This window comes from Beta vulgaris, chromosome 4, assembly GCF_026745355.1.
Source record: "Beta vulgaris subsp. vulgaris cultivar EL10 chromosome 4, EL10.2, whole genome shotgun sequence".
NCBI lineage: Eukaryota > Viridiplantae > Streptophyta > Magnoliopsida > Caryophyllales > Amaranthaceae > Beta > Beta vulgaris.
Window position 1 is genome coordinate 56,366,017 of NC_079205.1, and position 70,535 is coordinate 56,436,551.

Here is a 70,535-nt window from a genome sequence, read left to right on the forward strand (position 1 = left end):
CGTTGTTCAAGCCTGCAATCGAGTTAGCGATCGAGCTACCACAATCCTTGAGCGAGTTAAGCTCTCGAGTCCATAGTTGGGGTTGTTTAGACAATTGAGTAATACTGTTTGATGCGGTTTGTACCGAGGATATGGTGGCCATAATGGCGAGGCGAGTGGACTTTTTAGGGTCACTATTAATGCGGTCAGCGTCCGGGAGGAGGGTTTGGAGGCATAGGGTTGAGTACGCGGCGTCGTCGCAGGTGGCGATGAGGTAAGATGTGGCTGGGGAGTAGCTTCCTAAGGTGGTACAAGCGGTTGAGAGGAAGAGAAGGGATGCTAATAGAAAGTGTAGGAATTTAGGAGCCATATTGTTTTTTCTTGTGGTGTTTGTTGATCTCTCTATATTTTTTTTATGTGAATCAAAGGTCGGTTGTATGAACTAATATATATATAGAGTTTGATGGGTGGCTAAAGAATTGGAAACCGTAAAGGATTATGATTTAAATCCGATTAGAACTTGGAAGAAACATAGATAAGTAGTGTCAAATTAGTAACTATAATATATTAAGATTTCTATTTACTCCAACTAAAGCATTTGAAGGCTAACACTACTCCAACTATAATTTGGTTGTTAAATCCGAATTTGATTCATACTGATCCAATCACGTAGTTGCCTAACCGATATCAAATGTTTTTCATCACCAATCGTTTTCATACTATACTGAATTTCCTCATATAACTTTCAAAGAATGGCAATGATACCTCTACTAATATATTGAAAACGTGGTTAAGAAAGTCTATGTGTTATGTGGCACTTTCCTCTGGAACTCTAATGTAAGTGCTCTACTTCCATGTCATTCCTCGATTACAAAATTAAAATTGTGTAGTTACAAGCTATTACAAGGTATCAAACGAACATATGACTTTTGAGATGAAAAGTGAGAGATTAACCACCAAACTATTGTAATATCATTGTTTAGTATTTAAAAAAAATTAAAATTTAATAAGGTTTTATAATTATATTCCATTGAGAGACTTGCAAATAGTTAAATCTCTAATACTTTCATGCATGTAGGAATGGCAACGGGTTCAAGACCCTATCCAGACCCGTTCAAACCCTATCCTAAAATTAGGATATGGGTCTTAATTTTTTGGACCCCATGGGTAAGGGTAGGGTATGGGTCCTGGTACTATCGGGTAAGGGTCCTCTTTTCAAATACTCAGACCCTGTTCAGACCCTACCCATGAATCCACACCAATTAAAATATATATTTTTTTATTTTTTACAAAATTAAAATTAATAAATATATAAACATATCCTTCCAGTAAAACTATAACTCTCCCTCACTTAGGAACCCTAGCCGCAAATCACAATCACGTCTCATCTTTCACTTTACTCTCAGTCTCTCACTATCACAGTGTCACTCTCTCGCTCTACTCTCACTCTCTTTTTCACTACTCTCAGTCTCTCACTATCACAATATCACTCTCTTATTTTCATTTTGATGTATGAGACTTTTGGGATGAGCAAAAACTATGTATTGTTATGGAATGTAAATATGTGTGATATTATGTTAGCTAATCGCAAAATTAATATAATTGTGCTTAACGCCTTTATATACACGTGAACATGTAAGCGGATTTTTTTTGTATTGGACTCATTTTAGACGCTAGACCCTACCCATACCCTATCAAACCCTACGGTTACCCTATGGGTACAAGTAGGGTATGAGTCTATATCCAAAAATTAGGATATGTGTACGGATCTAGCCTTACCCTACCCAGACCCTACCAATTGCCATCTCTAATGGTAATAACAAAAAACAATTATAACATATATCTTACCACAATTCCTTGTATAAAGTTAAGTTATTGCTTTCCTTCCAGGACTTTTAAGCTACCGCAATATTTATCACATCATGACGTCAATATTTTTTCCCTAGATAAAATTTTGAAAAATGGCAACCCGAAATATCATCGAGAACACTTACTAGTTACTCCCTACGTCCTCTATTAGTTTACCCCTATTCCTTTTAAGGGTGTCCCTTATTAGTTTACCCCTTTTTTTTTTTGCTATTTTTGGAATGGGACCACAAATTTTCATCACACATATATTCAACTTTAAGTATAAATAATCTTTTCTCTCTCTTTGTATGCCCCACAATACTATTCCTCTTAAATACAACCTCACTTTACTACTACAACCCTAAAAAATACCTAAAATACCCTTAACCTTAAAACCCATTTCTCTCTCTAACTGCTCCTCTCTCCATCCCCCTCTCTCCTTCTTCTTCTTGTCCTCTTGAATCTGTTTCTGATAAAACATTGTAATCACCAAGTTGTACCAATTCTCCATCATATGGGGCGATTTCCCCATTTCTCTCTAACTACTCTCTCCTCATCTTCCTCTTCGTCCTCTTCAGATGTTGAACAAATTGGGGCTGATTCAAGAATAATTTGTATCCAATTCTCCATCTTTTGGGGCGATTTGCATGAGTGATTGTGTTATTGGCTTCGTGCAATGCGAATTGGGTCTTGATTTTTAACCAAATTTCACGACTTTGGCGCAAATCGGTTTCGTGCAAGGTGCACGAAACAGATTCCATTGTTTCGTGCAGATTGCACGAAACAGAATCATCTGTTTCGTGTAGTCTGCACGAAACGGAATCATCTGTTTCATGTAGTCTGCACGAAACAGAATCATCTGTTTCGTGTAGTCTACACGAAACAGACTAATCATGCATTACGAATTTGCGGAAAAAATTCACAACTTCAATCGTAATTGCGAAAAAAAAGTTCAAGACTTCAATCATAATTACGAAATTTTTTTACAACTTACATCAAATTGAAACTCAATTGGGTCAAAATTATGGTCCATTGAATATGAAATTAAAATTTGTAGAGATCTTCAATGAAGTTTTTAATATCTAATAGTTAGAGAGGAGGAGAGAATATTTTTAGAGAGAGAAAGGGTTTTTAGAAAGAATATGATAATAAGGGTTTTTTGGGGTTTTTTTAAGGCTGCATTAGTAAAGTTTTTAATATCTAATATCTCCAATTCTCATGCAACAAAAAAATTCCAATTTATAAAAATAATATTAACAATACGACAGTAAAAATTAGTTTCAATCGATAGGAATAAGTTTTGAGTAGGGATGGGCATGGGTCCAGGACCCTACCCGGACCCTGTTGGACCCAACCCTAATTTAAGGGTCTGGGTCCAACTTTTTCAGACCCTAAGGATCCGGGTCCGGGTCTGGGTCCAAGTGAATTTTTAAGGGTCCAGGTCCGGGTCTTAAAATTTTGGACCCAGACCCTACCCAGACCCAACCCTTAGACCCTATATTTAATTAATATATACATTTTAACTTTAAAAAAAACAAATTGATTTTCTAAATGACTAAAACATAAACTAAAACACCCATTCTGAACTCTTATATAAGTTTTGTTTGTTTCTTTTTTTTCAGTTTGTATGTCTGTGTTTGTTTCGTTTTTTTTTTCATTTTATATGTTTGGAATTGTGTTTGTTTCGTTTTTTTTTCAGTTTATAAGTTTGTGTTTGTTTCGATTTTTTCAATTTATATGTTTGTTTTTGTTTCATACGAATTCTTGTGTTTGATTCATGCGATTTTTTGTGTTTGTTTCATGCGAATTTCAGATGATTATTGATATTAATAATGCTAAAAATTTGGCAAAATAAATAATTTAAGCCTAGACCCTCTAGAACCCTGAGGGTCTGGGTCAGGGTCCAATTTTTCAGACCCTTAGGGTCCGGGTCTGCAAAAAAAATTAGGGTCTGGGTCTAGTGTCTAGCCGGACCCGACTCAGACCCGACCCTTGCCCATCCCTAGTTTTGAGTAGTAATAATATATCAGTTCAAACTTTAACCGGCAAAATTGATTTCAGTTTAATAAATATTAGATGAAGTGAAGATGGCCTAATAATAACTTAGCAAATGAAAGGAAATTAAGACAATGAAACTGTAGGTTGTAACCTTGGCATGGATTATATACTTCCTCTGTTTCACAATATTTGCAACACTTGTACTTTGCACGCATGTCAATGCAAAATTTTGAGGACATATATCTCTAATTTTGTGTTTGTAAAAATTATAAAAAGTACATATTAAAAAAATACATATTAAGACAAATCTAACAAGATTCCACATGACTATATATTTTTATTCACGTATAAATCACAAATGATGGTGAAAGTGAAATTTGTGAATAGTGTAAAAAGTAAAAGTGTTGCATATAATATGAAACAGAGGAAGTATCTAGAATCAACGATCATTTCAACTTAACAATCGTTATAATTGGAAGTAGTACTTTAACATGATGCTAATTGATTTTTTTTTTTTGTCCTACTACGAAGAGTTTCTCACCGTATTTGACGAGTGGACTAATCTCCTGCGAGAGTTTGTATGGGTACCTCAAAGGGCCGCATCGCTCCCAACTGAGATTTTTTTTCATATCCAACGCTCAAACTCAAGACCTTGGAGCGAGAGACTATTAACCACTCACGCCAACCTCAATTGATTGATGCTAATTTACTATGAATGGTAGAATTAGTAAGATATGCCAATAATTGATGGTTGATACAACAGATTTTGCTTGTATAGATGTATGGGGTACATATACAATTAGAAGTTGATGGTGAGATATAAAATTAAATGTGATAAATATCCTTTTCAAGTGTCGTCTATGTGAAGTTATTAAGAGTACGTACTTTATTGCAACTTGCATACATGTTTATGAAAAGAATTGAAACATATCACTTTTGCCTTCCCCCAATAAGTTGAGGCTAGTAAATGGAAGGGTTAGCACCCATATGGCTGTATTTAGCTTAAACTCTTAGATTAATAATAGGGGTATGTGATTGATGCTTTTCCTCGTCTACAAGTTGTTGGAACAAGATTATTTAAAGCCCATCAATTTGGTGATATTTCTGAGCCAGATCAGTGAGAGATCACGAGATTTGTACCTCATTTTAACTAGGATTCAACTACTATTACATATGAATCACTATGAATGTATGTTAAGATGATGACATCTAACAACTTACAAATCCTTCTTAGTTGACATTACCAACAATCCTCTTTTTTCTTTCACTTTTTGTAATTTGACTTTGTGATCAAAGTTAGAAACTTTTGTTATGTACTTCCTCATTTCCTTTTAATTTTTTCCTACTTTTTTTCTCTCCAAAAAAATCCTAAATAGAAATGAAGGGAGTATAATTTTGTGGGCTTCGTTGCAATCCATATTTTCTAAATATTTACTCTATAATGCGTTGGAGATCCTAAAATGTTAAGTTTCACAATCAAAATAAACGAGGAAGTAATAAATTTGTTAAGCACCAATCGGCTATATAAGTTCGTATTCTAGTTAACTAGAATTTTCTTAAAACAACCTTGTTCATTTATAAAACTCTCCCCCCCCCCTTCCTAAAAAATACTTCGTTTAATGGTTATTGATTAAAAAAATCAAACTCACTCTTAATTATACATTTGCTTCACATAAACTTACATATTTATCAAATTATATAGTTTAATTTATTCATTGGGAGTTTTAAGTTAGCGGTATCATTAGGGGGTAAACGATGGAAATAAATGTTAGGTTTATTACAAAATATAGAAAAGGGGATATTACTAGGGATCTGACAAACTAAAATGAAAAAAATGGCAGTCTAAGATATATGAAAATTGAACATGTTTCAAAATTCAACAACAATAACCACAACACAATAGTGTAAATTACTCCTATGATCTTAATTTTCATTTGAACAAACACAAGGCTACTATAATACCATAACACATGCACATACACAACTACACAAGATTAGAAGTTACAATATACTTCCTCAGTTTTTTAATAAGTATACAAAGAGAAAGTGGAAGAATACCAAGCAGTATAGAGAGAGAAAGTTGGGATCACTTATTTAACTAGTTAAATTTGAGTTATAACTGATCAAATCAGCCCGGCTCGATTGTAGGTTGGGTTTGGGCTGAAAATTTTGGTCCACGGTTAGGCCCGACCCGATTTTTTTGCTTTGGAACGGGCTTTGGGGGTAAGCCAATAATGAATTTGTAGTCTAATTTAATTTGGACCATCCCGATTTGGCTCGAAATAAAGTGCTTCGAATATAAAATTTTGGCCCGATCCGACCAACGAGCAATTTTTTAAGGCATGGACCGACCCGAACTCGACTCAGCATATGATCACCTCTAATTTGAGTATTTGATAAAGTAAGTAGGTGAAACAATTAAATGATGGCAGATATGTAAATAAATGAGAAGTATTTTTTACTACTTTGAGCTATGCGTCACTTACTGTGACATTTTTCTAAAAGGAAAACGTGACACTTATTAAAAAACTGAGGAAGTATAATGTAGCACCCCAATAATTCTCTCTATCTTAGAAACACTTTTTCGATAAATAAAAGAGACTTAGCAAGGCGTTATCGCCACGTGTAAAAACGTTTTGGCTTACTCAGATTTTAACAGCCAAAAATAATAAAACATTTCAAACAAAATAAATAAAATCAACTTAAAGTACTTACATTTTGGAACCAACATGGCCCACCAGACCAAACTAAGTCAACTTAGATAAAGTCAACAACTAAGTCAAATCACAAATAACTACAAACAACTCTAGAGCTTAAGACAAATTCTAAGATGATATTTATGAACCTTAAAATAATCCAACCAACAATATGAAAATAGCTACGCTCACACTCCCATGCATCTGAACTCCCACCTGAAAAAGAGTTATGACTTACTAATACAAGTGACTGCTCGCCAAACAATACGTAGTAAAGATGGGTCGTCATAGGATCAGTAAGACATAAGCCAAGATCAAACATACAAAATACAAAATCAATATAGTTGGGTATATAAAATCTTAGAATAAATGAACAAACAACCTAACATGATTCCATAGAAATTAACTACAATAAAATCTCATGCTCTACAGGCAAAACATATGATACTAGAATAAACATGACTCAACAAATAACTTAATTCATTAATTAGCTTGAGTAAGCAACAAATGAGTTATCCAAACCAAAACCAACCTTTTACAAGAACACGAGGTAATAATAGGTGTGATTCTATGCCCCCAAAATCAATTGATATTGATCAAATTATATAAAAGAGAGAGACGGTGACCAATTGACATCGATCAAACATATGCCCCCAAGTCCTAGTGTTTACTCCAAATGTGCACCAATTCGTTGTTTATATTGCTCATTCTCTTTCACTTTAAGTGATTACTAATTGATTAAAATTAGCCACAAAATAAAACCAACTCACAACAAACAAAACCAAATATAACCAATAATCAAAGAATATTTTTATCTTTGATTAATACACGTGATCATAGAAAAACCAATTTCATAATCATTAACCCTTTAAACCAAGTTGCTAAATAAAATCTATTAATATTATAATCTATACTTCATATATTATAATATTAATCTACTCATGATAATATTTTAACAATAATTAAACAATAACAATAATTAAAGCAATAACATTAAGAAAAATTTATATGATGAAAATCGAAAAGCAAAAAGGAAAGGAAAAAGAAAACGAAGAGGAGGAAGGAAGAAGAAGATCACCGAAATGAAAGGAGGGAAAAACCGACGCCGGTGGTGGCGCAGTGGCGAGCAAGGAGGAGGACGGAGAGGAGAAGGAGGAAGCTAGCGAGAGAGAAAAAAGAAGGAAGTTGGCGAGAGGGAAAAGGAGAGGAGAGAGGGCCGAAAAGAGAGAAAGGAGGAAGGAAGATTAGGGTTTTTAAAACTTGTTTAATGAACCCCTAATTCTCTATATATAGTTTTTGGAAGTTCTTTTTTTTTTAGGAAATCCTAACTCCTTTTTTAAAGCATTTAAACACTCCCTTTTAAATAATCAAACAATCTTTGACTTCATAAAATGAAAAGGTATTAACTTAACGCGTTCGACCTTAAAAAACTAATAATAATTAAATTTCTTCTTGAAAGAAATATAAATATAATCATTTATACATTCTAAACTCTAAGATATATATTTATAAAATTCATAAAAATACGGTGGGTTACGTGTAATGTATAATTCTTACAAAGATGCTCAGAAATATAAGCATTGCAAAAAAAAAATTATATCTTTATTCAGGAAATATATTCATCTTAATAGGCACATCTCATAAGATGGGAGGAAAAAAGGAGATCATAGCACGCAATTATAACTGTTCATATAAAAGAACTCGGAGGGAAAAGATGGGAAAAGGTGGGAAAAGGAATTAGAGATATTAGGTTCGAGGGAGAAGAGGAGGGGATCAAAATGATTTCGTTTCTATTTCAATCATTCAAACTTCAGAAGATTTTGAAGGAAATGACAACCTTTCTTTCTATAAGAGCACTCCCAATGGTGATGGGTTTGATCACCAAAATTTCCTACTTACTCATGTTTTGATCATTTCATGATCAAATGTATCACCTCCACCCCACTCATGAACAAAAAACCCATCAAACTTCACTTTATCTCTCCTACTTTTCACTACTCCACCTCAACTTTCTCTCTCCTATTTCTCTTTCCTACTTCAATAAATAATACTACCTCTGTTTTTATTTAGTTGCAACGTTTTGACTTTCACGCTTGCCAATGTACAATTTCAAATCATTTTATCTCTAATTGTATGTAAGTAAAAATTATAAAAATTTGATATTATGAAAGCTCACATCGAAACGAATCAAACAAGACCCCACATGACTATATTTTGTTTAACATATAAATCAATAAATGTGGTCAAATAAGAGAACATGAATAGTGCAATTTGTCAAACGTTGCAACTAAAAAAGAACGGAGGTAGTATAATTTACATACTTCCTCCGTTTTTTTTAGATGTTACACTTTCCTAAAATTGCATGGTTTTAAATAAATGTTACACTTTTTTTTATTTCCTAAATTGAAAAGTTTTATGCTGTAAAATTACTCACTTACCCTTACTTATAAGGGTTAATCAAAATTAAACTAACTTAATTTAACCTTATTATATACTAATTTAAATTAATTAACCTCCTCCCTTCTCTTCCACCACCCCTCCCCCACCACCTCAGCTGCCCCATCCCTTCCCCCACCTTGCAGCCTCCTTACCCATCACCACATAAGCCCAGCGAACCCCCACCACCACCCCACCACCATCCAAAATTGCCACCCAGCCACCCAGCTACCCGAAAATCCCACCCAGCCACCCAAAACCCCACCCACCGACCCGAAAACCCGACTCCCACCCACGAAAACCTTCCCCACCACCCCCACCCACCGAAAATCATGCAATTTTCTTCGCGCAAAACCACATATCCTCCATTTTCGGCGGTAGAGGTGAGGTTTTCGAGGCTATGGTGGAATTTTGCGGCGGTAGAAGTGGGGTTTTGCAAGGCTGGGCTGAGTTTTCGGCGCATGTTTAGGGTTTTCGGGTGGGTGGGTGGGGATTTCGGCTGTGGGGTGGGGTTTTCGGGTGGGTGGGTAGGGATTTCGGCGGGCTGGGTGGGGTTTTCGGGTGGGTGGGTGGGGATTTCGACGGGTGGGGTGGGAATTTCGACGGCTGGGGGAGGGATTTCGGTGGCTGGGTGAGGATTTCGGCGGGTGGGGTGGGGTTTTCGGTGGCTGGGTGGGATTTTCGGGTGGGTGGGTGGTTTTGGGTGGCTGGGTGGGTGGTTCGAATTTCGGGTGGGTGGTGGGGTGGTGGTGGCAGTTCTATGGGCTGCTGGGGTCCTCTTTTCTCTCTCCTCCCTTTCCTTTAACCCCATATTAATCCTCTCTTAATCCCTTCTTCAATTTTTGCCTAGGGAACCACATTTTTCAAAAGTGTAACATCTAAAAAAAAACGGAGGAAGTATTAAAAATAAAAATGAATCATCTTATGATTACTTAAAATTATAATGATTAATTACCAAAATTAATTATCATTATTGGGTTATTAGTAAAATAAAAATTTATTAGAAAATATGATTTTTTTTTTCCTTTTTTAGGTGAGAAGGAGAAGGTAAAAAATTATAGAGAAAAATGATGTATAAATATTTTTAGAGAGAGAAAGGTGAGGAGGAGAAGTGTTTTTTTTTGTTCTGAAATATATCAATATGGGTATCATTTTATAGAGGGGAAAAAAATATGAATTTTGGTATTTTTTTTTTTTGGAAATACGAATTTTCTGGGAAATTCCGTGGAAATTTCCACGAAATTTCCCAAAAAGAACACAGCAGCAGCCACGTGGCAGCTTGCCACTGGCTGGCTGTGTGTGACTAGGCTGATTTTGTCTTCCATTCACACGGTTCATTTGCTGATGGATTTGTTCACATGGTGATGGATGACAAAACATGTCATTTGGTGATAGGTTTTCTATCACCAATGGGATGCATGTTTTTTTTGTTCAACCCAAATTTTCTGATTTTGGTGATGAGTTATGTCACCATTGGGAGTGCTCTAATGCTAACAAAATGTTATATCAGTCTGCTACTTAAATAAGAAATAACTACTACAATATGACTTACAAATCATTTTATCCCCATCATCAAATGACTTTTCTAATTACATCATGTCAGATCCGATAGATACACGTATGTGTAAGAAGTCCAACCATTACATAACCTAAAAGAAAACTATTACAAATATTCAATCAAATGTATCATCCATAAGTTTTCATTTATTTATTGAGGGTGGTTGCAAGATCATGGCATAGCTTAGGTCTAATGTCAATTCATATCACCTTTTCCTATTACATATTACACACTAAAACAACTACATTACTCACTAATTTTTAAACCAAACATCTTCCCATAACTTAAGCCCTCAAAACAAAAACAAAAACAAAAACAAAAACAAAAACAGTACATTATTAGCTGATTAGCTCATCTCATGTCCAACAAGAAGACACATATACCCACAATTACAAAAATAAAACCACCCAAACAAACAATATAATCCAAGAATCTCTCAAACTATTCCAAACTTCAATACTCAATTACTGTCACTCTTCACTCTTCACTACACCAGCACCAGCTTCTCTCTCTCTCTCCTCTTTTCCTTTCCAGCTCACAACCCTAAATCAACAAAAATTATTTTCTTTCTTCTCAAATTTGCTCTGCAATTTCTGTGATCGATCCAAAAAACTGTGTTTTTTTTCATGGATTCCTCAACTTCTCATCGGAATCCTCGTCGCCGGGAACCTCAAACTCGCCGGAAAACCGCCATTAAAGCTTCTTCATCTTCTTCTTCATGGTGTTGCTCTTTTAAAAGCCCTCCTAAATCACCTGAAACTCTTTCTCTCTCCTCCTCAAAAGCCCATCACAAAATAGTGGGACCCGCCTCAGAAACCTTGTCAAAGTCCCTAAATTCGTTCCCTAACTCTCCTCAGAGCTCCAAATCTGGGTTAAGTTTAGTGGGTCGAATCGACCGTCGTAGGATTCTCTCTCCTGGGCGAGTTTCACCCATTGATTCTGACATGATCCCGCCTAAAATTAGCAATGTGGGTCAGGAGCAGGAACTGAGTCGTGAACTGGGTTCAACTCGGAAGGTTGAGTTAGAGGAAGAAACAGAAAATGGGGGTGAAAATGATGATGAAGATGTGGTTAGTGAGGAGGGTTTGGTTGAATTTGATGTGAGGTTGAGTTTGAAGGGTAAATATGGTGGTGGGTGTTTGGTTTTGGAGCTGAATTCCAAGATTTTGGGGGAAAATAGTTTGGTTTTTGATGGGTTGATTAAGGATTCTAAGAAGAGTGGTGGGTTTTGTAGGATTGAGGTTCCTGAGGTTGAAAATTTGGGTGTTTTCAGGGAGACTATTGAGCTTATGTTTGAAGAGGATGTTACCAAGAAGCTTATCAAGATTGGAGCTTTTCGCGCTATCGATGTTCTTGAGGTACATTTTTATGTTTTGATCTCTTGAAGCTCTTTGGATATGGTTTAATGCTATGTTTTTTTAGTGTTGTTGTTACTTTGTTATGCTTTGGAGATTAATTAGTGATGGAAGGCATTGCAAATTAGGAACTCATAGTTATTATTTTTTAGCTGTGTTCCTCATTATGTTGTGTATGTACTTTGTACCTAGTTTCTATTTTGATTTTTGTCTTATCATGTTGAAGTAGGTGAAGATAAGATAAGATTAGGGTGGTTTTGACATGTGAGACGTTGTCTAGAGGATGCACCAGTTAGGGTAGTGGAAGGTTGGGATGTAGGAGATTATAGAAGAAGTCATTGGGGGAGGCTGAAGATGACTTGGATGGAGAGTGCTGGGAATGATATGAAGAAGTTAGGTTTGTAGGAGCATGTAGCACTTGATAGAAGAGAATGGAAGCAAAGCAACCATGTAACTTGTTTATAGGAGCATGTAGCACATGATAGAAGAGAATGGAGGCAAAGGAACCATGTAACTACCAATAGAGATATATCTCGATTCATGCAACCAACCCTATTTTAATGGGATTATGGCTCTGACATTGTTGTTGTTGATGTAATGTTGAAGAAGGTAAGGGATTAAATGTGTTTTGTGTTGATCATTTCGTGTGTGTATCCAACACTTAACTGCTGCAAAGCAGACACTGTGATATATATTAAGCGGTATACACTGTTTTACTTTATCATGCTAACTATAATTGCTGTAAATCTTCAATACTAGGATGTAGGCTAGTTAATAACAATGATATTCAAAGCTCTCATTTCCAGTTGTAGAAGGTTGGTTTGTACCACAAGTGTGGGGAAGTGTAGCTTTGAGATGGGAGCAAGTAAGGCATGAGTTATACTTTGGAAGTAAATGCCATTGAAGTTATTGGACATGGTGAAAATAAAGGTCGCATCAATTGAGTTTAGAGGGGGATTGGTTCATCGAATTTGTGTGGCATTGTAATAGGTGGCTTGTATACGTCCTCTGTTTTTCTTAATGCACCATTTGCTTTTTGGCAGTTTTCATTAACCAACTTTGTTAAGCTATTTCACATTGTTTTGTAAGAAAAAACATAGGCAAGTGAGGTCTTGTTATATTCGTCTCAATGCGAGGATTCCAAATAAATTTTTTTAATAATTTTTACTTGTATGCAATTAGAGATATTAACTTTCAAAAAACCGTCTCGACAAACATGAAAAAGCAAACGGTGCAATTAAAAAAGAGGAAGTATAAGACTGGAGCATCAATGTGTCTGGAGCATCAAGCTTACATTATATTAGCTACAGTTTGTGGAATACTGGATTGGAAACTGGGGTTCTGCGGCGGAGAAAGTAGTGGAGTCCATGCTCGTAAAAGTTTGTGAAGGCTTGGTTTCTTATAGTTCATCCAATCTCTCTATGTCCTGCTACTGCTTGCATCTTTGTGTAAGCATAACTACCACTCTTTTTCTGATGGTCCTTCAGAGCTCGATAAACATGGAAGGTTTGTATTCCTTAGTCGAGGAATGCCATAAACCCCTGTGATGTTTTTTGAGGATGTCTTGATGCGGCTCTTTTTATAAATCATCTTCTCTCCAAAGCTACATTTCTTTGGCTATTCTTTTAGATGACAATTCCTATTATCCTAGCATAATTCTTAGGTAACTTTTAGCATTAAGGCAAAACTATTTATATGCATAATCTATTCCATGATTACATATCTATGTAGGTATTTCTTTACATGTGGGAAGACAGCAGATTCTTTTTTTGTGGCCTTTATAGTCGGACAATATCAAGATGTAGTGTTTGTGTCTGTGGCATTTCTAGGGGTTATGCACCTCAAATGATGTGTGTAATTGTTGCCATGCACATATTCTTCAGCTGAATCCTGATTAGGTTTAGAATATTGGTCAGAAAAGGGAATTGTTGCATAGGTGTCATCAGATTGAGAGAGTATGGTAATGTAGTTTCTCTTGAGAAACATGCCAAATATTATTCTGCCTTTGTGACTTACTGTGTACTCCCTCTGTATTTTCTTTGTCTTTCCTACTTTTATTGTGTGCGTTTGCCAATACACTTCTTTGCTCTAAAATATCTTTCACTATATATATTAGTAAAAATTGTAACGATTGAATATTAATAAAGTACTCATTGAGAAGAATCAAACAAGACGCCGTAGGACTATATGTTTTCCTTATATATTGTGAAGAATTTAGAAGATTCTCTGTAATTGTGAATAGTGTTAAGATTTCAAGTGAGAAAGATAAAAAGATACAGAGGGAGTACCTGCGTTTTTTATAAATGAAGAAAGCTATTAACAAAGGTTATGTCTGAGTTGAAGGTACTACTAAGAAAGTGCGGAATGAATCTTTTTGTTATTGTCTTCTGTTTACAATGCTTACAGCCTTATACTAAATCTCCGAAAAAAACCTGACAACATACATTATGCTTATTTCCTGTAGGTTTCTGCAAGCATCAAGTTCAACAGAGGTGTTGTCTCCTGCTTAAAGTATCTCGAGGCTGTTCCTTGGACCGAAGAAGAGGAGGAAAAGCTAAGGAGACTCTTCACAAGGTTCAACTTTGATGATGCCACTAATAATGAGATATTCTCTAGGCTCAACCTCAATGATTCTAATTCCCCTCAGCAAAATTTGGCACGCCAGATTGTTTGTTCCATCACCACATGTAGCAACACCAAAGCAAGAAATGAGCTCAAATCCATGGTTAAGGGTCTGTTATCCAAAAGCTCAGTCTATGAGAAAGACCATCTTGACATTACCAAAGATGATCTTTACTCCATCTGTCAGTGCTGTCTATCTTGCTTGGTTACCCTGTTCCAGGAGGCCACTGACACCACCACCCCTCTTGAGCAAGGTAGTAGCAAAAAGAACGAAGGAAAACCCTTGATTGAATCTATCTCATGGCAGGTTGAAAACATCAATTGGTTGCTAGAAATCTTACTTGATCGTCAGATGGCAGAAGATTTCGTTGATTTATGGGCGAATCAGAAGGATTTGCTTGAGATGCACCAAAAAGCATCTCCGATGTTGAGATATGAACTAAGCCGTGTCTCAGCAGTTCTATTTGTCGCGATGGGTACAAGGAAACTGCAATGCGGGGCTGAGTTGAGATATGGGCTTCTCCACTCGTGGTTTAGTCCCATGCTTCTAGACTTTGGCTGGTTGCAGAGGTGTAGAAAGGGATTGAGTGTGAGGGAATTGGAAGAAGCTATGGGTCAAGCCCTCCTTACACTTCCTTTGAAGCACCAATATGCATTGTTCATGGAATGGTTTAGATGTTTCTCTAAGCATGGAACTGAATGCCCTAATCTAAGCAAAGCTTTCCAGATTTGGTGGCGTAGATCCTTCTTGAAAGGCTCAGAAAGTCATGCAATTGAATCGAGATAGCTGGATTTTTTTGTAAGTTTTTCTTCTTTTTTTGGCGACCTGTGTAATGTTGCAATGTTGTAGGTTTGGGTTTGTAGCTCAACATTGTATGTGTGTAGAAAGTGTGAAGCTTTAGAGCAAGGCATTTATTATTGACCCTTGTTCTCATCAGGAGTTGATTGTTTTCTCTGTGAAAGGAAGAAATTGATTCTGGTAATGAACATTTTAACTGAAACGAATAGAGCTTGTAACAGCTTTGAGTGCACTCAGAACATTCAGCTAGGAAATTTTTTGCAAAACATCTAGCAATCTCAGGTCACCCAAAACCAATATAACAGGATGATGAATTTGTGTAGATTCAACATGCTGAAAAAGAATAAATACAACACTTTTACTTTGACATTTATAAAGTTTCAACATGATATATAAATATATCATTAATTAATGATGATAAATATGTTTCAATGTGTATTCAAGATATAACTATTTATCATTTTATCTTATTAATAGTCAAAGTTATGCATTGAAAAGCAATAAAGACAAAGCATTGCATTTTTTTTCAAAAAAAAGTTAGGAGTATAGTAGTGCACAAGACGGATTGTTTAGACAAGGAAAACCTCTTCAAACGAAAGACAAATGTTTCAGTATCTTTACTAGGTTGCAATTTGATCAACTATACAAGAAGGGAACGAAGATAATTTATATGAGAAATAAATTTGTAAAAAAAAAAAAAAATAGGACTCCAGCACAACAATAGCTACAATAACAATTTATACTTATTTTTACTCCATCATATGACTAAAACAATGTTGGTGTTGAAAGTAGATTTTATGTTCATGTCATGTAAATTTTGAGTTTCTCTTATTAACTTTGTGTCTGTATAAGTTCGATTTGATTGTGATGTGTAAAAGGTTACCAGTGTCAAATTCCCTTGACATTTTATATTACAGTTGGTTTTGTAAGAGACCATCTAATTTTAACTTAAAATTAGGCACTGTCCAATCTCAATATTAAGAGGAGAATATGGCATCTTTTTTTTAATATAGTGACTAATTTAATCTATTTATGTACCAAGTTAATCTATTTCGTGACCAGTTTAATCTATATAATAATGACATTCTTTAATCCATTTAGTGACTAGTTTAATCCATTTAGTGATAAATTTAATCTGCTCTATAAAACTATCGAGTTAAATTTTGGAATTATTTGTTGTAGTTCGATAATCAAGAAAAAAACAAGAAGATAAGGGATAACTAGGATAGTGTTGTGTTAGACTGAAATGAAATGAGCTTGTTAGAAAAACTTAATCTTAAGTTCGTCTAATTTTATATTAAAATTAGACTACCTGTTCAAATTATGTTTGTTTATATTAAAGTAAATGGAAACGGTCAATCCAGCGACATATGCAACAAACAATTGAAAAGCGGAAACACTTCAAGCATCCAAATGATCAATTGTATTGATCAAGAGCAAATGCAACTACTTCATTCAATATCACAAAATTCACAACCTTTCAATTCCATCTTCTCAGAGAAGGGATGCCATGTTTTTGTTAAGATACAATGAGATAACAAGTTACCTAGTCACACATTCTACACAAAAAGAAAAAAAGAGGCCTGATAACGGAGGCAATAAACCACTAAAAGCTCAATTGTAGCTGTAGAAGCGGATTATAGAAAAGAAATTATACACATGAAATCACTCGAGAAAATGGCCAACTTGCTTACATAAAGGACGCAAAATTTTACAATTGAAATCATATGAAGCTTAAGATGGAATACAGACAGCAAGTGCCACTCTGGTGAGCAAGTTCCAGCAAAGCCACTTAACCTCTTCAAATTGTATTCCGAAATGTACAACTTAGAAGCTGGTGTCTGAGGAGAGAGAAATCAATGGAAAAACTCGATAAGACCATTTGGCCATCCAGAGAATCAGTATTTACAGTGTCACGACTCTGACTCATCTGAGCTGAAGAGGAAAGCGTAACCAGCCAAGCAAAGCTTTCATAAGATATGAAGCGAGGAAAAAAAGGACAAACACAACACAATCACCTTCAACCGAATGTCCAGCCTGGTAGTCTCCACTTTCACCGGCGATTTCATGCCCGATAAGTTTACAAATACTCACATCCAGATAAAAAACTGGGCAGCAGATCAAACTGCAAATTTACCATTGATCCTTTCCCATCCTCCAAACAGCATTTAATAGCACAATGGCCAGTAATACTGTTTCCTTGACTACTACGCACAGGTCCACTTCAATCAAAGTGCTTTCATTGAGAGCCATTTCTGTAGGAATCAACCACCTTGAATGGCCATGTCCAGACAACATGTGTCATCACAATATCCCATTTAAAACTCTCTGATAATAATCATATTGTCTTGTACGCCATGCGTCTAAGCTGCTGCTTATCAGGGATAGCACTAAGGAGACGCATTGCTGCCATACACCAATACATAAATTATTAATGAAGATATTAACATGTGAAACATGCAGCGCAAAAAAAAAAGAGAGAACCATCAAACCTCTTCGGTAAGACTCAAATGGAAACGTTTTCGCAGATTTTGTATTGTTCGTTGGCCACCTTTAAAGCATGGGAATTCAGATTCCTGAAAGAAACAAATAGTGCAAGTACCCATGAGCTGTCATCAGAAATACTACCAAGTGTTTCCATCAAGATATCAATCAGGGTTTTCAAATAAAACTCTAATAATTATCTGATCAAAGTCCTTGGTGTAAAAAAGTTACAAAAGCAAAAAAGGAACAATCATGGCAATAATCAATTAATAAATAAACATAGGAAGAAAACATAAATGATCATGTAATGATAAGTGAGTACTATCTTCAGAATGCCTAAATATTGAAAACCAGTGAAACCAGGAACGCGGGACGTACGACCGAATCGCATCCTGAGTCGTTCGTACCGAATCGCGGAACGAACGCGACCCAAATCGTTGCGGTTCGCGTCTCAGTACGGTGGTCATGGCGTTTCCTTTTTCTTCTTCAAGTACCCAAAGATATGCAGATTGAGAACTAAAAATATTTTGATGATGTAATTGAGAGTTGAAACCTTTCATGTGTTTGTCACTTTGTTAGTTAACTTTTGGACGTTTATGTACTAGGTAATATGAACTTATGAAGTATGAAGTTATGAACTATGGAGGTTTTTCTTGTTTTTTCTTTTATGTAATCATATTTTGAGAAATGGATTAATGGTAATTAATATTTTAATTTTAAATACATTTTTAGTTCTGTTTTTTCAGATTTTTAAATATATATATATATATTAAACTAAACACCAAACGTTCCCGATTCACTCAAGGTAGTGTTTCCCGTTTCCGTTTCCGTCCCGCGTTTCGTATCGAATTTCGTTCCTTGTATCATTGTTGAAAACTACTCAATTAACTTTCATTTCAGTAGAAAATAATTATAAAAGGACAAACAAATAGTAAAAGAGCTTTATCGGACCCTAACCTGCAGCATCTCCACAAGAAGAATGATTCGCTCCGCATGCTTGCGGCATGTGAGGAAACCTTGAATGCAAAGAACCTGAACCCATAGTATGTTTTTGTTAGGAGAATCCCGTCATGAGTCATGACCTATTTTGAGGCTGAAAGAGATTGCTACTTACTTTAAAATAATCAAAAAACTCACTGGGAACTCCTTCAGCATCAGAATCCATCAGCTAGAACAAGCACAAGATTTTATCAGTCACATCAAGGCCAATCCAAACAGAAGTGTTTAAACATATAGACCAATATAAGAGGATCAAGAATGAATTAAACCCTGAAACTCTACCTCAAGAAGTTCGCGAGTCAATTTAAATGGTGCACTTTCAAAATTGACACCCCCGGGAGAATTTGACAGCATGAATCCAAAGTCAATATGAATAATATGACCCTCTTCATCCAACAAAAGGTTACCATTGTGCCGATCCTTGATCTATGGAACAAAAGAGCCACATCATGAAGTCAGAGGTCCATTTGTGGCGAATACATATCAATAAATGGATCAGTCAAACATTTCTCTTCTGTAAAACTTAATAAGTCTCCAAATCTCAACAAGGAGGAAACGGCAATCACTTCTGACTCAAGCACCAATGTGGGAAGCTATGGGATAACATTTTTGCCGACCCACAAAAATCAGAAAATTTCAGACATGGTGTGCAATGATACTCAAGCCAGTGATCGTATGGCTAATTACAAAATGACAAATATACACCTAAGCAATTCAATGTAAGTTTTCTGATATCTCAATCACAAGGACATAGGAGGTGCAAGAGACAGGAAAAGATTATTGTAAACACCTGTAGAAGGTAGCAGACCAAAGAGTAACCCGCCATACTTTCCACAAAGTTCCGCTGCCAAAGAATGCAAGAGAAACAAAGATCATTAAACTAGTTTACACCAAATATATTTACAAAGATGTATACGAAAAAAACTCCCAAATACATCATCAAGAAATGTTATTACAGAGAACTGTTTTGAGATAGAAATCAAGTACGCAGCAACAGTGTTCATATTTCAAGTAAGAAGTTCTGGCAAACTTGAAGCCAGCCAGGAAATTATTTCAAATTTCAAGTAAGAAACTCGGGGAGAAAACTCCGACACAAGTTAAGACATGAGCACTGCCATCTAGGCTTTTTTAGAGAAGAAATAGAAATATATCGATAATAATGTTTCATCCTTTCAGTTCAATCACCACAAAAGAGCCATTAAACACCAGTTCTGCCATTATTGACACAGCTACAAGGCTTATAAACACTACCACAAACCTTTATAAATTTTGATATTAGGATAGCACACATTATTAACAATTGCTCCTCGTGTGTGACTTGTACTGTTATAACAATCCAGGTTACATCTAAACAGGAGAAGAAAATCAAAGAAAAAAGAGACGAAACAATCAACAAACAAGGCGATTTGCATGTTGTCAATCAAATACAGTTTTGAAATTCTATAGCCAAGCTGCTAATTTACCTGAGCAAGCTTAAAACTTGGAGAGTTTTCCTGATACTTTGCATTGAAGAAATCACGCAAACTTGTCATATTAGAATATCTACTCTTAATCGAATGGATTGAGGCCTGTGCAGAATAAGGCCAATTAAATTGGGTAGACAATCTCATGATGTAGAATACCTACTAGCATAAAAAACAATAAGTTACCGTGTCAGGAATTGTCTCAATAAGCGCCGTGTAAGATGAGGTTACCAAAACCTCATAAGGGCGCAGCCATAGAGGGAGTCCAGCTTCTTGAAAAATATCTGTGTGAATCAAGATTACAAGAAGAGAATGATTAAAATACCAACCAGGAAAGGGTTACACTAACGTAATAATCAGTAGCTTGTACTGTTGTACAGCAGCTGAACAAGGAAAGCCAAAAAAACAACTTAAATCAAAAAATTTAACTTAATGCCTTCGGAACAACTCATAGAATCATCAACCAGTGGAGAAAACAATGAAGGCGTCTGTTTAGGATGCGATTCAAATCAGCCTCAAATAGCAGCAGATGACTATAGATGGTCTCACATAAGTTCGGATAAGTTCTGTAAGTTCACATACGTTTGAATGAGTATAAGTAATTCCAAGTTCAGATCATCTCTTATAAGTTCCAATATGAAAAATCAAGTCGAAAAGAGCAAAGCAACACACAGCCGTTATATTGTTCCTCGTGATAAGAGGAAATTTACTCTATGATACCATCCATTCTTTCTAATGAAGGTACCAACCTAAAGCTACCCAGAAAACAACTTGGAACAAACATCCCTCTATCTTACTTCACATTCAGCTTTTCCTGCACAATTTTCTTTCCTCCACACCTCAATGCTTGATTTTCTTTCCTAAATCTAATCCACAACCCTAGTAGAATTCTTATCAACAAGATTCAAAACCTTGTATACAAGACCAGTTCAACCATCTCATTAAACTCATTTTACCACTGCTCAGGGTATGTTTTACGCAACTAATATATTCCTGAACTTATATTACTCTTTCCAAAACCTAATCTGAATTTCTTAATCTTTGCCTTAGCTTCTCCAAACTTTTCTCAATTTTTATGAACTTCTCTTAGCTATTTTGAATTTTTAAATTTTCCTGAGCTTCTCTGTAAATATTTTGAACATATAAAAACCCTTAAACATATTCTAATCCTTTTTATTGACGAACATGGATCGCATTTGCAAAAAAGGTGATGTAAGGTTCAAAGAATCTTAAAGCTTAAAGGTGTCATGACCATGAGGCAAATAAATATCAAATGATTTGACGATTGTCAATGGTTCATAATTTCATACAGATAAAATAAACTCTTATGTTTATGTGGGCCTTACCTACAACAAAATGGCAACAATATATTTATACATAAATTCCTAGTTCTTAACTATTAAGAATATTTCACTTCGTTGAAGTTTAATGTTGCATATTAAACTATAAATGCCTTGTATTGCATTGCAAGTGTTGTATATCATATTACAAATGCTATATTTCCTCCGTTCTAAAATAAATGAAACACTTACCACTTTAGGCCGTTACAAAATAAATGAAATGTTACTTTAGTTGGTATTCACTTCTCTCTATCTCTCTCCTTATCACATGGGTCCCTCTTTTTCTCTCTCTATCTCTCTCCTCTCCTAAATCCCTGTGCCAAGGGGCCCTAAGTTTCATTTCAAACAGAACGGAGGAAGTATATCAAATTCACCATCTACAAACTATAAGACGATAACTTCAATTGGTAATATTTTTGTTTAAATATACAACATTAGTAATTTAGTATGCAACATACAATTGAAAAAAATGTACCTAACCCTTAGGATTTGGAAGAGCTCCTTAATTACCGAAGAATGCCCTCCCCCCCCCCCCGCCGTGTACAGTTTACTAGCTGCAAATTACCCAAAGCTACAGCTATTGATTATGTTCTATGATTCTAGCTACTTGCTTTGGTGGAATACTTTATTCCCTTATTCTATATTCCCTGCATCCCCTTATGTTTTCCCTATTGGGGGTGAATTCACTTTTTAAATTTTTGGTTGGGAGGATTACTGAGAAAAATTGCCGGACCATATGTAGTGGGTGTGACCGTGCGACAATAAGGGTATGGTCTCTTTTATCACCATTTGCAGTATGGGGGAAACTCAAAGGGACATACCAAAAAAATTCATAGATAGAGAAAGCTGCTTAAAATACTTAAAAAAGAGAGGCAAGCATTCTCTCTCTCTCTATCTCTCTCTCTCTCTGTTTCTGTCTCTCTCTCTTTCCCCGCAATACAGGAAGCCAAAGAACATTCTGGTCGACCTACGTAATCAATCAACCCAAAATCCCTAATCTTTTGAGCAACATGGTTGCCCAGCAATGCAATTGGATTCCCGATCTAAACTAGATCTGATATAACCCTTGATTAGTTAGCACAAGAGCCTGATTGCTGAACTTTAGCAGGCATGGAAGAAAGATTGTGGGTCGCCAGGATAAATTTAGAATTGGGTTGCAATGATCCGTGCGATCGCGGGTCTGGGTCGCATCTGTTCATGTTTAGGCAATGCAATGTGCTTCATCATCATGGGAGCCGACCTGTGATCCCCATCTAGTTAACACTGGCGTCGACACAACATTTGCACCAACCAGATATATCCTGAATCCTTTATTTGTAACAAACACTTAACTTTTCAAAACACATTAACGCTCACCCTCCAAACACCATATAAACGGAGCATGCACAAAAAATGCAGAGGAAGATCAACCACTTCATAACCACAAATAAAGACATAAAAACCTCCCACTAACCGCAATCCTTGGGCGACTGCTTCTCTCACACATTCTGGGTTAACATCACCATCAGTTACCCACCTTAAGGAACAAAAAAACTACAAATATCCAATCTCCTAAAAGTTATCCAGTGACATCAGAGTCTTGAGTGATAGAAAACAGAAAAAGACCACAGGGATTCCTGAATAGATGTTCTGCCTAGGGGTGATAATGAGCTAGGCCTCTTCACGAACACTTCAGGCTCCCCTCTCAAAGCTCGGCTCGTGGTAGCTCGGCTCAAGAACTTAACAAGCTGAGACGAACTAGGCCAAGCTCGGCTCAGAAAGCTCGTGGAAAAGGCTTGATTATTGTTTTATACATAAAAAAAAAAATATATCCTAAAGCACTTTAAAAAGTTATAAGCTAAAACACTTCAAAAAAAAAATTATACGTATACTTTTATACAAATTTTTTACATTGAACAATTCATGTCTTTTCTTTTTTTATCCTTTTAGATCTAGTTTGTCAATTTTTTATGTATATTTGTAAGTGATTCATTTGGTTAGCATGTAAAAAAGAAGTAAAATATGTTTTATGTATTTTTTATTTGTCTTAAATCGAGCTCCTTCGAGCCTTACGAGAAGCTCACAAGCTCAGAGCTTCACTTATAGAGCTCGTCAAGCTCACGCGAGACGAGCTAAGCCGAGCCGAGCCAAGCCGAGTACAGTTCGGGAACGGCTCGTGCAATAAGCACCCCCTATTTCTGCCTATTAAAAGAAAACAAAAAAGGCTTCACTTACAACTTACACCTAGCACGCATTTAGTTTTTCCAAAAACTAATGCTCAGATATGGCAGCCCACAATTAGAGGATGAACAATTAAATAGTGAAAGGACAAAAGGTAAACATTATAGCAACTGAACTATATATATTAGCCCAATTTGACATATCCTGCATGGAGGGGGGGGGGGAGGGGTTCCTATCGAATCCAACATAATTTCGGTATAACCATAGAAATTGAGATAATTGCACACCATAAAAGTGAGAGATAAGTTGTACAGCCAAATGCTCCTGTCTACAATCATCACCACTCTTCACGATAACCTACAAAATAAGAAACTGGAGTATCTTAACGGGCTGAGAAGATGGGTGCAGAAGAACAAAAAAAAAAGACGCACTGCACAGTTTCTTAAAAAATGACTACATCATAGTGCCAAAACGTTCAAGAATATAAATTTAATAATAAGTCAAACACATGTATCAGTATCACCACAGACAAACCTGACAACTCAAGAAATAAACAATGTATCTTGTGCTGCATAAAAAAAAAGGAAAATATAACTCTCTTTTTTTTGTTTATTAGACTTTATAGAGAGGATTAGAGGAACGAATTAAGCATCAACACAAACATGATAAAGCATTAACATCTAATTTACTTACGAAATCTAAAATCATTTATTGTTCCTAATCACTTTACCAAAATCTTGCCGCTACGCAAGAAGAAAGAAATAGCCAGAATACAAAATTGACTTTGATGAAAGAAACCACAGAGATCCAGAAGGTTCCCCCCCCCCCTCCTCTTCCCCAAGAGATAAAGAGAGGAAGAGAGAAGAATCAACATAAGAACTTTTACTTAGTTCATGAGGATTGTTAAACTTCATGGAGGATAGCCTAATTGTGACTGCATAAATCGGGATATCTTAAAGTTCAATATACTAAAAAGAGCCGCCTATCATGGTACAACACACCATTTCTCAATGTTCAAAGTTAACTAGAAGATGAATAATAACTGCGTAGCACCTTACAGATAAAATTAGAGTAAAAATTTATTTCCATAAGTAGATAGAAAAAAATGGCACCATGCCACAAAGTACAGAAGATTTTCTTAGCTATAGATTACTTCCCCCAACACATGCGCAAAATTGGTTCTAGACCCTAGTCACTGAAACAACATCCCCTCCCCCCGGATCCTGATTGATTATGAAAATGTTTGAGCATAGTAAAAGTAGAAAAAAGATAGTTACATTTAGCAAGAATGTATGTGGAGAATAGAAGGTTGATAATAACAGTAATATAGAAAGAATCTTAAGGAGCCAAGGATAGGATAATAAGGAAAAGGCTACAAGCACTATAGCTGGAAAGTATATAAATATAACCACCATTTGCTCAAGTGGTGACATTTGAATTCATCATCCCAAATAAGCTCAGGATAAAAAGTAATGACTGCATCACTTACAGAGCGCAAATCCCAGCCAGGCAATTTTCCATGAACTGAGGCTTTTTGGATCCTGTCCCTTTTTACTTCCCAAAGTTCACCAGATAATGCATCAGTAGGCTTTGGGGGACCACCATTTGCAACCTGAACATTGAGTCAGAATCACAAGAATGTCTCAGTCTACCAGCCTTTAAACCATAATGACGACAAAAGAAATAATATGCAAGTAAAGAACCTTAGATTGTGCATCCGAATCTTGCCCTGCCCCTTTCAAGGGCAACCCAAGAGGCGCTTCCCCTTTAGCTGCTGCAGCCTGTATTAAAAATAGAATTAGAAGTGTTTCAAAGCATATGATATTTCAATATGGGGGTGATAAAAGAGCAAAAAGGATTAAAAAAATTACACAATATTAATTTACACTACCTCTGTTCTTTTAGATGCAACATTTGATTATTTTAATCCACTCACCAAAAAGGCAAATGTTGCATCTTAAAAAAAACAGAGGAAGTATTTGAAGAGGAACAAGATGTTTCTTTGTGAATTTAAGTTAAATCAGTCAAAAATAGGACACAGCACTCTCAACAACAATGATGGCTCATGGCAGCATACCATGATGGACTAAAGAAGAACCAAAAAGAATTGACCACATATCACAAAGTTAATAGAGGAAACAACTTCAACACATTAACAGTAAACATCCGTTTGAGAAGTGTTCGAACTCTTCTGTCCAGTCCTGCTTTGATGTCTTCAAGCAAGGACTTTCAGATCCATGTACTGCGTGCCTTCTCCCTGCAATCCATGTCCCAAAATTTTAGGGAAAAAGATTTAGGTAGGCTGTAGGCATTACCAACCATAAACTTTATTGGAGCTTCCTCAAAACATTTTTTTTCACCATTTAATAGCAGAATGTTCCCCCACCTCCAACAACCAGCGCAAACAAGGTTATTATTTCCTTGTTCAAGGAAACCTGTACAGGATAGGATTTTCAATACTGATGTACCCTTATCTCTAGTATTCCAGTGCTATGGAAGACAAAAAAAATGTTCTCATTCCAGGGGAAGGCACAGTTTTCCATCATAGTCATTTACAAACCCCACAATTCTCAATATAAGATCCCTAAAACCATATCGGTACTGTTCTTAAGTCTACTTATACATTCAGTAGCTGAAATTTTATATAAGAGGATAAGAATGCTACACTATCTTAAGAATATGGCAGTCGAAGGAAAATGTTGAAGTTATGCATCTTCAGCAGTCAAATTCACTTGATCCTTACACACAACTGATAGCAAATTCATCTCAAAGAAAGAGGACAAAAGTTGAGAGCATAAACCACTTTTCGTAATGGCTAATGGACGGTATTAGTGACGTAAGCACAGAATATTATGATGTAAACCATGAAGGGCCTGGTAGTGGAGAGTAGAAATAGACTTACCTAATAAACATACTAAACTGCCATCAGTAGGATGGGGAAGACGATAAGCAAAACGGCAAATTCGGTCAGTTAATTAATATATTTTCAAAGTATATCCTATCACAAGACCAAACAAGGGGTACGAACTATAGCTTCAATCACAATCATCAATTTTCCTTCTCGTTCCCACTTGTTATTCTGACATCCTCCAATCCTGCTCACCAAATGCCCCTAATGCTAAATTTGACAGCTTATTCTCAACTCCAAAAGTCTGTTTCCATACTATTTCTCTGAACACAAATTTTTGGAATTAATAGTAGTCAAATTGCAAAAAGCTACTTAAAACTATTGTTCAACACACCCACATCTTCAATCCTCACAGGCTCATATACATCCTCCAACCTCCAAGAATCACCCCCTCTTTTATCACCTTTTATCCCATACATATCAAACCAAAGATCTGCCACCCTGGATTAAGAAAAATACTTGGCAGGAACCAACATCAACAAATATAATGCTACTTTCATCACCATAGGCTGCTTCATCCCAATTTCAACTTCTTACTTGTTCTCATCAAAAGTACTTCTTACTCGTTCTCATCAAAAGTAAGAGAGGGGCTTTCGTCCGAAGATTCCCAATTAATTCGAGGCATGTTGAAACTTGAAAATATGCAACTTCTGCAAAAAATAGTCACTCTTCCTATGTAAAGAGGGTCAAAGCCACTCTAAAAATATTTACTCAGTTAATTTGTCAACATATTTGCTTCCACCAAACATGTAATACAAGTAACAGGAGAAGATTGGTAAATAACAATCCCACAATTGCAAAGGCAAGAACTTGCGAGTTGATACTTAATAGTCATACGACATCAACAATATAAATCAAATTTTACTAAAACAATGTTTGATACGATGAAATCACCCTCCCTTTAAAGAAATGCTAATTTCCAGGATTTTCACACGACCTATGTTGTTTCACTATTTCTTCATGCAACCTTGATATAGCTATTCTCATGTAGTCTTATTGTAGGGCTTAATTATATGGAAGCATAGTTGAAGATCCGCTACCCACTGTTAAATCATGAAAAAATCAATCCCCAACACATGAGAATATGGAAATTTAATTCAGTTTGAAGAAAAAGAAGAATAAAGTGGTAACTATATGGAGTGGTAACTGCTCAATATTTTGTGGAAATCAAAATGATACAGGAAGCAAATGAACTTGATGTGGAATAAAACTAGACCTGGCATATGGGCTTACTTATTTTTATCATGTTGTTTTATTATGAACCAACTGGCTACTAAAACTCTTAGTTATATGAGACCTTGGGTTCTAAAGTTGTCATAATTAAGTAGAGAGCTAATTTGTTCATTAATAAAAGTACTAGGTTTTTTATTATAGTAGTTTGTTTCCCACTCTCCTCATAATGGTTTGTTTCCTTTCCCTAGTTGAAGTAGAAAACAAGTTTTATTCAATAAAAATATAGACCTGGGTTGAATATTTAACAAAGGATGTTTAAGAACTAAAATATTGGTAGGGAGCTTTTGTGCTTGAATATTGCGTGCGAGATTCTATTGATAATCCAGCAAGTTGTTAACCTGGAATTTAGTGTTGTTGCCACTTGATTCAATCTTATAAGCTGTTGCCTTCTATAACTATCCATCTATTCCACCATTAAAGAACCTCCCATCATAAAATAATTATCTTCACAAACCCCAATAAACAGCTCAAAGGTCAATAACCATTAGGACACAAGGTGAGCACCTTTCCGCCAAAGACAGTCTAAACCATGGCCTCCTCAGTACAAATTCTATCCTTCTTCAAGCTACAGTCACGATGCCTATGAGTCACCAGAAACTCCTCCCGACACCAACAGAACTCTGATAGTACTCAGGTGATGGTAATCGCGAAATCTCTGCATTAACCTCAGAATACAAGTCATCTACAGGTGCACTAAATCACAATGCAAGAAATAGACGATCCCAATTTCAGAATCCTAGTACAAAATATAGCTGATAGACCCAATAAGATGGCTCTAACAGATCACTCATAAACCTAAAATTTTCAAAGTGTTTAAGTTCAATCTGGACTTCCATCCATACAAAAGCCTTCGACTTCATGAAGACCTTAAACTTTGGCAGCAGGATCTACCATAGGTGTTGATATCATCAAGATTTAAGGGCGTTTATAAGAAACATTGGCACGTAGAACAAAAATGGCAGAACCAAATTGGTAATTTGGGGACATCATCCATCCAGTAGCAGACACACTGACATCAAGGCATTTTGTAGAGCCGTAAGCATGGAGGTTGCAAAAACAAAACTGATACAAGGACCTTCTTTCTTATATGCTATGGCCTATGGGTAAGGACATCCAAAGGTTATTGCAAAACATACTTTCTTGATAGCAATGGTACGACAGAAGTCCAAAATCTACAAGTAAACTACCACTACAAGCAAAATTTAGAATCAAGTAAAACGGCTAAAACCCAAAAGCATCAGTCTCAGAAAATTGCTTGTAACGGGGTGAAATAAACAAAAGAAAGGAAAAGGACCCAAACTATATATTGGGGGGGGGGGGGGGGGGGGACAAGCAAGAATTCACACCTTTACTTCTTCCATAGCTAAAATACTTGGAACACGCCGATGCTCTTTTCTGCGTGGTGGCTCTTGATCTTCTATGTCTTCTAATCTAAGTCTAGGATCAGTTGTCAACACAACTCTGACATACTCCAAATCAGTATGTCTCCCAACCCTCAATAAATTAGACTGTCCATGGAACGGCTGATCACAACATTGCTCCTCCACTGATAGGCTGACACTAACAAACTTCACTTTCGCTTCCTTGAACTGACCCATAGCTCGATCAATTACTTGGGATGTTGATTTCGACATCCTGTCATCGTTATTGTAGGCCTCTTGTACTGTCCCCAATGGGTAAGCCCAAGGAGGGGGCTTTGGCAATAGTGCGTCTCCATATGCTAGAGGAATTCCTCCCTTAGATAGCTTTTGTGCATTTGATGTATCCTTGACATAACTGAAAGGAAATTCAAATGTTGCCGACATCATATTTAGGATATAGTAATTTCTCAAGTAGAAACTTGAGAGAGAGAGAATACCTTGGAGTTTCACATTTTACAACCTCGACGCAAATAAGGTAAGGTGCTTTCTCTCGGGAATTTAAAAGCACTGCTTCATCTTCAGGTATGTTGAGAACACGATAAACCCCTTTTCCTATAGGAAAGCACACTCCTGCCCACGATATAAATCTCATATGTGTCAAAAACAAACTAACCATAAAAGCCCGGAGCAGCAGTGGAATTAACACATATGCCTTAATTAGATGCAGTAGAGCTGAAGAACCTCAAGAAATGCACTAACACAAGCACTAGGCAGAAACATTTTATGTCTTGTACCAAAACCTTCATACATAAGAGCTCATCTACTTTTGAGAGCATGTGGAGAGTTCTTTATTAAAACTTGCCACAGCATTAAAGACCTAATTTCACTATTTCTTATATTTGACAATACGTTAGGACATAGAAACTATTTTTAAGACTGAAATCTCTTGAACAGCTAAGGACGAGATTAATCGCAATAACGAGATTTTATAGACTAGATTGAGCCTAATAACCCAAAAAGGAAGAGTAGGATATCCTAAATATTCCTAATATGTTACAGTGACACTATTCTGTCATTTTGAAGTCCAAAGATGTAACACAATCAAACTGCATCAATTATTATTTTGAAATCTATCAGCAGAGCATTAATAATGCCTCTTCCACACTTTCCCTTCCAAGATTGCACCTCCAAACCTACATATATATCTCCCATTTCACTCCTCGTGTACTATGCATTTCATAAAATTCCTACCATCTAAAAAAAAGTGTATTGCAGCACGACCCAACATGGGAAAATGTGGGCCAATGACATGCTAAGAGAGATTGCCACTGCTATAGTGTTATTCATCTTCGAAGACTTCAGAAGTTGAAGACCTCTTAACACATGCAACAAAAAGAAGGGGAAAGATGGGGAGGTGTTACGATATCTAGAATGCATTATCAAAAAAACCAGCATTTCTCAGAAAATTTAGTTTAAGCAATTAATAATCAGAACTTATTGTTACCTCCACTAGTCTGAGATTCAGCCACATGAGAATTGATTTCTGCAAGGGACTGGACATATAGGCATTACATATCAGCAACTGAATAAAGGAGAGAATGATGATGCAATTATAGGCACAATTCAAAAGAACATGGAATATGGTCAACCTCACGAAGTGCACATTTGCGATCTTCAACAGGAAACACATCCACTAAGCCGAAGGAAGTTTCACAAAGTGCATGTACAAAATCCAATGACTCATGGTATGCCCCTTTACGGAACTGCGATATAGCGCTATTTGGAAGCGGAGGCTTCAAGTTTGTTTTCTGATTCTGCTGCGAGGGAGAACCGACTGAACCAAGATTTTTCTGTCACATTAATTGACAATGTAGTAAAGAGAAGTCAATAACATGCAAAATGATGATGTAACCCCTAGAATAAATCAAAATTTAGTGGACAGCATTGCTAGCATGGGAATACAACAAAAACTTAACAATCCCAAGTCACCATCATTATAATATATTCACTCCTCTGTAAACAACAGCTATGCAGCAGAAACAAAAAGATTGGCGCTACAGATAGCCAAAATTTATCAATATGCTTATGGAAAAGCTCTTTCAGGAGATATCAACACTAGCTAACTCCTCATATCAACTAGTCCACCTTCAGCAAAGATATAGATGAGCATGAACTGAGTGAAAAGCACTTTAAGAATTACTACTTAACTTTTATGTTACAAGCAATAGTCCATTTTTTTTCATTATATTATACTAATAAACTTTTTCTAGCTCCAAAATTTACAAACTTTGGAAAGACATTAAAAATCAAAAACATACAGCATTAGGAAACTTTTGCACTTAAAAATTTTAGGTTTAACTAGATTATATTATTGGTTACATAATCTAACAAGATAGTTTTGATCGATTAAACCCACAAGCTATGAACAGTTGCCTAATTATATGCTAATAATTAATGTTCCTTCCACCTTCTGTTAATATTAAAGAAGAGAGGGGAAGATAGTTAACTAACCTCTTTTATCTTTTTTATGCCAAAAAGCTCAGAGTCTTCCACAGATCTATCACGGTCTCGAAACAACTTGCGAAAGAAGTTCTCTGTTCCTGGACTGCCTTCAAAACCATTTGCCTCTAAAGCTGTAGCCTTTGCCTCTTCAGGATGTACACGGAACAATTTGCGGAAGAGTGGAAAATCTGAAGGTTCCTCCTCATCGCCATTGGCATGAATCTTATCTTCAGCAGGATTGAGGCTTTCAATAATGATTGTCTTCTCCTCAAACTTCTCCTTGAAGAATTTTCGGAAAAAACCTTCTTTCTCATCATCTTCATCATCTTTCCTCTCACTAATATCCTTCTTATCTTCAGACTTATCCTTAAAAAGCTTTCGGAAAAAACCTTCTTTGTCATCATCCTTAACCGAATTTGAACAGTTTTTGTGCTCATCCTCAATTCCCTCATTCCCATCCTTTTTGTCCTCAAACTTGTCCTTGAAAAGTTTCTTAAAGAACCCTTCCTTCTCATCATCTTCAACTGATTTCCTAATCCCATCCTTTTCTTCTTCATTGTTTCTCTCATTGGCATCCTTCTTATCATCAAAGACTTCCTTGATCATTTTCCTGAAGAAATTCTCTTTCTCATCATCATCTATTGATCTAGAAACAGACCTCTCTTCAGAATCACTCTTACTATCACGGAAAAGGCGCTTAAAAAAGCCCTCAGAACTAGCTGTCAACTCCTCATCCTCATCTTTACTATCTCTCAACAGCCTCCGAAAGAAGCCATCCTTTTCCGAGTCATCATCTTCTTTCTCAGCTGACTTCCTAAAGAGCAAAGCATCCCTGACTTTGGGACCTGGCATAAACTTCTTAAAAAGTTTGTTGTTCTCATCAGGCGACATCTTCCCATTTTCATCACCCACATTAGACCCTGACGAGGGTGAGAAGGTGAATGACCTTTGCATTGGCGGGGATGATGTCAACGACAAAAGCCGTTGTTTCGAAGAAAGCAACTTGTTAAGCATTTGATTCTTACCCCCAGAGCCAACCCCCTCATTCAGTGGCCTAATAAGAGGCGGCCAATCACCCATCAGTGTAGCGGCAATCTGGCATTTCTCTTGGATCCTACTAATCCCGTCATTATCATCACAATCCTCAATCTCCGCCATCAAAAACCAATGCACTTTCAACGCAATCTTAAGCGACTTGGAGCACACATCAATCACAAACTTGTCCAATGATGGACTCGGTTTATGCACCATCATATAGCAAATTTGAAACAAGTATCCCTCAATTCCCGATAACGGAAGCGTATACATTCTATTACACAAGTAATCCCGAACACCCGAGTGTTCATGCTTATACAAGTAACTAACAGCAATCCACTCACAGAAAAACGCCGAATCAAAGAACCGAATAAGCCATCCATTCTCCCCTACACTTTCACTACTAATCGGGTTAGTCCTAGTTATCTCCCTCGGAAATTCATCCGGCTCACCAATAGTTATCCCTAATAATCTCACCATTTTCTCAAATTATCCAAACTTTCACTACCATCATCATCACAAACCCCAAACCCTAACCCTAACACTAACACTAACCCTAACCCTAAAATTCACCATTCTTCGCACAAAATTAACAAAACCCTGGCAGACATTGACGACTGCCAGGGAAGGTGAAATTTCAATAATTTCTCCTAAAAATTCTCAAAAACAGTGAAAAATATATAATTCGATTCAGTTGAAGTATACGATGCAATTACAAAAATTCAAAATTTCATGAATAATTGAAGATAAATAAGTAGAAGAAGAAGAAAGAGTTTGTGGATCGGAGCTTACAGATTAAGAGAGAGAAAAAGAGGAGAGAGAAGATCGCCGGAAATTATCGACGGCGGTGAAAACGGAGCTGAAATTCTGCGACTAATCGACGGTCGCCGGCGTCGGTCTATGCTTGCTTCTGTGTCGTCGTTGGTAAGAGAGAGAAAATGAAAGAGGAGAGAGAAATCAAATTTTTTGATTTCTTTTGTTTTATTTAGAAAAGGGCGGAAGTTGGGACGAAGGATCAAAAATATTTGATCATTACGTATAATTCAAACAATATGATTATTAATTTATTATATCCTCTATAATAAAATATAAATATATAATAATATGAAAATTTTAAATTATGGATTATTCACCATATGGGTTCGAATGATTTTTCTTTATTTTTATTTTTTGACCTCAGGGGTCAAGGGAGAGCGCTCCATTCAGTTGAGCTAATTTCTATCCTTGAATACTTTTTCTTTATGAAGTATACATTTTTACTTATTAAAACTCATCAACTGACTTTCAATTCTGACTAAACATTTTAGTCGTTAACCTATCAATCTATGATTACTAAGCTCTAATTAACTTCTATTTAAATTATTTACCTTAATTGATCACTATTAAAATATACATTATGGCAGAAAAATGAGTTGTAGAGGAAAGAGAAGAAATAAGTTATAAGAAATAATGGTGGATTTTAAAGAAATTAAGGGATATATAGTTAATTTGTTCGAGGATGTTTTGTAAAAACAAAAAAAAAGTTAGCTCATAATATTTGGTTAAAAACCAATGAAATTGATAATTCAAATTTCCAAAATAAATGCAACATTAGCATTTACAAATGAAACACTATAAACTATTTCCTCTTGGTATTTTTTTCTATCGTTCTCACTTAGATACTTGACACTATTCATACTTAGAGAAAATCTTCTCAATTTTTTTCAATTTATAGGAAAACATATAGTTATGTGGGATCTTGTTTGATTCGTCCCAATTAGTACATTATTAATATTCAATCGTTATAATTTTTACTAATATATAATGAAATATATTTAAGTTCAAAGATGCGCGTTGGGAGATGCGCACAGGAAAGTGAGAAAGATAAAAAAATCAAGGAAGGATTTCAATATTATATAAAATATAAAATATTTATATGAAATCTATTAAATTTGAAGGGAAAAAAAATGTTTTACTGTGTAGTTTTTATCAAAAAAATATTTTATGATTTTCACTCAGACATAATACATAAATATTAATGGTCAAATCTATATCTATATAATAAGCTATTAAAATGTGTGGGCATTCATTATACTCCGCCATATGTCGACCCACCTCATACGTTAATGTAACGCCGCTTTGTCTCCAACATGAAATTCATACGCTAACCATGACCTCTTGATTTTTTACATCATGATGTTGATTGTTACCATTGAACTATGACTTGTGCTTGTTATAAAATGTCAACTTGAAACTATACATCCTTTTTATATAATTATACTATACAAGTTATCGTTCAGATCCAGTATTTAATCGGTCTATTAAAAATTTATAAGTATTGAGATAATTTTGAAATGGGATTGTTTAATTTTATTGGAGAAAACATGGGTGGAATTTGAAATGTAGGGGATCTTGCTAGTTGCTATTGTGCAATGTGGGTGTACTAGAGGTGTTATTTTAAAGAAATAAATTTGCTACAGCATGCTTAGCCGGCAAGGAGCGGACTAGTGTGAGATACGTGATTGACGGCTAACAAATTTAATGTCAAATGTGAATAGGACGACGACCATCTGTAACGGAAGGGAGCCAAATCCCATGGCTTAGTGAATTACTGTTTTTTTTTTCTGATTATTTTCGCAATGAAACATGCTTCAATCATGTAGTAATTGTAATATTATTATATGAACTTCAGAATATCTATACACTTTCAATTTTTATTAGTTCGAGATTAGCTTGAACACTTTTATCTTTTGTGCACAACGACTAATTATATTAATTTTTTAGGTCAGTTTTGACTATAACTTATCTTTATAATCCAACTTTAAAATTTAAAAATTATCATACTTATACTAAATATGTTTCTAACTCTGAAAGCAGAAAATTACTACTTTTTTCTGGTTTTTATATTTTAGTTTTTGGTCTTCAAAAAACTGAAATCAGAAATCGATAATAAACGAGTGTATTGATTGTTTAAACATTTATAGTTATTGATAATGCAAAACAATCAGCGTGGATGCATACTACTCCAGTTAGCTAATAAGGTCCTAAACCTTTGAACTTATTTTTTAGTTTATTTTAGTTCACTTTCGCTATCTAATAATCATAATATATAGTATTATTAATATTATTATTTTAATTGCAATAATTCGACCTTGTCTTTTGAATTGTCATTCATGTTGTTAGTAGATGCACCAGAATTGAGGAATCCACTTTTAAATCATCACTAATGACAACCTTGTCTTTTATTTTTCAGTTGAGATATTACTTAACTTGACTGCTTTCTACACTGACATCTTATCTAGAGTTGGTCAATTGTATATCCTCCATTAGCATTATGTACTTGCACATCTATCTACGCCAACCCCACGCGTATTATTGATCTCCCAACCTTTGACATCATCCCACTCTTAAGGGTTCCCATGATCGTGTATATGAATTTTTTTTTAGATCATCTCCCAACCCTGATCATGTTTTTTTTTTTCAAAATCATCAAAAAGGATATGATAAAAATTGTTTATAGTGAAACAATTATGATACGACTCAACACAAATAGTTTCCCTTACACAAAATTATATGGATAACGAAATGCAATCCAAGTTTTCAAAACCTGACATGTGAGCTATAAAATGGAAGATCTTTTTTTTCCTTGACCAAATGAGGTATTTGACCCAAGAGTCATCCCCCTATTTGGCTATTAACCTGCAAGAACACAAACTCACAATCTCGAAGGCCCAATATCACCACAAGTTGAGAGAATTCAAAGTATGGATTATGCACTAGGGTGCATATTGCTCATTGACTCATTGTGCACGCGAAAGAACATACCATCTATATAAAAGAACATGAACTTTTTTCAACAACTTTTCAAGATAAAAAGAACACATAATTTAAAAATAAAGAACATATAAATCTCCAATTATAAAAGAACATAGTCGTAATGAAATGAACATACTGTAAATGAACATTTAGTTTAAATTAAATTAAAAGAACATATATTTTAAATTCAAATTTGAATAAAGAAATCTTGTCCAACAACCATCTTTTTTGAAAAGGTAAAACAACTTGCAAGATTTATGAAAACAAATACCAACATTTTTCTTAAAATTATGAAATCCTAAAATATTAAAACTACATCGTTCAGCCAAGAGTGCACCATCTTCTACATGTATTTTCCCTAACTTAAATGATTGTTGTTGATAAGACTCAGAAAATGCTCATCAGCCGAGTCACTCCCAACTACGCCTTAGAAAAGAAGAATATTATAACATAATAGTAATCAGTGCTTGCTATTTTTCCATTCTACTGTTCTAATTCTAACCCTCTCTCATTATGCTCTTGAGTCTTGCCCACACATGATCCATGTGGAGTCTAGTTACTTCAAGTACACTACCATAGCATAATAGCATTATTATTAGCAAAGTGAATTGATGCTAAATGACTAGTAATAAAGTTCATTTGATCAGTCTATAAGCTCTCTTTCATTCTTTCTTATAGAGATATGCTTCTAATATTTAATTAGTGTTATTGCCCTCTTGGCTTCATTGTGTCAATTTGACAGGTAAACACTTTTATGTTTGGTGAAATATCAGCAACTTGTATAATGCACTAGCAAAACCCTTTTGAGCACTTTCTACTTTATAGTTTTCTACCGTACGCATAAAACTCCATGCCTTAATTGTCAAAGGATGGTGGAAAAACGACCTTATCAACCAATGATATAGGCTATGTTTAGTTCACCTGAAATTTTCTGATCTGAACTTATCTGATCTGATCTGAACTTATTTTTTCTGATCAGAACTTATTTTTTCTGATTACAAGATCTTATCTTTTAGATTTTTCTCAATATATAAGAAAAAATATAGTCATGTGGGGTCTTGTTTGATTCGTCTCAATGAGTACTTTATTAATATTCAATTATTATAATTTTTACTAATATGTAATGAAAGATATAATGATTTTTAAATATAATCATAATCTGAACTGATCTGATCTGAACTTATTTTTTCTGATCTGATCTGATCTGATCTGATCTGATTAGATCTGAAATAAGCAAAAATAAGGTGAACTGAACATAGCCATAGAGGAAGTAGTTTGAGTTTGGTGGCTCTTTAACTTCAATTGGTAGAAATTTGAAATACAACTAAGAAGCCAAGTTGATACTATAAGTTTTTTAGTCATTTTCACTGAGTTCAAAACTGATTTAGTTAAGCTAAGGGCTTGTTCGGTATCACTGTCAGTTTCTAGTTTTTGGTTTTTATGATTTTAGAATCATATGATAGAAGTAGTATTATAAACTTAAATTTGGTCATAATGATAATATCATGCTAATTTTGAAAACTGACAACTAAAAACTGAAAACTACTTTTTCTGGTTTTCATATTATGGTTTTTGATTTTCAAAAAAATTGAAAACAAAAAAGGATAACAAACTGACTCTAAATTACTTGTTTATAGGTCGGAATGTGTTTATCAAACTCAATTTTTCCCACTGATTACAAAGAGATTTAAGCTAACTATATTTGTTTCGAAATGAGATCAGAGCAAATAAACAACTTTTAACAGAGTTTATTAACGAAGAGATAGATAGTATTGGATAATATTATATGTAAAGGGATAATATTATATCGTAAAGGGTAAAATAATACTTTACTAGTCATAGGTCTGTAATATCAACCCTATATATATTGAATGCCAGGTTAACCTACAACAGGTTAACACACAATTATTCCCACACTTGTACAGATAGAGCCATAAGGGCATCAATGAGACAGTTTCAAACTCATTCCAAAAACTTTGAAAAAAGTGAGAATATCATGTAAATTTTCAGCTAACATAAGAAATCATCATAGAAACAACCCCACAAAACTCCCACCCTCCCCATGGAAAAAAACTAATTAGATAATGCATATAGAACAAGTTCTCCTAGGTTCATTTTCGGTGGAGATGTATGTGATACTAAAATCTAGCACATACATGATACATAGGTCTTATTGTTTACTATTTAGTTGTGGGTGTAAAATAAGAGTATTGGAATGTGAAATATGGCATTACCATTTTTCCCTAACCCTAGTCAACATCTTAGAGAAATCTGTTCTAGCATATAAACAACAGACTTCACTCTAACTTCTAGCAAGATTAACATAAGCAATGGCGTCCTGGATCGCCAAATATGGCCACTGATTTCACTAAATTGTAGTATAGGATTACAAAGGATGAGACTACAATTGAGCAGCAAGTATTTCATTCCATGTATCAGGAATCCCGGGTAGGCACCAATGCAGGCAATCTTGTATTCCCGAAGACGCTTTTACACTATACCGTGATATATGCCCCTCGTCTCTTAACTGAGAGAGAGCCGTGATATCCAACAGTTTTACCTTTGTGTCCTTGACAGCACTCGCAATAACTTGATCACTTGACTCGTCCTGATTCACTTCACTTCCTCGGGCCATAGGAGTTGTGTTCTCACAGCTCCCCCCGGTGTTCCAATCCCCATTAAAGAAATGCCTTGGTGAAATCGTCCGAAAGAATGCCTTCAACCGGGGATGTGAAGGAAGCTGTGAATCAAGCCATTTGGCGACGCTATGGATTGTGAAATTCTTAGCATTTCCAATCATTGCCAGCCTCCTATTTTGATTTGGTTTCCCGTCAACATACATCACCCATCGATTTGCATTAACCTTACCTCGATTCCAGTGATGACCCGTATTAAAAATCAGAACATCAAACCGGTGGAGATATTGCTTCAAGAAAGACGGGGGACGGTCCAAATGCATGGCAACTTCAGAGGCAGGGTCATTACTGTTGACAGGAACAAGGTCACAGAGGCAGGATGACCAGTAGTACAGTATTGTGGTGTTGGTTTCCGGGAATCGGAAGGCCCAACCATTGGGACGGGAAGCACCATGTGGGGTGCTTAATCCGTATTCTTTCCCCACATCTTGAACTTCAGGAATCTCTTCACCACCAGTAACCATACACATGAGAGACTGGAACTGTTGCCTGCCCAAGGAATCGCCAACAAAAGCAATAGTCTTATCTTGCATCCTGCAAAATATTAATCATCATTTAGAGCCGTGTTTCCCGTCCCAATTAATACGGGTCATGAAAAAGAGCCGTGTTTTCATGCGATTGATCAGACCAAATAGAGAAAATTTTGTTTTGATATAAACTTCAAAAATTGTATAACTTACCAGCTAATAGATTATTTAATAGAAGAAAAACATAAATCATAAAACAATTTGACTAAAGGGGTAATGGGGGGATAAACAGTACCGCAAGGTAAACAAACATTAGTCAGAAATAAGAGAAACCAAATTCATCTATAAACGAAGGTAAAATATACTTCATAAAATAATGATTAAATAAATAGAGGGATGAAGAGTAAATCAAATGATAACTGGGAAAAGCTATTATATCAAGGTGACAGCAAGTTCAGCATATATGACATATGGGAATCATTAGCAAAAAACAGTTCATAAAGGAGAGTGAAATGGAAAGGGAATACCAACTTAAGAAACTTGGCACCAAAATACATCAAATAGTTTTCGAAAGTACATTAAGATAACTTCCTCACCTTTTCAAAAATGAAGATCTTTCAAAGTCTGGCATATCACAATTTGCTGGTTGCCATCTATAAGCTTCATAACCAAATTCTGGGCGTTGTGTTAATCTACAAGCCCACATCTCTGATAGCCAGTGCTTGCATTTTGAGCCAGAATACAATGGTCGTCTGTTATCTACAACCCATCTACCCTTCGCATAATTACACACTGTCAATGAGAAAACAAAATATCTTTAGCATAAGACTACCAAATTTTGTAAGTGAAAGTAAGATCAAGACTCTGCAATCAGGGTTTGCATAAAATGTCAAGCAGCCAATTGAGGGTACTTCCAGGTCACTTGAATTATTTCTGGGGGCGGCAATCAGGTAGCATATCCAGTAGTAAAGGTAATGACAGTGCAGCACTTTCTGAACATTACAATTCTATAGCCTAAGAAAACAGCCTAAGAATAATACATTTTGAGTAATTTGTCCCAGATTAAAGAAACAAAACAGCAGGTATCATGCACCCATTTCCAGCCACAACAAATGCAATAAAAATCAAGAATGTTAATTAGCTATTAAAGCAGTGACTAGTTAGAAAAAACCTAACCATGAGCAAAACTAACCAACGGACTTCATAAGTATAAATCACTAGTTTTAATTAAGACAAATGAACTTGGCGGCATAGGAAAAGGTCAAGTGAAAGGTAGACACTTTGTTAGTCGTCACATCAGTAAAAACTTGTCACATTAAACGTTCCAAAATAGATAGCCCTTAAGATATCTAGAAGGGTAGCTACCCTTGTTATGAGATGAGGAGCTCTGCACAGATGAGGATATGGAATCACTGTCATCTTCAACTGTTACGGTTGACTCTTCGGCCGCAGGTTCTCTATTCTCAACAATGGACATCCGGGGGTTTACTCTTTCTTCTGTTTCTTCTTTATTCTCAATATTCGATATCTGTGGTACTGTTTTTTCTTCTGTCTCATTGTTTACATGTCGAGGTTCTTGAACAGGAACATCTTCTGGATTGATAAGATCTTCAGAAATGTGTGAAGCTGCATCAAAAACATCTGAATTAAAAACAATAAGCATATCAGAACAGAAGACAACGAATAAAAGAAACAACACCCTTCAATAGAACCACCTGCAGACCAAATCAAACAAACACTTTAAGGGATTCGCTAGATCGATTTTAAAGAATAAACAAATCTAAAATTTTAAGTTTGTGCCTAAAAACTACAGCATTAAGTCAAAGATCAAGAGTCTGTATCATATATAAATTCAGTAGTTGCAGGTTGCATGTCCAAAGATCCAGTGTGTTATCTCTAAAATTTTGGGAAACTAATATTGAATTCCCAATTGATATTTCTAGAAGTTCAGCACTTAAGGAACTAAGAAGAAAATATGACCCTATGATACTTCTAGCAAAACCATTCAGCATCTATGAAACAGAGAAGAAAATTTTTGAACCAGAAATATAGAAGATGAACAAGGACACGAACCTGAAGGTAAAATCAAGTTATCCTGGGACAATAATATATTTGTGAGAACAGGTCTTCTCTCATAAGACCAAAGGAATACAGTCATGCATACGACAGCCAGTAGAGTGAAAGAGAATTGCTTTCCCCTGGCTCTTTGGAGATTTCCTCCCTTCATTTCCGCAAATGCACCACCAGCTTATTCACCTCATCTTTTGCAGAACCTCTGATAAGTTAGTCTGCACAACACCTTTTCTTCAAACTACAGAAGAAAAACCCAAAAGAGTTAGAGAATGCTGAGAACAGTATAGAATATACAAAGTACAATCAGCTCAGACAACGAAACAAATAGACAACTAATAAATAAAAAAAGACATCTAATGGACCACAGGGATTCCAATTGATATTATGCGTGTTAATTCATGGAGGAGTCCTTTTAAAGGAAACATACTAAGAGCCAAAAAACGATATAAACAAGAAATAAGTGTAGTAGATTAGTGAAAATAATTCATCTTTGATACATTTTGCAGTGTCTAATTGCTTAGACGAATGGATTAGAACACACTACCAGCTAATCCAATATCAAAGCTCTCCTCTGCATAAGCCATATTACATCAAAGATTGCTAAGACCATTCACTTTAGAATTATAATACCCGAACCGGTTAATGCCATTCAAACATATATATAGCAAAAACACCCACCCAATATGGGGGTCTTTAAAAATCGCGATGTACACAGTCTTACCCTTAGCCCATGCAAAATACCACATAATTCATTCTGATAAACTTCCCAAAGATTCCTAGATATGGCCCCTGGAAATCTACTCATATCCCACAATATCCCAGTCCAAGTAACATAACCTCATGCCAACATAATTCCTTGTGTTTAATTTAATCTTGTAGTTGTTATCACGGAATCTATACTAATACTACAAGACAAGCAATAATAATACGACTCCCCATCGTAATCAAATTCTCTAAGGAGGAACTTTTATACTAACAATAATTCCTATGTATTGCCCCATTCCACATATAAGTTCACTTACCACATATTATTATAAGAAAATATGTTGCTTCAAATCATGAAACCCAAAAAGTCACCATCAACACAGGTAACCTCATAACACTTTTGTTTCTAAATTCTTATCCCCTGAATTCCAGATTTAGATTTAGAACCACTTAAACTAAACGACATATATTACAACACAAAACATTTTCTTTCCAAATTCTCTTACCATTTTCATGGCTGACTAGTTCAAATTTATAACAAAAGCAAGAAATAACTAATTACCATTTACCAGTAATCAAAACCCTAATCTTGCAAATTAAACTCCTAATTTCATTTGAAATAACCAACCTTTAAATTTATCTTCCCAAACCCAGGAAAAAAAAAGTAGGTAAACATATATACATTTTAACCCCACAAAATTCACCTAAACAAGGATAAATGACATAAATCTAAACAAGAAAATTTGCAAGCAGTAATTTCTTTTTTCTATTTTTCATACCAAAAATATCAAAAAATGAAATGAATTAAAATATAAAATGCAAAAGATATAATTGGATCCGAACTACAAAAATCAAACCTTTACCTTTCCAATTTGATGCGTGTTTTTAACCAAGAATCATCAAAATCCTGCAATGCCATTTCAATTTTCAAACGAAAAACTTCAGCAACATCATAAAAACAATTAAAAACTTCATTTTTACAAAAAAAAAAACATATAACAATCTGTAAAAAGATATCAAAGAAACAACATGCATGAAACTCAAAGTGGGTAATTTTGTTTTCAATTAAAAACCCCATAAAAATGCATCATTCAGCTTAAAACTTCGAAAACCTAGATTAATCCTGATAATACAGTCAAAAAAAATAAATTTTAAAAACAAAAAATACCTGAAAAAATTTGGGCGAAAAAAAGATCTTTTTTTTTCCCTTGATTTGGGTTTAACCTTAGATTCTGAATCAAGAGAGAAAAGAAAGGAGAGAGAGATTTAAGGCGCACAAAAATGGTGTTTTTGTAGCAGAGCCCTTGCTTTATGGGTTGTCTAGTTTTTTTATGCACTACAAAAACAAAAATAATGGGTACATCAAAATAAGACTATGGTACTAAAATATTTATAAAATGGTAAGGAGCATGAGAATGAGATCCAACTTCCTCATACTTTCCCGTCAAAAAAAAAAAAACTTCCTCATACTTTCCCTCAAACACAAAAAAAAAAAAAAACTTCTTGATACTTTAATGCCACTAAGATTGCGCCACGTAACATGAAACATTAATATTACTAATTAATTATACTTGTAATGTGTCGTATAGGTTCTTGAGCTTCTCTTAAATGATCAGGGTGTGATTAGCAAGCTTGTGTTGTATAATTGGTTGATGATTCACCTTGTATTTTAAAGTCATAAGTTAAATTGAATTATGTTAAATGTGGTACTTGGAAAAATGTTAGACCAAGAATATTAGGTGAGTAGAGATCTTGATAGAGCCCTTCTTTTTACCATTAAAAGAATTTGATTAGGATATTCAAGAAAATTAGTGTATTACAAGTGGGGATGATAACGAGCTCGAGCCTTGAGAGACTCTCAAGAATTTGAGCCGAGCTTTACATATCGAGCTCGTCAAGCTCACTAGTCGAGTTCAGTACAATTCGGGTTCGGTTCGTTCATAAACACTCATAATTTACAGGTGTATTTTGTGTAGTTTTTAGGAAATCAAGAAAATTAAGGGGGTTGTTTTATAAAGTGTGACACATTTATGTGAATATTTTGAAACTATCATTGTGATATGCATTATTTATATACCACGTTGATAAATTAGTAGTTTTTATTTCCAAACATAATTATCGGAACGATTTAAATTTATCTGAGCTTATATAGAATTTATAAAAGTTTTGTTTATAAAGTGCTGAAAATGGAGGAAAAGGAAGGAGAGGGAGATGAATAAATGGATTTTCCTCCATTTGGGTACCAAATGAGGAGGCCTAGGGGAGGGAATTGGAGGGATGGAAAGGAGATGATCCATTTTCCTTTCCTCTACAATAAACATCGTTGGAGAGATTTAGAGAGAAAAATGAGCTTCATTTTTCCCTTTCCCTTCCCCTTCCGACTTCCGACTTCCTTTCCCTCCTATATTGATATCTAAAACAATGTGTTATTATTGAAACTTGTTTTCATTCACATTGTTTTGAGATTGTATCTTACACATTTTTCTCAAATAAAAAAACAGACGCTTGCACTCCTTGCATAGGTAATCCACAACTTACAACTTCAAGGTTTTGGAGACAACTTTTGTAAGCTTAACAAATCCTAATATAAAGGATAAATTGCATCTTACCACCTAGACTTTTCACGTTTTTAGAAACTCCCACCTTAATGAATTTTTTTTATAAATTTCCACCTACCATTTTCAATTTTATTAAAAACTCCCACCACTTAACGATTTTTGTTAAATTCCATTAATAAAACCGTTAAGTGGGTCCCTCATATACATTTTTTTAACAAAATCGAACTTGAAATAGTTGCAAGTCTCTACAAATAGTTATAATTTGTTCCAAACTTGCTCCAAAATTGTTGAGATTTTGCCCTTAAATTGATTAAATTGACTTCGATTTCAACGTAAATTAATAATAAAATGCATATGTGAGGTCTACTTAGCGGTTTTGTTAACGAAATTTAACAAAAATCGTTAAGTGGTGGGAGTTTTTAATAACATTGGAAATGGTAGGTGGAAATTTATAAAAAAAATCATTAAGGTGGGAGTTTCTAAAAACGTGAAAAGTTTAGGTGGTTTTGAACAAAAAATCCTAATATAAACAACCTTATTTACTTATTAGTTTTTGTCCAATCAAACTTGTAATGAAACTTTATACCATATAACTTAAGTTCGAAGATATGAATGTTTCAAAAGGAAATATAGGATGAAAGGTTGTTTTCAATACAATAGTATACCTCAGTAATCCCATTCCCAAAACCTTTAAGTTAGGTGGTATTTAGCGATTTTGGGTCATCTCAGTAAGGAGTTTTAGATTTAATCATGACAACGCTTGTAGGCAAAGGAAGGAGAATATATCAAATTGGAGAGTCCACCCGAAGTTGAATTAGGGAGACGATAAGACTTAAAGCATCAACTCACTTCTCTAACACGATTTCAGTATTGATTACTTCATTACAAGATTGATACAAAAAATAGAGACACATCGCCAAATACTCTTCATAAGTTTTTAGTTTAGAATTATTTAGAGTAGAAAAGATTGTAATTTATAAAGTTGTGTGAAAGTCACTTAATCTCATTGATTGATTATGATAGCTTTGTGTTTTAATTTTTTTCTTATTAGTTTGTGATTATTTTTCCCACGTTAAGTTCGCATTTGTCATTGTCTTTTAGTTTCCCACCTTACATTTGTTTTTCTTGTTAGGCGCTTCCACAATTTTCAACAGTAAGTCACTTTGTATCAAGATTATAAGTTTCTCCACTTTGTGACGTTCGATTCAAAGTTCCTTACCAAATGTAGTTATTGAGTGCGAAATTATTATTCTTATATTTTATTCCCTACTCCAAAGTCTCAAAAGTTTAATTAGCAGTATAATAGGACTAATTTATGTGCGAACATATGTATTCCATTAGTGTTTTGTTCTTAAGTTCATAATGAGGTGATCTGAGCATTATGTGATTCACATATGTTAAAAAAATATCGTATACTATTTACCTAGTAATTTAATCACTGATCTGATACTACTACTAGTTGTTAATTATGTTTTGAAATTAATATTATACACAAAGATAGAAGTACAATACAATTACTAATTGATGCTTTATACATTGAATTAAAATTAAAGTGGAGGGAGTGGTTATGATCTTTGACTTGTTGATATCCTTCGTGAATTATGAATTCATATTATGTTGTTGAGTGTTGACACTTCACAACAAGTTCCTTGAAAGATGGTTCTGGTCTTGACGTCTTGTATATGTTATAATGGGTCAATCTATTACTACAAAGTACAAACCATTGTTTTTAATTCTCAAAAGTGATGTTATATTGACACTTATATATGATTTTCAAATTAAGGTTGACGTCTATTTTTGTTGTCAATTTTTAATCATCCCTAATTTCTTATTTAGTTTGACCTTGTCAATAGAATCATGTGAGTCATTGAATTGTACTTTTTTTTTTTTGGGTGACCGGCTACTGAATTTATTAGAAATATTTTCTCAATTTTAGTTAATTTTGGTCCTTTTACTTGAAATAATGTGCATACAACTAAGGGTATATTTTCTTGATTTGAAATTATTTGAATCAAAATTACTATACTTGATTAGATATGATCGGTTTTAATTTCACTTTATATTTACATCTCATTGAACATAGCTACCTATGAAATTTTTTTTTTTTCAAGGTGAAGAGAACGCACTTTATGTTTACCTCAATTTGTACTTGCTAGAACTTAAGATTGATGTTTTGCTGAGCCTACTCTTTTTTTTTTGGGTAAACTTGGTTTATCTTATACTATCAACTTCTCTTGATTTTTTCCACTGACCTTATTTTTGCTCAACTAAACTTACCTTTACTCAACTTAATTTACCTTTGTTAAGTATAGCATAAATCAATAAATTGAGCTAGCCAGGTTAATCTTTACAAGGGATCAGGTGTAGTATGCCACTTTTCCTTCCTATAATTGAAAAAAGATTTAAAGTTGGGACCGAACTACAATCACAATATACGTGTTTAACTGGATGTATGTGACTGAATTATTTAAAAGCTATGATTGAATTTTATCTATTTTATTTATCCAACTGCAAAAAAAAAATTTATCCAATTTTGAGATTAGACTCCCGTATAAAAATACTTGGTAAAATTTAAAAATAGTAGTTGCAAGTCAACCTCCTTTAAGTAGTTTGGCCATTTGCAAATAATTGGATAATTTTGTAACACCCACCTATGTTGAACTTGATCTTTTTCAAACAAGAAAAATATTAACTAAGAATGTGAAAGGAAGACATGTATTCAAGTTAAGGAAAAAAAAAAGGAAGACTCGTACAACTCTTTTATGTTTAAGCAAAATGTCCAATAACATCTTTCTATTTCTTGTCAATTAAATACAGAAAGGAAAATGTCATTGTTGTTAATACGTTCTTCCACTAATTAAAATCCACAAAATGATGATAATTCATGACAAGTGTTTGTACGTAATGAACTTTTGATGATAGCAATTTTATTGTCAAGCAAATAATCGTGGACCACCATTTGATAAGCTCCGCTAATTATGTGTTATGACCAACATTTATGTTGCAACGCGCGTTGATTGAGTAAATTAAGATTCAAAGAAAGGGACATAACCTAAGAATTGGATTTGGAAAGAGAAATGTCTTAAGCTAAAAATAGGATGTTATTACTTATTATGTTAGTAATTAATATAAGGTCATCTTCAAATAACCAAAAAATTGTATAAGCAATAAATGAACCAGTATATTTTCAAAAGAATAAACATTAATAAGTAATATATGGGTTTTTTAAGAATTCTTTGTGATTCTTTCTCTTTAGTATATTGGAAAAATTTAACGTAAGTAATCCCAACTTGTGAGAGAATCTTTATTAAAATAAGTAAATTATCATTTTTCTTGTCTATTCTAATTCAATTTAGGTATATAATATGTTAAAAATTAATAGTCTGAATATTTTGAGAAGGTACCTATAACAGTCGCTCTAAAAAGCAGCTTAGTAAAACCTAATACTGCTAATTATTAAGTTAAGCTACTAATTAAAAAGACTGTTAGGGTGAATGTCCGGACCTTTCCTACAAGGGATCATTAGGAAATCCCATAGTATTCAAGCTTATTATGAAAATAAATTATAATAAATTAGTTATTACGATATGCTTTAAGTACTTAGATTACAAATCGAATATACAGGTTTAACTTGCCAATAATCATTATATAAAACAAATTATCTCATAGCAGCAGACTAAACACATTGATTATGACTACATGAGCTAACTCGAACATTCTCTCTAATCCTGCAAAATATATGAATCTACCCCTACTATGACAGGTTCAAAGAACAAAACAGACCAGCTTACGCTGGGACACAAGTTCCACCGATTCCAAAATAATAAGATGGCTGATATTACGCCATCGTTTCTTATATCGAAAGCATAAACCTATAATTTTCATAACTTCAGTCCTCTTGCTCATAAATTCATTGATGCATCGAGATAATTTGATTCTTATTCAGAAATATGTTTATACTTGATCAGAATTACGTTGATGATTTCCTTTAAACTTCCATAAAAATACTTTTGCATATACCCGAGAAATTTTCAAGAATTATCTCAAGATATAACACATCATTCTCAATGGATAACACAAATAATAATCTGAAACTTATCATAAAACATAGCATAACTCCACGGAAGAAACACGAATGGAGGGCTAAGCCACAACTCCAAACTTTTGAGGGACGTCTCCCCATCTTTCTTATTTCCTGCTTGCAATACTTCTAGGTCACGACCCTACATAATAGAGCAATACCCGCTCCGGAGCAATACATGCTCTGGAGCAATACCCGCTCTAAATACTTAAAGAGCAAACTCGCTCTGCAAATGTTGTTCACTTCTCCTTGTAAAACAAAACTTATCATCATACAAAAATATTTATATCCAACACTTGTACTTAAATACTTACACTTGAATACTTATACTTTTATAACTATACTCAAATAACTTACTTAACTAGATACTTATTCATAATGATTATTTCAACCATCAAAACAAACTTTAACTTATCAAAACAAGTTTCATAGAACAAGCTTGTTATGTCAAGTTCCAGTGCTTTTGGAAAAGTGACTTAACAATCAGGTTTCGAATGGATATTGAGATTAGTTGAGGTGATTAAAGGTAGTGTTTATTATGACAAGACAGCATGTAAAGGTTTTATGATAGAATCTTAAATATACGAAAAGATTATATCACACAAGTAAACATGTGTCCATTTTATGGGTTTCGGTTCTATGTTAAGGGAAAACGATTTTTTATGCAAAAATCACTTGTAACTCTTGTGTTTAGCGAAAGTCTTGGTTTACAATTTATTATATGGATAGGTGAAGTAGATGTTCATCAGTCAAAAATATTTTAGGAACCAAAGAAACAAGGGCTTATTAACTCGGAAATCAACTAAGCGAAAATCGGGTTTTAAGTATTCTTTACTTCTCAAATGAAGGTTGTACATGGCATATAATGGGGAAAATGAAACAAAATTTTATCCGATAATCAAAATATGAACTTTCCATAAGTATATCATGAAAGACCATCATCATTTGAGGAATTTAATAAAGGTACAACAAGGTAGCATGAAACTTCGGTCGATTTTAGAGGAACTTGACATGCACCGATTCATATATTGGAAATCATTACCAAAAATCCACATGGAATACTTTGAAATAAACTAATTTCAACTTATCTACAAATCAGTAGGTTTTCACCACAAAATATGGTAGAAAATTCCACAATTTCCACAAAACAAATGATACACAAACAAACTAAGAAAGCATGGTTTGAAGGGTGGCCCTTGTGTACCTTAATCCGGTGTTTAGGAATCAAATCTCCTTCAACGACTTTTAGCTCTTATCCAACAACTCCATAAGACCTTAAACTAAAACATTCTTATTAACTTAAATTCAGTAGTTAATCCAAAGTAATCAAGTTTAAATCATATAAAGTATAAACCTCATAAATGTTGTAATGCAACAACATCTCACGTTCCTTGATTTTCTTTGATGTTATTGATGTGATACCTTAAAACCAATACTTGCCTCGTATGGAGAACATCTTGAGGAGGCTAGGAAATAATTGCATGCAAGTTTTAGAGCAAGAATCCAAGAAAAACAAGCTGCAAAACAGCAACCGTGCTTCACGCTGGAAAAGTTTATTATTCTAGTAATCTTTCAACAGAATAATCTTGAGAATATTTTGCAAGCTCAACTTCTATTTATCTCCCAAAAATTACTTAAAATCGCCCAAAAAAAACATTGAAATGTCATTTATAACCTTCTCTTTCTTTCTCCCTAAACCACCATCCCCACCACCATCCACCACCACCAATCCCATTACCAGATGTCAGTTGATTTGAGTGCACATCCAATACTACCACGTACATTCAGCAACCTTGCCGTCAAAGACTCCGGGATAGTCTGTCAACATTAATATTTCAGGAAATTAATTAATACGAGTTTTTGGGTTGAAATACATTGCATTACGAATACTTGCACTTATTATTTATTGATTTTTCTGTCAATTATACTTCAAATTTGTTAAAAGTCAAAACAATTAACGCCATAAATGACGAAAAGGAAATAATAGTATAATCCTGAGGAGATACAACCACCCACAACAGCCCCCACCCTCCTGCCACCACCAGCCCCTATGCCCTGCGATTGTCTACAACCATCGCCGCCATTTTGAAGCCACTGCAAATTGTCTACAACATTCCTTATCTCCATTGCTTCGAAATTACAGAAGCAAGCCTCCAATTCGAAATTTTTTTTGGTGACCATGGGCGAACGTTCGCGGTGGACGTTCCACACATGGCCCGAACGTTTGGCCTGGACGTTCGGGCCATGGGTGGAACGTCCACCGCGGACGTTCGCCCCATGGCCCGAACGTCCAGGCCAAACGTTCGGGTCATGGATGGAACGTCCACCGCGGACGTTCGCCATGGTCACCAAAAAAATTTTGCCTGCTTTTTAGGTGGGTGGTGGTGGAGGTAGCCGGAGGAAGGTGACGTGTAGGAGGTAGGGTATGGTGGTGGGGGTGGTGGGTCGTGTGGTGGTGGGGGTGGTGTGGAAAAGAAGAAAGGGTAAAATAGTCAATAAAAATAAATTTGGGGCGATTTTAAGTAATTTCATGGCGATGTTTAACAAACCTCTTAGCAAGTGATGATCACTATGGAATTTATTTATAATTAGCGATAAAGTTCATTTTATTTTGAGCAAATAGTCCAATTTCTATTAGCTTGTTATTCATCATTTGACCCTTCATGGGTTAGTCTTGGTCTTTTTTTTGGAGTAGCACATGAAAATAGCGCAGCGTAAAAGTATTAGGAAAATCTCCAGCTCTTTAGAACCAAAGTTGGGATTTATAATTGCCACATTATTAGTAAGAAGGCCAATATTTTGTTAGTATTTAGAGGACGTTTGGTTCAAATAGAGGTATCAAGTAGAGGGGAAGAATGACAACAACGATTGTTATTATTTTTATTGGATGTTTTGTTCAACAACGGAAATGAATCACTTGTAAGTTGTAAAGGAATGAAAATGATTTTGTTACTCCTCTAATTTGGAGGATAACATTTTGAGAGTTTGGATTACGCTCAAGGGTAATGGTTAATTCACCATCCAAACCAACACAAGGAGTAATGGATTCAGAGTATTGAATTCGTTTCTAGGCCCTAAAAAAGCTCAACCAAACAAGACCTTAGTAGGTAAAGTAAATATAGGCCATGTGAATGTCAACTAGCTTAATTGGTTAAAGTCTTCTAAGGTGGTATCTACGATGACAAGATTTGGTTACAACCTTGCTTAGTTGGTTAAAGTCTTGTAAAGTAAAAAATGTACTTTGTCCGTCTTTTTAATTCTACATTTTGATTTTTGATACTACTTGCATATACTTAACTTTGACGATCATCTTATATTATGCATACATACTGGAAAATATATACTTATGTAAGTGGTAGGCGTGTCGCGCACCTAACAAAAATAAATAACCTAACTAATCCTCCTAACTATGTAGTAGGGTAAGTCAGGGTCGATCCCACAGAGAGAAAGTTGTTCTATTATTAGCCTTAAATAATGGTAAGACTAAAGGAGATTAATAACAAGAATAATGGTGGAATTAAACTATACTAATCAATATAAAAATAAAAGACTCTACAGTTAAGTATCCCCACTAGCACGAAATAATACAAAATAATTTCTACCCCAAACTAATAAATTAAATGTTCACAAGGAAAAGTACACCCTATAAAGTACCATAAACCTCTCCCGAGTATCTATGGCTTCTCTAATATGCATTCAAGCCTACTCCCGTGGAATCATGCAACACGACACTTTAACTTCCTAACAATCCATTCTACCTACTCCCGTGGAGAACTTCATGTCCTTAATTGAAATACTCAAATCCGTCAAAATCCAACTCCCGTTGTGATCAAGACAATGGAATCATAACAATACTAGTTATCCCTAATCTAGTATTGGAATATGCACAATCAATTAAGCAAGAACAATTAACAATTAATATGAGAATTTAAAGAAACAATCATGAATTAAATCATACTAGGGTTAACTTAACCATAGATAAAAGAAACTACTCTATCATGAAATAAATAATGAAATCTAAATCTACAAGAAAACATAATCAAAGAAATCACAAAAGAAACTAATAAAACTCATGAATTAATGAAAATAATGAAAACTAGGGTTTACACTAAAAACTAGAGAGAAAAAGGAGAGAGAGAAAACTAAACCTAAAACCTAGAAAGAAATAACGTGAGAAGGGGGAAGAGAGAGAAAGAATGAAAACCTATCTAAATAAATATTCAATAACCTAATATGACTTGGAAAGTAATTTACAAGATAAGGAAAGTCTTAAATAAATCATTAATAGGCGGATTAGTGATCCGCGCGTACGCGTGGCATATTCCAGCAGATGCAGTGCAATCTTCCGAAAGGCATAACTCCTTGACTAGAAGTCTCCTCGGGGCGTGCCACCTATCGTTGGAAAGATCTTCAAGTCTAGTTTCCAAATCTGGTGGAATTACTCGATTCTAAGAATCACATAAAAAGTTATGATCAGAAGAGTAGACGTGACTCTTTTTCGCATTTCTTCTACTGATTTTCCGCTTCGTTTTTGCTCAAACTCATACTATGACATATCCATACGATCCTTATTCATTGTAGCTTCTTTTCAAGTGCTCATAATCCTCAAGTTTAGTTAACCATACTCCAAATACGTCTTCAATGCCTGAAATTCATCAAAAACAGGAAAACATACCGAATAGAAATAGAAAAACACAACTTAAGAATATAATGCAATAATGAACCTAAATATGAAACTAAATGCTCTAAAATGCAACCTAAATGAACCTAAAAACTATATATAAATATGAATTATCAGTAAGATCTTTCAAGATTCATCTCAAGATATATATTTGAAAATCAAAATTTCAAAACTTCTACCTATACATAATACAAGACATGAATGTTTAGAGTTTTGTGCTAACAAACATACAAAGTAATCGTAGAAGTAATCGGATGGTGTAAAAAGTTAGATAAAAAACCTCCTTTCAAACCATATTTTTTTTCTTATACGAAAATTTGTCATAAAATACATTATAAAAACATGTATTTGTAAAAAAAGTACTTTATAAAAAAATATGTTGCAAGAAACTACCATTCAAATGAAAAAAAACTAAAAACTACCTTTTGGTTGGATTTCGGCTATTGACGACCTTTTCAGGCATTGGCCTTTTATATTTGTGCTTCCTTTCCCTTCATTTTCATGAAAATTTGCAAACAACAATTATCTAATTATATTTTCTCACAAAAGTTCAAAAATTTGGGTAAAAATGGACGAAAAAAGGAAAGAAATAGACATAAAAGAGAAAAGATCGATGTTCTAAAAAGGTGATCGATTGCCAAAATCAAGTTAAAAGTTGCTTTTAACAAAATTTTTGTTTTAAAAAATACAAGTTCCTTACAACATTTTAAATCTACAGGGTACCTTCTTCAAAAACACATATTTTTATGGATAATTTCTAACAAAATTTCCTATAATATATGACAACTCACAAAGTACCAAATAATTTGGGAGTGACATTCTATAAATGCATTTGCCATTTGGATTTTAGACTTTGTACCCATCACTAATTCACTATGAGATCGTTATTCATATCCTAGTTTTGAGCAAAATTGAAGAACTATTTAAGTCTATAACTATGAGATCGTTAATCCATTGTGTTAAGACAATTTGAGTGTCGTTGGGTCCCACAGTTTAATGTGCCCTTGCTTGCCACTGTCGGCTGCCAGGCTGCCTTTTTTTGTGCCTTGGGTTTAATTGAAGTCACGATCCTCTAATTATAAGAAAAATTAAAAAGAAGTCGGTGCTCGTCTTCACGCAGACTATCATGCAAAATTGCACATCAATCATCACATTAACGCAACGCGTTATTATTTCGGCTAGGTATCGCCAAAAAAACGGGTATATAAAATGTCTCAAATTTTTATTATTACATTTGAGAGTACTGTGAGTATAGTATACCAATGTTTTTTTACTCATTATTTAACTTTTAAATGAGCACAAACATATAATATTAGATAGAGCTCCAACTTGAAACTATAAGCTAATGATCAAAAATAGTATTGGGTGTCTCGTCACTACTCACTTGTGTACATCGTATGCATGGATGTATAATGAATGCACAAAACTCATAAATAAAATGTTCGCTAAAAAAAGTCCAATTTATTTTTATCCATATAATTCATATCACATGTAATTGGACATTGGTATTATATAGAGAAGTACGAAAAATCATAATTGTATTATAAAAATATAAAAGCACATTCCTAAAGTAATTTCTACATGTCTTAACACACTAAGGCTATGTTTAGTTCACCTTATTTTTGCTTATTTCAGATCAGATCAGAAAAAATAAGTTCAGATCAGATCAGTTCAGATTATGCTTATATTTAAAAATCATTATATCTTTCATTACATATTAGTAAAAATTATAATAATTGAATATTAATAAAGTACTCATTGAGACGAATCAAACAAGACCCACTTGACTATATTTTTTCTTATATATTGAGAAAAATCTAAAAGATAAGATCTTGTAATCAGAAAAAATAAGTTCAGATCAGATCAGATCAAAAAAAATAAGTTCAGATCAGATCAGATAAGTTCAGATCAGAAAATTTCAAGTGAACTAAACATAGTCTAAGACCTAGTCTTAATCTCTTACTATACGTATTATTCATGATTATCTCGGGTGTAATAATACTTACCCTTTTGAAATGTTTGGTAAGTCAGGAATACATGGAGACTTGAAGTTACGGTCTGTTGGTTAGTGGTCATAAATAGTGGTAATAATAGTGAAATTTAGTATAAATTTATAAAGAAGTTATCATATCAATGACCCTGGAAATGAAACTTTATCACAAAACATGAGTTCCCTTTATAAATTTCCATTACCACCCAATACCACCTTCCTAAGTAGTAATGGATAGTAATGAAATTTTAAGAAGAAAATGGATATTTTGAGATGGAGTAGCATTACCATAGGTAATGACTTTGAATCTATACAAATATATTAAAAGGCGTGCGAAAACAAGAAACTGTGCCACGCGACACTCTCCTTATGAAGTTTTAGTTCATGTAATTCATGTACAATAAAAAAATTAAGAAATTGCATAGTATAGGGTTTGATCTCGAGACCTCAAGTACATATACTAAAGTTTTAACCACTAGGTTAAGTTGTATTTAGTGTTATAATCATAAAGTATTATATTAATAAATAAAATTTCTTCTTACCCGAGGCATAGCCCGGGCCTAATAACTAGTTTCTAATACAAATTTACACTACAATACATTACTATTCACACAATTCATGACCTCTTATCAAGCGGGTCGTAAATGTCTACAGAATTGATGTATGGACATATCATAAGGGGGAATTAATCAAGAATGTGGATGGAAATATGGAACGGAGAAAGAACCATATAATACAAAGGGGTTGGTGTTTGCAGGCCATGATTTGCTCTCAACTTTTTCCCTTTGTTTAGATTCCTTTCACCAATTTTCAATTGTCATCCCACTTTTTTTCTCCAAATTATTGCTCTTATATACCAAATGCCCCATTTTTATGACATTATGTGACATGCTTATTTATTCATTACTACTAAGTTGACATATTATACTCGAACCTAATATGAACAAAAATACTATGTTTTGTATTGCTATAATTTAATTTATTTGTTTTACTTTGAGTAATTAGCACCCTTTATTAAACCATCACTTAAACTTATAAAGAATAAGCACTTGTTACTGATCAGTTATAGAGAAAAGAAAATTGAATAAAATTGGGTGTAGTGGTGATTTTTGGATGAAAAGTATTTATAAGTCTTGAACGACGTAGATAAGAATTTATGACCTTTCATGAAAATCAAAAGGTAGCTTTTTTTGATGAAAGAAGTAATGGAGTGGGATCAAAAAGAGATCTTTATATTTTTAAATAGGAAAAGGCGAAGAGAATCATAGCGACTCACATCAACGATTCTCGTAAAGATGACATAGTCTATTTGGTCAAAACGAAGACGGGCACATACACAACGAAATATGGTTACTAGTGGCAGATATGCAAAGGAAATGGGGTACAAGACACAATCTTTTTGGACAAAGATATAGGCTAGCACCATTCCACTCGAGTTAAAGACTAGAATAACTGCAACAACACCATAACAATTGGAAAAAATCTGCACAAAAAGGGAATTATGAATGCACCATATGTAAAAAGCTGAGACTATTGAACACGTTTTTCATGACTGTGAGATCGTTATAAGGAAATGGCGGGATAGTGGAATGAGACTAAGGACGGAACATGTGCATCATACCCCCCTGTCTAAATGGGTTCAAAATTTGATCTCCTACTTCTTGGATCAGGAGAAGGGGGGTGAATGGGTGATGATGCTTGCAAGTCTTTGATTATCATCATATGGGGTATTTGGAATCACATAAATGAGATTGTATTTCAAAAGTCCCAATCAACCCACGAAAGACCATCTTTGTCATTACTCACTGGAAGCTTGATGCCAATCCATTGAAGAGGCAAAAAGAGATTCAAAAGAGAGGAATCAGAATAAGAATGTAGGACATGTTGAGTCGAACAACCCCTCATCTCATTAGATGGGATACAGGAGGACATCTAGATCAGGACTCTTCAATAAAGATGATGGCGCATAGAAGAAGATAAAGAAATATGGAAGGTTCGAGGCTGGCATAGGATGACCATGAGGGTTGATGATTAGTTTCACTTGCATTCCCAATTCACAATTGCAAACTCTCCACTTTATACCGAACTTGAAGCAATATGGAGTGCCATAAAGGAGGCCCTCAAATTTGTCAGAGAACTATTATACGGACGGACTGTAAAGAAGCAGTCAAGTGTCTAATGGATCTAACTAAAGCAGTAAAGGGAAATCAAAACATTGTTGAATATATAAGGAAATCTGCTTTTTCTCTACTTTACTTCTAATACATGAAGGTGGAGAGAGAACATGTTTTAAAAGCCCACGAACTTACTGTGGTGGGACGAAAACCCCCATAATTATTTGTGAAAGTATTGGGTCAGACCGTCTGACCCAATAGCTTCCGTCGGACGGGCCTGGCCATCAAAAACGCGCGGGCTTTCCTTTTTTTTGTTGATCAGCAGTTTTGTTTATTTTTAGAAAAAACATATAACGGTTATTAGGTCATTATCTTTTTTCGATTTTGAAACTGTTTTTTGGATTTCTACTTGATTCTCGCTAGTTTTAAAACTGATTCTTCTTCATTTCAAAGAAACCGATATATTATTTACTGATTATTTCTAGAATTTTTCTGCTCCTCTGCTTCTCTGCTTCTCTGCTTCTCTGCTGTTGAAACTTAGTGTGTTTTTTTGTTCGTAATCCATTACGTTTGCATCGCAAATATGGTGAAGAGGATTAGGAATGATGATTCTAGGTATAATTTCGTTTGTTTTTGCTGCAAATTTTTTTTTGTTTTCAAAATTTGAGCGTTTTTGTTGTTGTAATTGTAATGTAGCCCGAAGTCGAAGAAGGTGAAGAGTCTTGGATCTTCAGGAAAAATTTTGGCAGTGTCTACTGCTGGGAAGAAGAAAGAGAAAGATGGTGATTATGATCCAAGGTAGATTTCAAGTTCTTAGAGTAGTTTAGATATTTTTTTTTTCTATTTTTGAATGTTTTCAGTTTATCAGAGTATTTATTTCATGTTTTTAGGGTTTGTGTTTCAGTTTTTGTTGTTTTATACACATGTTTTCAGTTGTTGTTGTTTTTCAGTTGATATTTATATATTCTTTCAGTTGATTATAATATTCTTTCAGTTGCTACTTGTATTCTTTTAGTTGATGTTGTTTTCAGTTGATATTTATATTCCTTCAGTTGATTCTTGTATTGCTTCAGTTGATTCTTATATTCTTTCAGTTGATTTTGTTTAGCAAATAATTCTAACTGAAGAGCAAATAAGTCTAAGTGAAGAGTTAATAAGTCTAACTGAAAAATAAATAAGTTTAACTGAAAACTAAATAAGTCTAAGTGAATCAGTCTAACTGAAGAGTAAATAAGTCTAACTGAAGAGAAAATAAGTCTAACTGAAGTGTAAATAAGTCTAACTGAACACTTAATAAGTCTAACTGAATCAGTCTAACTGAAGAGTAAATAAGTCTAACGGAAGAGTAAATCTAGTCTAACTGAAGCGTAAATTAGTCTAACTGAAGAGTTAATAAGTCCAACTGAAAACTAAATAAGTCTAACTAAAATCTAAATAAGTCTAACTGAAAACTAAATAAGCCTAACTAAAACTAAATAAGTCTATCTGAAAAACAAACAAGTCTATCTGAAGCACTATATAGACTAGCTGAAAAACGAACAAGTCTATCTGAAGCACTTTATATACTAGCTGAAAAACGAACAAGTCTATCTGAAGCACTTTCTATACTAGCTGAAAACCGAACAAGTCTATCTGAAGCACTTTATACACTAGCTGAAAAACAAACAAGTCTATCTGAAGCACTTTATATACTAGCTGAAAACGAACAAGTCTATCTGAAGCACTTTATATACTAGCTGAAAACGAACAAGTGTATCTGAAGCACTATATTGACTAACTGATAAAAGAAACAAGTCTAACTGAAGTAATGTAAATTTTCAATGAAAATTTTAAGTGTAATTGGAATAGAATGAAATGAAAGAATAATTATACTAAATGAAATAATAAGGACTAGCTGATAAAGCAACAAGTTTAAGTGAAGCACAATAATGAAGTTACTTTGAATGACTGTAGAGACTATCTGAGAAACAAACAAGTCTAACTGAAGCACTATATAGACTATCTGAAAAATTAACAAGTCTAACTGAAGCACTATATAGACTAGCTGAAAAATAAACAAGTCTAACTGAAGCACTATATAGACTATCTGAAAAACAAATAAGTCTAACTGAAGCACTATGTAGACTAGCTGAAAAATAAACAAGGCTACTTGAAGCACAACAAATACTAGCTGAAAAATAAAGAAGTTACTTTGAAGGACTGTAAAGAGTAACTGAAAAATAAACTAGTCTAACTGAAGCACAATCTATATAAGCTGAAATGCAAACAAGTCTAACTGAAGCACTATATAGACTATCTGAAACACAAAGAAGTCTAACTGAAGAACTATATAGACTACCTTAAAAATAATCTAGGCTATTGTTTCAGTTGATGGTGGTCTGCTTTTAGTTGATGTTCGTATTCTTTCAGTTGATCTTTGTATTTTTTCAGTTGATGCTGTTTTTTTTTCAGTTTTTATTGTTTGATTAAACTTTTTTCTTTCAGATGTGATAAATCCTTGTCTAAGAAGAAAGGCAAATCTGATTTATCACCAATCAAGTTTTCATTTTCAAGATCTAATCCCGATCAACAGAAAGACACATTTGATAGATCGTATGTTTTTTTCATTATTCTCTTTTATATTATATGATTGTGTTTTTTTTTATGTTTTAAAGTTATTTTTGTTCACTTTTGTTAGGAATTTCACTGAGCAAGAAATAAAGTCAATTAATCTACAAGTATTGTCAGACTATTCCCATTTAAATGAAGTGGTTAGTAATTTGAGTGATGAGCAAAAAAGAGACATTAGGGATATTGGGTTTGGGAGTCTCTTAGATATTAGGATAAAGAAGTTTTGTCCTAATCTGAATTTGGAGGTGTTGTTAAATTACAATGCATCTGGAATGATGTTTTCAACAAAGAATGGTAAACTGATTTTTAATAAGTTTACCATTAGTGATGTTTTGGGGTTACCTGTGTCAGATAGAGCAGTAGAGGTTATAGATGATGACGCCTTTAGGAGGAAAGGTAGTCAGATAGAGGCTGGAAGTGCCAGGAAGGATTGGCATAGGTTTCTTGGTATTTCTGATCCCAAGAAGGTATATATTGGTAGAAAAAATTGGGATGATTTGTTTAAGAAATATGAATCCGGGGATGATTTCAAGAAGTTATTTGTTATCTTTTCGTTGTCCAAGCTTCTATGTCCTATAGCTGATTTAGGGCCTGTGCTGAAATGTGCCAAGAGTTTAGAAGATGTATCTGCAATTTCAAGTTATGACTGGTGTGGATATATATTGAGAAGTCTTTGTGCTGCTGTTTTGGACTGTCATCAGTCTATTATGATTAAGAAGATTGAGCTTGGACAGAAGAAAGTATCATTCAAGCTTCGGGGATGCGTCAGCGCTTTGACTCTTGCTGTTATTCACAACTTCAAGTGTCGTAATCTGGATTATTCAAATGTCAGTAAGCCATTTATCAGTTATTGGCAGGATGAGAAGGATTTGACTGATGTTGTGAAGCAGTTTGAGATCAACATGGATTTTATTCTGCCGGTGAAGCGTGAAAAACAGAAGGTTGAGTTTAAAACTCCCAGTGTTAGTGTTGCTAGTAGGAAGTCTGGTTCTCCTATAATTAAGGTGGTTGAGGGTCCATCACCTTCAACTAGGCAGCTTATCATGGATCTTCCTCATAGTTTGATGACTGATGAGAAATAGATGCTCTTGATGTTCCTGTGAGTTTCATTTATTTATGTTTTTATTTTTTTTACTCTTGAACTCTAAGTGAAGACTGTTGACCTCTAACTGAAATAATGTCAGTTCTAGCTGAAGAGCAAATAAGTCTAACTTAAAAGTAAAGAAGTGTAACTTAGAAATAAAGAAGTCTAACTGAAACTATGTAACTGAAGAGTTAATAAGTCTAACTGAAAATTATATTAGTCTAACTGAAAACTTAATAAGTCTAACTTGAAGTAAATAAGTCTAGCTGAGAAGTAAATAAGTCTAACTGAAAATTAAAGAAGTCTAACTGAAGAGTACATAAGTCTAACTGAAAACTAAAAAAGTCTAACTGAAGAGTACATAAGTCTAACTGAAGAGTACATAAGTCTAACTGAAAAGTAAATAAGTCTAACTGAAAACTAAATAAGTCTATCTGGAAACTAAATTAGTGTAACTGAAAACTAAATAAGTTTATTTATATTTCATTTAAGTTTTCATTTGATAGTTTGATTCTTTCAGATGGTCCTTATTTTTCTGTTTATGTTGTTTCTGTGTCATCATCATATTGATTTGTTTGTTTATTCTATTTTGCTCTTTTAATTGAAGGAATATGTGAAGAACATGCACAAGTTGAAGAGGAATGCGCTTGCATTCTGTCAAGTGAATTTGGAGATTGCCCAGAATATTCGGGAGGAAGGCGAGAAGCTGTCTCAAGACAGTATTTCTCTGGATGATAGTGAAGTATTTAACCCAGATTTTCTGAGTCAAATTGACGACATATGCAAGCGTCATTTGGAAGCGAAAGACAGTGCAAACAAAGTTGATCCTACAATTTCACTATTGGTGAAGCGGCCTGTTGAATTGGAGTTTGGAAGAATTGAAAATGTTCCTGATTTGGATTCTGGTGTTCATGGAGTTGATTTGAAAGAAGGAAGTAAGTTCCTTTCATTATATTTTTTCATGTTGTAGTTTTGTAATCTGGTTGGAATAAAAATTTTAGACTCTAAGTGAAAGAAATGTTTAACTGAAGAAGTGAAATAGCTAACTTTGATACTCTAACTGAAAGAATAAAATGACCAACTGAAAACTTTGACAGTCTAACTGAAATAATATGAGCACCAGCTGAAAATGAGATGAATACTAAATGAATTTTTTCAATTCACTTAAGTTTTCATTTGATTGCTGGATTTTTTCAGTTTATTTTTTTTTTTCATCTGTTGGAAACATTGTTTCAGTTTATGTGTATTTAGTTGTTTTTTTATGTTTTGAATGAAGATGATGAAAAAGAAGGAGAGGAGGATGAGAAGAAGATGAATGCTGATGATGATCAGCATAAAGAAGATGATGATGATGATGATGATGGTGATGATAAGGATCACCAGAATTATAATGAGAGAAAGGATGATGATGCTGATGATAATGGTGATCCTGGTCTTCAAGGAGATGAAGACAAAGGAGTAGATAAGGATGCTGGTCTTCATGGAGATGAAGACAAAGGAGGAGATAATGGTGATCCTGGTCTTCAAGGAGATGAAGACAAAGTAGGAGATAAGGATGCTGGTCTTCATGGAGATGGAGAGGAAGGTGGAAGTAAGTTCTTCTTATTGTATTGTTTTAGTTTGCTTAAATGAAAAAGTTAAATAGCTAACTGAAAGAATAAAAAGACCAACTGAAAAGTTGATATTCTAACTGAAATAATATTAATACTAGCTGAATATCATATAAATACCAAATGAAACTTTTGTATTTGTTTTTATTTAATCTGGTGGAAAAATAGTTTTAGTTTGTCAATGAATTTATTCATTTCTGATTTTGTGTTTTTCAGTTATTGTGTATTTATTTTTTTTTTATTGTTTTGTTTTTGAATGAAGATAATGAGAAAGAACCGAAGGAAGATGATAATAAGAAGACTGGCAATGCTGATGATGATTGTGGTCTTCAAGGAGATAAAGAGGAAGGAGGAAATAAGGATTGGATGCTGGGGTTCTTCAGAAGGAGAGAAAGGAGGAAGTAAGTTTCTTTCATGTTATTCCTAATTGAAAGAATTCAAAGACCAACTGAAAAATGTGATGCTCTAAAGGAAATAATATCTTATAAATAGCAACTGAAATACTGTTTTAGTTTGTAACAATATGAAAACGAACTGAAAAATAAATAGGAAGTAAGCACTATAAAGATTACTGAACAATAATTGATGAAGTATTATAAAGTGTAGCTGAAAATGATTGTAATAGTATCAAATAAAAGAATAATTATACTAAATGAAATAAATTAAGGACCAACTGAAAAGAAAATAAGTCTAACTGAAAACTAAATAAGTCTAACTGAAAAGTATATCAACTGAAAACTAAATTAGTCTAACTGAATCAGTCTAACTGAAGAGCAAATAAGTCTAACTGAAGAGAAATACGTCTAACTGAAGAGGTAATAAGTCTAACTGAAAACTAAATAAGTCTAACTGAAAACTAAGTTAGTCTAACTGAAGAGTAAATAAGTCTAACTGAAGAGAAAATAAGTCTAACTGAAGTGTAAATAAGCCTAACTGAAGAGTTAATAAGTCTAACTGAAAACTAAATTACTCTATCTGAACACTTAATAAGTCTAACTTAATCAGTGTAACTGAAGAGTAAATAAGTCTAACGGAAGATAAATAAGTCTAACTGAAGTATTATAAAGACTAGCTGAAAAAATAAACAAGTCTAACTGAAGGACTATAAAGACTACCTGAACAATAAACAAGTCAAACTGAAAGAATATTCAGACCAACTGAAAATTTTGATACTCTAACTGAAATAGTCTTAATACCAACTGAATATCATATAAATATCAAATGGAACTTTTTATATTTTTTTTTTTTTTTTTTTTTTGAATTAAGATGTTGAGAAAGAACAACCAAAGGAAGCTGATAGGAAGAGGAGGAATGCTGATGATGATCAAGTCAAAGGGGCTAAGGATAAGGATAAGTGTAAAATTTCTACACACGTCCCTACTCGCACCGCTGCTGGTATTGATATTGTTGATCTTCGTACTCCAACTCCTCCTCCTCCTCCTGTTGTTGAAGCAGTTGAGAATGTATATAGCAGAAAGTCTTGGAGAGTTGATTCTTCTGCTAAAAGGAAAAACATTGCTGATTTCAATGCCCCTTCATTCCAACTATTAACTCCTAGTCCTGTTGTTGAGGATCTTCCATACAGTGCAGAGAGTGGTGAGGGTGTTGGAAGTTCAATTCCAATCATCACTCCAGTAAATGTAAAATATCCTCGAGTAAGTATAGTTTTAGTTTCTGTTTTTTTATTTTTCTGTTTCAGTTAGTGTATGTTTCTTGTCATTTAGTATATCTTTTATTTCAGTTAGTGTATGTTTGTTTGTTGTCAGTTAGTATCAGTTTATGTTTGAGTTAGTGTAAGTTTCATGTCAGTTAGTGTTTTTTTTTGTCAGTTAGTATTATGTTTATGTTTCAGTTAGTGTATCTTCTTGTCAGTTAGTAATTGTTTAATTTTCATTTGGTTTATGTTTCTTGTCATTTAGTATCTGTTTCTATTTTCAGTTAGTGTATGTTTATCTTTCAGTTAGTATATCTGTCATCCTTTTTAATATTTTAATTGAATGCAGGGTGATGGCTCTTATTCTGATCAATCATCATACAAATCCTACAAACCTCAGAAACAATAAAGTCAGAAATCCCTTCAACACCTGAATTATTGAAGGGTGGGACTATGACCCTTCTTCAGAGAAAGTTGGGAAAGTTGTGAGAGTTAAGGAACCAGGTGATGATTATGACGATGAAGGTTTGGAGGACCTGATTGATAGGATTGCTGATCATGGAGTTGAATTCATCTCACAAGGCTAAAAAAGAAGAGGATGAGAAGAAGCTGGTGTTGTTTCATCTTCTACGCCTGGTTGCATGCTGTTCCTGTCAACAACCATGGCATAATATTATGTCGAAGTTTGCAGCATTATAATAGATATTTGAGTGATCTGTCTCCTGACCAGAGGTTGCTGGTTGATTATCTATTTTACAATGAGTATGAAGATGTTGCATATATGTCATTGGATACAGATTCTGAGGAAGTGAAGATGAAAAATGACATTATGCAAAGTGAACTAACAAGTGATCTCATTGTGGATTTTGATAATCCTCATAGCAACTATGCGGTTCAGCTGTACAAATTCGACTTAATTAGCATGCCTCGTCAAGGTTGGCTGACAAGTGGAGTTATTGACGGATGCGCTTCATGTTCAATAGGCAAGAAGAGGAATCACCTTCTGCAACAAGGAGATTTGGTTTAATATTATGCCTTTTGTAAGTGTTGTTATTGCTTAGTTTTATATGTTTGTTTTCATTTGGTCATATTATTTTGTCAGTTGGTCATCTTCTGTTTTTCAGTTTGTCATGTTATGTTTTTCAGTTGGTCATATTATGTTTTCAGTCTAATAAAAAGTAAATAAGTGTAACTGAAAACTTAATAAGTCTAGCTGAATAATAAATAAGTGTAACTGAAAAATAAAGAAGTCTAACTGAAAACTAAATGAGTCTAACTGAAAAGTAAATTACTCTAACTAGAAGTAAATAAGTCTAACTAAAGCTTAATAAGTCTAACTGAAAGCTTAATGAGTCTAACTGAAAACTTAATGAGTCTAACTGAAAACTTAATGAGTCTTACTGAAAACTAAATGAGTCTAACTGAAAAGTAAATTTGTCTAACTGAGAAGAAATAAGTCTCACTGAAAACTTAATGAGTCTCACTGAGAACTTAATGAGTCTTACTGAAAACTTAATAAGTCTAACTGAAAACTAAATGAGTCTAACTGAAAAGTAAATTTGTCTAACTGAGAAGTAAATAAGTCTCACTGAAAACTTAATGAGTCTCACTGAGAACTTAATGAGTCTAACTGAAAACTTAATGAGTCTAACTGAAAACTAAATAAGTCTAACTGAAAAGTAAATAAATCTAACTGACATTTTAAAAAGTCTAACTGAAAACTAAACTTAATGTTTCAGTTTGTCATAATATCTATTTTCTTTTGTTGTAGAACTATATCAATTGGTTGTGTGCTGAGAAGGTAAAAAAGGTTCAGTTTGAGAGTGAGATTGCTGAAAATGAGATTATTTTGAAGACCTGGAGGGCACTAGGCAGTATGATCAGAAGTTTAAGGAATGGGAAGAAAACAAGAAAAAGCTTATTACAAAAGATGATGATTTATTCTACAAGAAATGTAAGGAAGCTATTTCTTCATGGGTGAAATCATTTCCACGCAATGATATTCGAGAAGCTGAACTGGTTAGTTGTATTATTGTTAACTATTTTTTTATTTGTTCAGTTAGTGTAATTTTCTCTTTCAGTTAGTGTATGTTACTTGTCAGTTAGTCCTAGTTTATGTTTTCAGTTAGTGTATGTTTTTAGTTCAGCTAGTGTTTTTAGTATTTCATTTTGTTTTTTGTTCTCTGTCAGGTAGACTTATTGCTTTTGCATCTTATGTTTATCTTCCAGATTTTTGTTCCTGTTCACAAGGATGATCATTATACTGTCTTGGTGCTGAACAAGAAAGCAAAAAGGATTGAAAATATTGACAATCGTACAGACATGAAGGACATTGATAGATATAAGCATGAGGAATTTAACGGTCTTACATACTTTGTAAGTACCTTTTTATGAGCATTTGTATTTTTTTTTTTGTTCCATTTTATTACTTGTTTTTTAATTGTTGTTTTTTTTTTTGATCTTCAAATGCAGTGTCGTGCTTTTGATTCTTTTATGAAAGAGACTATGAGATGTCGTGATTTTGATCGTCTCCACCATTGGCAAACATCAACTCTTTACTTCCCTTGGAGAAGCAAGGACAACAATTTTGATTGTGGTGTCTATGCAATCAAAACCATGGAGCTGTATGACGGTCAAAATACTAACCATGCTGCACTTGTTGACCTAAAAGGGTATGATTACTTTATTTTGCTTGTTACATTTCTGTTTTTGAAAGTTTTTTAATAGAAAAAGGTATGATAGCCAGTTAGTGAAGGACTTGAAAGACTAGCTGAAAAACAAAGATGTCTAACTGAAGCATTATAAAGACTAGCTGAGAAATAATGAAGTCTAACTGAAGCACTGTAAAGACTAGCTTAGAAATAAACAAGTCTAACTGAAACATAATAAATACTAGCTGAAAAACAATCAAGTCTAACTGAAACACAATCATTACTAGCTGAAAGCATTATAAGGACTACCTGAAAAACAATGAAGCACTATAAAGACTAGTTGATGTTGTTGTTTATTTTCAGTTAGTTTTATTTTGTAATTGTTACATTTTTGAACCTTTTTTAATAGTTTTGATTTTTTTATTTTTTAGGCAGCCACCAAAAACCTTGAGCGGTGTAGGCTTGCTCTTCGTCTTGTGGACCATCCTTTAAACAAACTGAGAGAGAAAGTGAAGCATGACTGTTATGTTTGGTCTGCAAAGAAACCTGAACTGATGGCAAGACAGAAGATAAGGAAGGATAAAGAGGCTGTTCTAGATAAATTAGCATTTAATCGATCAAAGAAGACGAATAGAAAAGAAGCACACATTTTACGGCGAAGGAGGGATCATGAGGCGAAAGTAGAAGATGTGTTGAATAATAATTTTGGAGACAAAGTGAAAATAGAGCAACTGTTGAAATTTCATTATTGTTAGGTGCCAAACTTTTTTTTATTATTATTATAATGTACAGTAGAAATAGAAACCATTGAATTTTGCAATGTACAGTACAAATAGCACAGAACTCATTTTACATTTTATATCTGTGTTCTTTAATGAATTGTACATTTACACTTACTTTGAATGGAATACATTTGTGTAAAAATGTAGTTGTTTGAAAATTAATTGGAAAAATACAAATACCAACTGAAAAATGAAAAATCTAACTCATAATAATAAGTGTATGACATATATTTGTAAATATAAATTTTAAGTCTAACTTATACACTGTAAATAGTAGCTGAAAAACAAACAAGTCTAACTGAAGAGTAAAAAAAAACAAGTCTAACTGAAGCTCTATAAACACTAGCTGAAAAATAAAGAAGTCTAGCTGAAGCACAATTAATACTAGCTGAAAAATAAATAAGTCTGACTGAAGGAAATTTAACACTAGCTGAAAACTACACAAGTCTAACTGAAGCGTAATTAATAGAGGCTGAAAATCAAATAAGTCTAACTGAAGCAGAAATATACACAAGTCTAATTGAAGTACAATTAATACAAGCTGAAAAATAAATACGTCTAACTGAAGCATCATTAAGACTAGCTGAAAAAGACACAAGTCTAACTGAAGCAGTATAAAGATAAGCTGAGAAATAAATAAGTCTAACTGAAGCATCATTAAGCTAGCTGAAAAGACAAAGTCTAACTGAAACTGAATTAATATAAGCTTAAAAGTAAACACGTCTAAGTGAAGCACTAGAAAGACTAGCTGAAAAATAAACAAGTCTAACTGAAGGTCAATAAATACTAATATTACTGAATTTCGAGTAGCTTAGGAATAAACAAGTGTAAATTTCAATACAATTACTGAGTGGAATACAATTGAAAACTAATATTATTTGAACACTATTCAACTTGAGGTACATTTGGGGTTTTTGTTCCATATTCGTTCGGATGCCTTGTCTTCATTTTACGCTTCTCAAAATGTCCTTTTACTCTCTTGTTTCCCTTTGGTGGTCTTCCTTTTGTCTTTATCACTCAGGATTTTCAACTGTTTGTCTTCGTAGTTCTTCATCTTCGATTTCTTGTTGTTTTTGTTGATCAGTCTTGAAAACTTCTTTCACTGATTTGTATAATTCCTTCAACGACTTGTCACATAATGTTCTTGCATCCTCATTTGATTGACATATTGACACTAGGTTGTAGAAATTCTTGGTTATTGCATGTCTCCATGGTGTCCACAACTGTGCATTTTGGCTTTGGTCCTTGTCTGCTTTAATAAATGTTTCTTAGTCAATTAGTTCATTTGACTAACTAAAATTTTCAGATAGCTTAGAAATTCTTTCAGGTGGTGTGTTAATTGTTTCAGTTAGTTAAGTGTTAAACCCCACACCCCCCAAAACCCCCCACTACTAATATTCCCCCTCCCACACACAAAGAAAACCCCCAATTAATGTTCTGGTAGTAACATTAATTTATCAGTTAGTTATAGTAATGTTTCAGCTGGAGCCTTTTTTTTTTCAGTTCACTAATTAAATCTTTCAGGTGATCAGTTAATTGTTTCAGTTGGAGTCTTCAGTTTTTCAGTTAGTTGCTTTCATTTGTCAGTTAGTCATATTGATTTATTTCACTAACCTTGAACATTCTCCCATACTGCTGACTTTGCAAGTCTTGTCCATCTCTTAAGGATATATTGTTGTGGTATTTGAAATATGCTGAACATGTGCATGACCCTTATTATGTGAAAGCAAAGCATCCCCGTCTCTGTGAAGCATTGACATGAGCACACTAATTCTGTTGTCGCCTCATCGTATGCTACTGTATGTGAATTGCTGAAATCTTCTTCTGGTGAGACTTCAAACAACTTCAGCTGTGAGTTTTCTGTTGCAAATGCTCGTAAAAATGATGCCATTGCCCACTCATACTCTGTTTCAAAGTCATTATATAGTGCTAGTGTGTATACATCAGCTGCATGTTTCAGAAGCTTTGATTTGGATTTGACGGCTTTGGGACGTTCAGTTCTGTTCCGGAAGTTGTCACTAGTTTCATTGCTTCTCCATCTTTTCACTGTTTGCTCAAATATATGATAGAATTCAAACAGGTTTGTTGTTGCTTTTGCATTGAATGATATTGCCTTATTTGTGACTTCACTTCTTTGTGATGATAAGATTCCAGCTGAAAACATATCCCTGTTTAATGCGGTGCACCACTTGTGTCTCTGANCACGAG

At 34.2% G+C, this 70,535-nt stretch overlaps 4 protein-coding genes across 8 annotated transcripts; 2 read left to right on the forward strand and 2 right to left on the reverse strand.

Moving 5' to 3' along the window:
- The first annotated feature begins 9,989 nt into the window (after positions 1-9,989).
- Positions 9,990-15,497, forward strand: LOC104890601 (BTB/POZ domain-containing protein At2g13690). The gene is made up of 2 exons (XM_010676146.4): positions 9,990-11,873; positions 14,335-15,497. The coding sequence occupies exons 1-2, from the start codon at positions 11,142-11,144 to the stop codon at positions 15,277-15,279; spliced, it is 1,677 nt and encodes a 558-aa protein (XP_010674448.1). The 5' UTR covers positions 9,990-11,141; the 3' UTR covers positions 15,280-15,497.
- Positions 15,498-16,674: 1,177 nt separating this feature from the next.
- LOC104890600 (phosphatidylinositol 4-kinase beta 1) lies at positions 16,675-33,816 on the reverse strand. 3 transcript variants are annotated; one of them, XM_010676145.4, is made up of 16 exons: positions 31,751-33,806; positions 30,889-31,089; positions 30,744-30,792; positions 29,737-29,869; positions 29,225-29,654; positions 25,441-25,518; positions 25,227-25,349; positions 24,025-24,094; positions 20,424-20,521; positions 20,238-20,342; positions 19,565-19,618; positions 19,057-19,200; positions 18,890-18,943; positions 18,733-18,807; positions 17,784-17,867; positions 16,675-17,697 (listed from the first exon to the last, which is right to left on the reverse strand). In XM_010676145.4, the coding sequence occupies exons 1-16, from the start codon at positions 33,254-33,256 to the stop codon at positions 17,596-17,598; spliced, it is 3,306 nt and encodes a 1,101-aa protein (XP_010674447.1). In that variant the 5' UTR covers positions 33,257-33,806; the 3' UTR covers positions 16,675-17,595. The 3 variants fall into 3 exon arrangements, 2 of the variants coding, with proteins under 2 accessions (XP_010674447.1, XP_048499310.1); XR_007273593.2 differs by having other exon boundaries at positions 17,632-17,697; positions 18,913-18,943; positions 31,751-33,811; XM_048643353.2 differs by lacking the exons at positions 16,675-17,697; positions 17,784-17,867; positions 18,733-18,807; ... (3 more) ...; positions 20,238-20,342; positions 20,424-20,521 and adding an exon at positions 20,564-20,803 and having other exon boundaries at positions 31,751-33,816.
- A 4,820-nt stretch (positions 33,817-38,636) lies between these two features.
- Positions 38,637-43,972, reverse strand: LOC104890599 (protein trichome birefringence-like 14). Of its 3 annotated transcripts, none has more exons than XM_010676143.4 (6): positions 43,681-43,972; positions 43,376-43,419; positions 41,808-42,045; positions 41,100-41,375; positions 40,331-40,526; positions 38,637-39,801 (listed from the first exon to the last, which is right to left on the reverse strand). In XM_010676143.4, exons 3-6 carry the CDS (start codon positions 41,959-41,961, stop codon positions 38,973-38,975), a joined length of 1,455 nt encoding a protein of 484 aa, XP_010674445.1. In that variant the 5' UTR covers positions 41,962-42,045; positions 43,376-43,419; positions 43,681-43,972; the 3' UTR covers positions 38,637-38,972. The 3 variants fall into 3 exon arrangements, with proteins under 3 accessions (XP_010674445.1, XP_057250382.1, XP_010674446.1); XM_057394399.1 differs by having other exon boundaries at positions 43,376-43,416; positions 43,679-43,972; XM_010676144.4 differs by having other exon boundaries at positions 41,100-41,360; positions 43,681-43,970.
- Positions 43,973-60,555: 16,583 nt separating this feature from the next.
- LOC130591204 (uncharacterized) lies at positions 60,556-63,645 on the forward strand. The gene is made up of 4 exons (XM_057394146.1): positions 60,556-61,487; positions 62,238-62,565; positions 62,907-63,221; positions 63,503-63,645. Exons 1-4 carry the CDS (start codon positions 60,819-60,821, stop codon positions 63,643-63,645), a joined length of 1,455 nt encoding a protein of 484 aa, XP_057250129.1. The 5' UTR covers positions 60,556-60,818.
- Positions 63,646-70,535: the final 6,890 nt, after the last annotated feature.

What these genes read in the sequence shown, in the direction of transcription:
- LOC104890599 (XM_010676143.4), bottom strand. Translation starts at nt 41,961, where the DNA reads ATGAAGGGAGGAAATCTCCAAAGAGCCAGGGGAAAGCAATTCTCTTTC. An exon ending in TAACTTGATTTTACCTTCAG is followed by an intron (nt 41,376 to 41,807) that starts GTTCGTGTCCTT and finishes TTTTTAATTCAG; the next exon opens with ATGTTTTTGATGCAGCTTCA. An exon ending in CTCCTCATCTCATAACAAGG is followed by an intron (nt 40,527 to 41,099) that starts GTAGCTACCCTT and finishes TCTCATTGACAG; the next exon opens with TGTGTAATTATGCGAAGGGT.
- LOC104890601 (XM_010676146.4), top strand. Translation starts at nt 11,142, where the DNA reads ATGGATTCCTCAACTTCTCATCGGAATCCTCGTCGCCGGGAACCTCAA. An exon ending in GCGCTATCGATGTTCTTGAG is followed by an intron (nt 11,874 to 14,334) that starts GTACATTTTTAT and finishes TATTTCCTGTAG; the next exon opens with GTTTCTGCAAGCATCAAGTT.
- LOC130591204 (XM_057394146.1), top strand. Translation starts at nt 60,819, where the DNA reads ATGATGTTTTCAACAAAGAATGGTAAACTGATTTTTAATAAGTTTACC. An exon ending in TGAAGCGTGAAAAACAGAAG is followed by an intron (nt 61,488 to 62,237) that starts GTTGAGTTTAAA and finishes TTTTAATTGAAG; the next exon opens with GAATATGTGAAGAACATGCA. An exon ending in AGTTGATTTGAAAGAAGGAA is followed by an intron (nt 62,566 to 62,906) that starts GTAAGTTCCTTT and finishes TTTTGAATGAAG; the next exon opens with ATGATGAAAAAGAAGGAGAG.
- LOC104890600 (XM_010676145.4), bottom strand. Translation starts at nt 33,256, where the DNA reads ATGGTGAGATTATTAGGGATAACTATTGGTGAGCCGGATGAATTTCCG. An exon ending in ATTCGGATGCACAATCTAAG is followed by an intron (nt 25,350 to 25,440) that starts GTTCTTTACTTG and finishes CTCAATGTTCAG; the next exon opens with GTTGCAAATGGTGGTCCCCC. An exon ending in AGTTTTTTGATTATTTTAAA is followed by an intron (nt 18,808 to 18,889) that starts GTAAGTAGCAAT and finishes CTATGGGTTCAG; the next exon opens with GTTCTTTGCATTCAAGGTTT.